The 72,089-nt window shown below is 42.8% G+C and overlaps 1 long non-coding RNA gene across 1 annotated transcript; it reads left to right on the top strand.

Moving 5' to 3' along the window:
- Window positions 1–58,404: 58,404 nt before the first annotated feature.
- On the top strand, window positions 58,405–60,412 carry LOC125521779 (uncharacterized). The gene is made up of 3 exons (XR_007289428.2): window positions 58,405–58,815; window positions 58,906–58,976; window positions 60,077–60,412. It is a non-coding gene; the product is annotated as an uncharacterized LOC125521779 (long non-coding RNA).
- The last annotated feature ends 11,677 nt before the right edge of the window (window positions 60,413–72,089 follow it).

Below are 72,089 nucleotides of genomic sequence, written 5' to 3'. Positions count from 1 at the left end.
TGGGAGACATTATTTAAAATAGAGAAGCCACCGGACGAGTCCCAAGTGGGCCATTGAACTTGGGTCTCATGGTTTGAAATATATGCCACGCACCGCGATCAAGTCTCAAGCATTGGTTGACTTTATTAATGACTGGACAGAATTGCAGATACCAGAGGAGAAGCTAGACAACACGTATTGGACCATCCATTTTGACGGGTCTAGACAGTTGGAAGGCTCGAGGGCTGGAGTTGTTTTAACCTCTCCGCGAGGTGACAAATTTTGTTATGTGTTGCGATTGATGTTTTCGTGCACTAACAACGCAGCTGAATACGAAGCCTTGCTCCATGGACTTCGGATGGCTAAAGAAATGAGTCTGAGCCGGGTACAGTGCCTTGGCGATTCAGATCTGGTGGCCCAACAGGTCTCATGCAAGTGGGATTCCAAGGATCCTCTCATGGCGGCTTATCGCCGTGAAGTTGATGCTGTTGCAGGACATTTTAAGGGTTATCAAGTGGAACACATTGACCATAGGAAGAACGAAGCGGCCGATGCCTTAAGCCGGTTGGGATCTCAGCGTAAGCCGGTGCCACCTAACACCTTTTTAGATGTTTTGCATATCCCATCTGTGAAGTTACCTACAGAGGAATATTTGGCCGTTCCTGACCCGGAGGCACAGTTGGTCGCGGCTCTTCACGTCATTCCAGATTGGACAGTACCATTTTTGGCTTACATGACCCGGGGCGAGTTACCAGAGGATGAGACCTTTGTTGGAAATATGCCCTAGAGGCAATAATAAAAGCATTATTATTATATTTCCTTGTTCATGATAATTGTCTTTATTCATGCTATAATTGTATTATCCGGAAATCATAATACATGTGTGAATAACAGACACCAACATGTCCCTAGTAAGCCTCTAGTTGACTAGCTCGTTGATCAACAGATAGTCATGGTTTCCTGACTATGGACATTGGATGTCATTGATAACGAGATCACATCATTAGGAGAATGATGTGATGGACAAGACCCAATCCTAAACATAGCATAAGATCGTATAGTTCGTTTGCTAGAGTTTTCCAATGTCAAGTATCCTTTCCTTAGACCATGAGATCGTGTAATTTCCGGATACCGTAGGAGTGCTTTGGGTGTATCAAACGTCACAACGTAACTGGGTGACTATAAAGGTATGCTACGAGGAAAGTAGAACTTGATGAAGTGTTACCTCTTGAACCGGAAAATGGCACAACTCAAGAAAATGTTCCTGAGGTGCCTGCACCAACTAGAGAGGAAGTTATTGATGATGATCAAGATACTTCTGATCAAGCTCCTACTGAAATTCGAAGGTCCACAAGGACACGTTCCGCACCAGAGTGGTACGGCAACCCTGTCTTGGAAATCATGTTGTTAGACAACGGTGAACCTTCGAACTATGAAGAAGCGATGGCGGGCCCGGATTCCGACAAATGGCTAGAAGCCATGAAATCCGAGATAGGATCCATGTATGAAAACGAAGTATGGACTTTGACTGACTTGCCCGTTGAACGGCGAGCCATAGAAAATAAATGGATCTTTAAGAAGAAGACAGACGCGGATGGTAATGTGACCATCTATAAAGCTAGGCTTGTCGCTAAGGGTTATCGACAAGTTCAAGGGGTTGACTACGATGAGACTTTCTCACCGGTAGCGAAGCTAAAGTCCGTCCGAATCATGTTAGCAATTGCCGCATTCTACGATTATGAAATATGGCAAATGGACGTCAAAACGGCATTCCTTAATGGTTTCCTTAAGGAAGAATTGTATATGATGCAGCCGGAAGGTTTTGTCGATCCTAAGAATGCTAACAAGGTGTGCAAGCTCCAACGCTCGATTTATGGGCTGGTGCAAGCATCTCGGAGTTGGAACATTCGCTTTGATGGGATGATCAAAGCGTTTGGGTTTACGCAGACTTATGGAGAAGCCTGCGTTTACAAGAAAGTGAGTGGGAGCTCTGTAGCATTTCTCATACTATATGTAGATGACATACTTTTGATGGGAAATGATATAGAACTCTTGGACAGCATCAAGGCCTACTTGAATAAGAGTTTTTCAATGAAGGACCTTGGAGAAGCTGCTTATATATTAGGCATCAAGATCTATAGAGATAGATCAAGACGCCTCATAGGTCTTTCACAAAGCACATACCTTGATAAGATATTGAAGAAGTTCAATATGGATCAGTCTAAGAAGGGGTTCTTGCCTGTGTTGCAAGGTGTGAAATTGAGCTCAGCTCAATGTCCGACCACGGCAGAAGATATAGAAGAGATGAGCGTCATCCCCTATGCCTCAGCCATAGGTTCTATTATGTATGCCATGCTGTGTACCAGACCTGATGTAAACCTTGCCGTAAGTTTGGTAGGAAGGTACCAAAGTAATCCCGACAAGGAACATTGGACAGCGGTCAAGAATATCCTGAAGTACCTGAAAAGGACTAAGGAAATGTTTCTCGTTTATGGAGGTGACCAAGAGCTCGTCGTAAAGGGTTACGTCGACGCTAGCTTCGACACAGATCTGGATGACTCAAAGTCACAAACCGGATACGTGTATATTTTGAATGGTGGGGCAGTAAGCTGGTGCAGTTGCAAGCAGAGCATCGTGGCGGGATCTACATGTGAAGCGGAGTACATGGCAGCCTCGGAGGCAGCACATGAAGCAATATGGGTGAAGGAGTTCATCACCGACCTAGGAGTCATACCCAATGCGTCGGGGCCAATCAAACTCTTCTGTGACAACACTGGAGCTATTGCACTTGCCAAGGAGCCCAGGTTTCACAAGAAGACAAGGCACATCAAGCGTCGTTTCAACTCCATTCGTGAAAATGTTCAACATGGAGACATAGATATTTGTAAAGTACATACGGACCTGAATGTAGCAGATCCGTTGACTAAACCTCTCCCTAGGGCAAAACATGATCAACTCCAGAATTCCATGGGTGTTCGATTCATCACAATGTAACTAGATTATTGACTCTAGTGCAAGTGGGAGACTGTTGGAAATATGCCCTAGAGGCAATAATAAAAGCATTATTATTATATTTCCTTGTTCATGATAATTGTCTTTATTCATGCTATAATTGTATTACCTGGAAATCGTAATACATGTGTGAATAACAGACACCAACATGTCCCTAGTAAGCCTCTAGTTGACTAGCTCGTTGATCAACAGATAGTCATGGTTTCCTGACTATGGGCATTGGATGTCATTGATAACGAGATCACATCATTAGGAGAATGATGTGATGGACAAGACCCAATCCTAAACATAGCATAAGATCGTATAGTTCGTTTGCTAGAGTTTTCCAATGTCAAGTATCCTTTCCTTAGACCATGAGATCGTGTAATTCCCGGATACCGTAGGAGTGCTTTGGGTGTATCAAACGTCACAACGTAACTGGGTGACTATAAAGGTATGCTACGGGTATCTCCGAAAGTGTCTGTTGGGTTGACACGGATCAAGACTGGGATTTGTCACTCCGTATGACGGAGAGGTATCACTGGGCCCACTCAGTAATGCATCATCATAATGAGCTCAAAGTGACCAAGTGTCTGGTCACGGGATCATGCATTACGGTACGAGTAAAGTGACTTGCCGGTAACGAGATTGAACGAGGTATTGGGATACCGACGATCGAATCTCGGGCAAGTAACATATCGATTGACAAAGGGAATTGTATACGGGATTGATTGAATCATAGACATCGTGGTTCATCCGATGATATCATCGTGGAATATGTGGGAGCCAACATGGGTATCCAGATCCCGCTGTTGGTTATTGACCGGAGAGTCGTCTCGGTCATGTCTACATATCTCCCGAACCCGTAGGGTCTACACACTTAAGGTTCGGTGACGCTAGGGTTGTAGGGATATGTATATGCAGTAACCCGAATGTTGTTCAGAGTCCCGGATGAGATCCCGGACGTCACGAGGAGTTCCGGAATGGTCCGGAGGTAAAGATTTATATATGGGAAGTCCTGTTTCGGCCATCGGGACAAGTTTCGGGGTCATCGGTATTGTACCGGGACCACCGGAAGGGTCCCGGGGGTCCACCGGGTGGGGCCACCTGCCCCGGGGGGCCACATGGGCTGTAGGGGGTGCGCCTTGACCTACATGGGCCAAGGGCACCAGCCCCAAGAGGCCCATGCGCCTAGGGTTCACAAAAGGGAAGAGTCCCACTAGTGGAAGGCACCTCCTAGGTGCTTTGGGGGGGAGGGAAACCTCCCTTGGCCGCCGCCCCCCTAGGAGATTGGATCTCCTAGGGCCGGTGCCCCCCCCCTTGGCCCTCCTATATATAGTGGGGGAAGGAGGGCTTTTCATCCATGCCTTTGGTTGCCTCCTTCTCCCTCTCCAACACCTCCTTCTCCTCCATAGTGCTTGGCGAAGCCCTGATGGAGTACTGCAGCTCCACCATCACCACGCCATCGTGTTGCTGCTGGAGCCATCTTCCTCAACCTCTCCTTCCCTCTTGCTGGATCAAGAAGAAGGAGACGTTACGCTGACCATACGTGTGTTGAACGCGGAGGTGCCGTCCGTTTGGTGCTAGGATCTCCGGTGATTTGGATCACGTCGTGTTCGACTACCTCATCCCCGTTCTTTGAACGCTTCCGCTCGCGATCTACAAAGGTATGTAGATGCATCCGATCACTCTTTGCTAGATGAACTCATAGATGGATCCTGGTGAAATCGTTGGAAAATTTTTGTTTTCTGCAACGTTCCCCAACAACCTTGGCCCGCCAGATAACCCGGTGGTCCAAGTCAATGACGATTTCTGACGGAGAGTTATACCATCGCTGCGTCACTGGAGCGTTTCAGCATTGTGTTTCTCCTGAAGAAGGCCAAGAAATACTTCGTGAGATCCATGAAGGGGATTGTGGTCATCACACCGGGTCAAAGTCTCTTGTGGCCAAAGCTTTTCATCATGGTTTTTATTGGTTGACGGCTCATGCTGATGCAGAGGATCTGGTCAGTAGATGTGATGGATGTCAAAAATTTGCACAACGAGCGCACGTGCCGGCTCAGGAGTTGCGGATGATTCCAATCACTTGGCTGTTTGCAGTTTGGGGACTTGACATGGTTGGGCCTTTCAAAAGGTCCAAAGATAAAAAGACACATCTTTTAGTGGCGGTTGACAAGTTCACAAAGTGGGTTGAGGCAGAGGCGGTGAGCAAGTGTGATGCGGCCACGACGGTTCAGTTCATGAAAAAGGTGATTTTTCGCTTTGGTTTTCCACACAGCATTATCACTGACAACGGCACTAATTTGTCCCAAGGTGCTATGGAAGAATTTTGTCAATGAGAGCATATCCGTCTTGATGTTTCTTCAGTAGCTCACCCTCAATCTAATGGTCAAGCTGAGAGAGCAAATCAGGAAATCTTAAAAGGTCTCAAACCCCAGCTTATGGTGCCCTTACAACGAACGCCGGGTTGTTGGGTAGAGGAATTACCCTCAGTGTTGTGGAGTATCAACACCACTCCTAACAGGTCTACAGGTTATACACCTTTCTTCATGGTCTGCGGAGCAGAAGCAGTACTACCCAGTGACATCCGTCATGACTCGCCCCGCATGGCGGCTTACGTTGAAGCTGATAATGAACAAGCTCGACAGGATGCACTTGACCTGTTAGATGAGGAGAGAGACTTAGCAGCGGCTCGATCAGCAATTTATCAACAGGACCTGCGTTGTTATCACAGCCGCCAGGTTAAGTCCAGGACCTTTCAAGAAGGTGACTTGGTGCTCCGGCTCATCCAGGATCTGTTGATGTCTACTACACAACCTTCTTCTTGTAGACGTTGTTGGGCCTCCAAGTGTAGAGGTTTGTAGGACAATAGCAAATTTCCCTCAAGTGGATCACCTAAGGTTTATCAATCCGTATGAGGCATAGGATGAAGATGGTCTCTCTCAAGCAACCCTGCAACCAAATAACAAAGAGTCTCTTGTGTCCCCAACACACCCAAATACAATGGTAAATTGTATAGGTGCACTAGTTCGGCGAAGAGATGGTGATACAAGTGCAATATGGATAGTAGATAAAGGTATTTGTAATCTGAAAATACAAAAACAGCAAGGTAACTAATGATAAAAGTGAGCGTAAACGGTATTGCAATGATAGTAAACAAGGCCTAGGGTTCATACTTTCGCTAGTGCAAGTTCCCTCAACAATAATAACATAATTGGATCACATAACTATCCCTGAACATGCAACAAAGAGTCACTCCAAAGTCACTAATAGCGGAGAACAAACAAAGAGATTATGGTAGGGTACGAAACCACCTCAAAGTTATTCTTTCCAATCAATCCGTTGGGCTATTCCTATAAGTGTCACAAACAGCCCTAGAGTTTGTACTAGAATAACACCTTAAGACACAAATCAACCAAAACCCTAATGTCACCTAGATACTCCAATGTCAACTCAAGTATCCGTGGGTATGATTATACGATATGCATCACACAATCTCAGATTCATCTATTCAACCAACACATAGGACCTCAAAGAGTGCCCCAAAGTTTCTACCGGAGAATCACGACGAAAATGTGTGCCAACCCCTATGCATAGGTTCATGGGAGGAACCCACAAGTTGATCACCAAAACATACATCAAGTGAATCATGTGGTATCCCATTGTCACCACAGATACGCACGGCAAGACATACATCAAGTGTTCTCAAATCTTTAAAGACTCAATCCGATAAGATAACTTCAAAGGGGAAACTCAATTCATTACAAGAGAGTAGAGGGGAGGAGGAACATAAGATCCAACTATAATAGCAAAGCTCGCGATACATCAAGATCCTGCCAAATCAAGAACACGAGAGAGAGAGAGAGAGAGATCAAACACATAGCTACTGGTACATACCCTCAGCCCCGAGGGAGAACTACTCCCTCCTCGTCATGGAGAGCACCAGGATGATGAAGATGGCCACCGGAGAAGGATTTCCCCCTCCGGCAGGGTGCCGGAACAGGTCTAGATTGGCTTTCGGTGGCTACGGAGGCTTCTGGCGGCGGAACTCCCGATCTATTGTGCTCCCGGATGTTTTTAGGGTATATGGAGATATATAGGCGGAAGAAGTACGTCAGGGGGGCCACGAGGGTCCCATGAGGGTGGAGGGCGCGCCCAGGGGGGTGGGCGCGCCCCCTACCTCGTGGCCTCCTCGAATGTCCCCTGACATGCACTCCAAGTCTTCTGGGCTTCTTCTGATCCAAAAATAGGTTCCGTGAAGTTTCAGGTTAATTGGACTCCGTTTGATTTTCCTTTTCCGCGATACTCTAAAACAAGGTAGAAACAGAAACTGGCACTGGGCGCTGGGTTAATAGGTTAGTCCCAAAAATGATATAAAAGTGTATAATAAAGCCCATAGACATCCAAAACAGTAGATAATATAGCATGGAGCAATCAAGAATTATAGATACGTTGGAGATGTATCATCTGTCCGATGCACACAAGCTATCCCCGCCTTGGGAAGGACCTTTTGTGTTCAGCAAGAATTTAAACAACGGGTCATATTACCTCATTGACGTTCGAGAGCACAAAGACTCACATAAGTCGGAGGAGGAGACCCGCCGACCGTGGAACATTGCTCAACTTCGGCCATACTACACCTGAGCCACCAGCTCTCGTTACGTACATACTTTGACGTTGTATATACTATGATAAGTAATAAAGCAGGACCTCTGTACCTTTCCTTTTAAAAAATACTATATATCTTTACAGTTTTCATTATTTAAAAAGACCATTAAGGAGCTGATCATATCTGAATCTAGTTTAACCTTTTTTGGTCCGGCTTATGATCGTATTCGAATCTAGCTGTAAACCTCATGATCAGTTGGGGGCTTCCTATTCAAACATAGGTCGTATTCGAACCAAAGAGAACATAGCTGTCATAACCCTCTTGATCGGCTCAAAGCCAAACTCTCTAGGGGGCTTCTTGATCGTATCTGAATCATAGCTTAACCCCTTTTGAGTCCAACTTGGATCGTATTCGAATCAGGGTCATTAAAAACCTCTCAAGATCATTTGGGGGCTTCCTGTTCAAACATAGGTCGTATTCGAACCAAAGAGAACATAGCTGTCGGTACCCTCTTGATCGGCGCAACGCCAAAGCCACTGGGGGCTATATGATCATATTCGAATCTTGGACTAACCCCTTTGGTCCGGTTTACTGATCGTATTCGAATCAGAAACCCCCAACTTTCAGTTAAAAAGTTAGTTTATATTGTTTGAACTATACTATTTTGATCTTTGTGGTCTCAAATTTAACTGATCAACACGGTCTTCACCGGTTTGATTATTTGACAACAAGCCGCCAAGGCATGATAGTCATCAGGCATATAGAAGCATTGACTTCTCAAAAAGAAAGACTGAGTTATCAACCTCATCACCCGGGTCATATAAACCGGTGGCTCAAATGCAAAGGATACAGTGATAAAACTATTGGTCATGTACCGGGTGTTCTGACCCGTTCGGTTATTAAACCGCCAAACCAGTTTTTTTTCTTTTTTCTACAGAAACAGAGCTGAAGTATTACAGGTTTAACCATAAGATGTGACGCATATATTGACATCAGGAGCAAGAGTCACACACGGCATCTTATGCACGATGGCATAATCAAAATATGCAATTGTTTCAAACTAAAACTATTACAAGGCTTCACAGAGCCCACTGGATGGTTATCACTCTCCCCTCGCCGGTTCACCTCCATCTGCTAATTGGAAGCTGGGATTAGACCAGTCAAAGCCGTTCACGGCAATGAATTTTGCGTCATCATCAATCAGGCCGGCCGGATCAACTTCTGGAGCAAATGTATGTTGACGAACCGGCGGGATCAGATCTGTCACCTTGTAAGAGGGAGTCGCCATCTTCTTATTCTCCAAATCAAAACCCAGCTGATACTTGTCAATGTTGGTCTCATCTCCAAGAATAGTTGCTTGAGGTTGAACTCCCCTCACGCAGGCAATGAAGTCGTCTTGCTCAAAGGGGTTCCCGTCTTCGTTCACAGTAGGGTACCCCTTAGCTAGATCCACCGGGTCTAGATCTGGCACCCAAGCCTTGGAACGACTCAGAGCAGTCAAGGCTCCGGCTCTGGCGCAGGATCGTTTGACCCCTTGGAACCTGGCGGGTAAGATTGACAATTTCTTCAAAATGTCGCTCCGTCGATTGGGTCCTTGGTTGGCAGGGGAGATGGTGGCAAGTGCTCGTTGAGTGCCGGTATACAATTGCTCCACTAATGTATAAACCGCCTTCAGTTTGGTCATGCTGTCTTGGCTTAGATTTTTGCTTCGTGAACCCGCGAAGTGTTTTTATATAGAGGCTCATCAGGCGGCTCATATTCCGGGTCAAAAAAAGGTATAAGTGATTAAACACAGATAACTTACCAAAGATGGCGGAGACCATTTGAGACACCCGGCTCTTTAAACCGGTAAGCTCGGTGGTAACCTCCTCAAGAGCCGATTCAGCTTTTTCATCATGTTGTATTAGCAGCGTCTTTCCCTCGGCCCATGATTTCTTCTTGGTCTTCAAAGTGGTCTTCAATTTCTCTGTCTCAGAAAGACTTAGTTGGAGTTTAGTGTCAGCAGTTTTGATCTCTGTCTCTTGTTCCGCCAGCCAGGTCTTTGCATCAGTTAATTGAGAGCCCAATTTAGATAGGGCGTTCTGCAAAACGTACATAGGTGTGTCAAAGCTTAAACTTAAGATTCAAGTCTCAAGTACTATGCACCGCAATACCACTTGACACTTGGGGGAAAATGTCTGTCAAAGCAATTTTTTATGACTTATATATTTCAAGTCCCAAGTGCCTTACAAAGTAACAGCACTTGGCACTTGGGGGCTAATGTATGATATTCAGAAAGTTTCTCAATATTAAGCCGGATTGAAATGCTTATTGGGACAGTTCTGAAGTTAAGTACCGGTTCATTTTGATCAATTGAGCCGGCCCTTGGGGACTACAGGTGAAGTCTACACTATTTTGCTGGACTTTTGGAAACTTAGAGGGAAAATATCAATCTATATCATAAAGTCTACAGATCATTAAGAATTCATTATCTGAAGACTTGGGGGCTGGCAGAGTATAAGTAAACTGGAGAAACACACCTCATATTTCAACTGCAGTTGCTTGACCATCTCAATTTCTGACTCACGGCTGGAATGAACATGGCTAAGATAGCCATACAGTATGTCACTAGCACTCAGATGAGTGTAGTGAGAGACATCAAAGCGGACTTTTTGCTTCTCCAAGGCTTCTTGTTTCGCAGTATGCCAGGCTAGCACAGTAGGGGTCCCCGGTTCAACAAATCTATGGCCAATGATCAGAACATCATGGTCAGAGGATGTTGGCGGGTTAGCTAAACCGGATGATCTGGCGGTAGAGGGATCAACAATGGTATCATCAGTTGACGGCTCAGGAGGGTCCAATTGAGTGTCAATAGCTGGGTCTTCAGGTGCTTCGGTTCGAGGAGAGGTTGGCATGGCCGGTTCAGGTGCAAGAACTGACGGGTCTTCCGCCGGTTTAATCACCTTGGCCTTCTTGGACTTGGCTTGGCCACTAAGAAGAGATTTCGTAAGACAGTTAGTACAATGATGCAGTTTGAAGGACACAAGAAAGATAAAAAATTTCCTTACCCAGGGACAGTCTTAAAGGCCGAAAATTGGGTCTGAGATGAGTCGCCAGAAGAGCAAGAAACCTCCTGCAAAAGGCAAAATAAAGTCAGTAATACAAAAGAATAGATTCAGTAATGAAAGCAAAGATGAAGGAAAAAGAGACCTCATTCTGACGCTTTTGAGGAGTTTGCTGTAAAATGGAAGGCGGTTCATCGTTGTTCCGGGCCTGACGGCAGCTCTCATGTTGCTGCTTTTTCAAAAGAAAATGAGGGTCCAAATAAGCCAAAGGGTGTTGCCAGATGCGGTTCATCATGTAACAGTCATAACCTAGGGTGACACAGAACTAGCTCCAGTTCATTGATATAATGTAGGCATGTATTCCGAATATAGTCATACGTGCTTATGGAAAAGAACTTGAATGACATCTTTTGTCCTACCCTCCTGTGGCAGCGGGGTCCTTACGGAAACTAAGGGATATTGATGCCTCCTTTTAATAGAGTACCGGAACAAAGCATTAGCACATAGTGAATACATGAACTCCTCAAACTACGGTCATCACCGGTAAGTATCCTGATTATTGTCACTTCAGGGTTAATGGATCATAACACATAATAGGTGACTATAGACTTGCAAGATAGGATCAAGAACACTCATATATTGATGAAAACATAATAGGTTCAGATCTGAAATCATGGCACTCGGGCCCTAGTGACAAGCATTAAGAATAGCAAAGTCATAGCAACATCAATCTCAGAACATAGTGGACACTAGGGATCTAACCCTAACAAAACTAACTCGATTACATGATAGATCCCATCCAATCCATCACCGTCCTGCAAGCCTATGATGGAATTACTCACGCACGACGGTGATGAGCATCATGAAATTGGTGATGGAGGATGGTTGATGATGACGATGGCAACGGATTCCCCTCTCCGGAGCCCCGAACGGACTCCAGATCAGCCCTCCCGAGAGGTTTTAGGGCTTGGCGGCGGCTCTGTATCGTAAAACATTATGATTTCTTCTCTTTTATTTTTTCTCACCGAAACACAATATAAAGAGTTGGAGTTGGAGTCGGAGAGGCAACAGGGGGCCCACGAGGTAGGGGGGCACGCCCTAGGGGAGCAGGCGCGCCCCCACCCTCGTGGAGAGGTGGTGGGCCCCTGGCCTTCATCTTTTGCAGGTATTTTTCTTATTTTATGAAAAGTGGCTCCGTGAAGTTTCAGGTCATTCCGAGAATGTCTATTTCTGCACATAAATAACACCATGGTAATTCTACTGAAAACAACGTCAGTCCGGGTTAGTTCCATTCAAATCATGCAAGTTAGAGTCCAAAACAAGGGCAAAAGTGTTTGGAAAAGTAGATACGATGGAGACGTATCAACTCCCCCAAGCTTAAACCTTTTCTTGTCCTCAAGCAATTCAGTTGATAAACTGAAAGTGAGAAAGAAAAACTTTTACAAACTCTGTTTGCTCTTGTTGTTGTAAATATGTAAAGCCAGCATTCAAGTTTTCAGCAAAGATTATAAGTAAGCACATTCGCAATAACGCATAGGTCTCAAGTTTACTCATATCAATAGCATAATCAACTAGCGAGCCATAATAATAAATCTCGGATGACAACACTTTCTCAAAACAATCATAATATGATATAACAAGATGGTATCTTGCTAGCCCTTTCTAAGACCGCAAAACATAAATGCAGAGCACCTTTAAAGACCAAGGACTGACTAGACATTGTAATTCATGGTAAAAGAGATCCAGTCAAGTCATACTCAATGTAAATAACAGTAATGAATGCAAATGATAGCGGTGCTCTCCAACTGGTGCTTTTTAATAAGAGGATGATGACTTAGCATAAAAGTAAATAGATAGGCCCTTCGCAGAGGGAAGCAGGGATTTGTAGAGGTGCCAGACCTCGGTTTTGAAACAGAGGTGAATAATATTTTGAGCGGTATACTTTCATTGTCAACATAACAACCAAGAGATGGCGATATCTTCCATGCTACACACATTATAGGCGGTTCCCAAACAGAATGGTAAAGTTTATACTCCCCCTTCCACCAACAAGCATCAATCCATGGCTTGCTCAAAACAACGAGTGCCTCGAACAAACAAGAGTCCCAGGGGGAGTTTTGTTTGCAATTATTTTGATTTAGTTTGCATAAAGCATGGGACTGGGCATCCCGGTGACCAGCCATTTATCTCGTGAGTGAGGAGCGGAGTCCACTCCTCTTGAGAATAACCCGCCTAAAATGGAAGATACAGGCAACCCTCGTTGATACATGAGCTATTCGAGCATACAAAACAGGATATTTATTTGAAAGTTTAGAGTTTGGCACATACAAATTTACTTGGAACGGCAGGTAGATACCGTATATAGGTAGGTATAGTAGACTCATGTGGAATAACTTTGGGGTTTAAGGAGTTTGGATGCACAAGCAGTATTCCCGCTTAGTACAGGTGAAGGCTAGCAAAAGACTGGGAAGCGACCAGCTAGAGAGCGACAACAGTCATGAACATGCATTAAAATTAATCAACACCGAATGCAAGCATGAGTAGGATATAATCCACCATGAACATAAATATCGTGAAGGCTATGTTGATTTTGTTTCAACTACATGCGTGAACATGCGCCAAGTCAAGTCACTTAAATCATTCAAAGGAGGATACCACCCTATCATACCACATCACAACCATTTTAATAGCATGTTGGCACGCAAGGTAAACCATTATAACTCATAGCTAATCAAGCATGGCACAAGAAACTATGATCTCTAATTGTCATTGCAAACACGTTTATTCACAATAGGCTGAATCAGGAACGATGAACTAATCATATTTACAAAAACAAAAGAGGTCGAGTTCATACCGTCTTTTCTCATCTCAGCCAGTCCATCATATATCATCATGATTGCCTTTCACTTGCACGACCGAACGATGTGAATAATAATAATAGTGCACATGCATTGGACTAAGCTGGAATCTGCAGGCATTCAATAAACATGAGAAGACAAGGCAATGTGGGCTCTTTTGTCAGATAAACAATAATGCATAAAAGAGCCACTTCAACAATTTAATTATGGTTTTCTCCCATCGACCCCCAAAGAAAAGAAAAGAAATAAAACTATTTACACGGGAAAGCTCCCAACAAGCAAAAGAAGAACAGGAAATATTTTTAGGTTTTCTTTTTAATTACTACTACAAGCATGGAAAGTAAATTAATTAAAAGCTACAACTAATTTTTTTGGTTTTTCTTAAGGTTTATTAAACACACAAGAATAAAGCATAAAAAGGAAAATAAACTAGCATGGATGATACAATGAAAAAGTATGAGCACCGACATTTAGCAATGAGTGTGTGGGCATAAATGTAATGTCGGTGGGAAATACATACTCCCCTAAGCTTAGGCTTTTGGCCTAAGTTGGTCTATGGCCACGGCTGGCCTGGCGGATATCCATAATAGCTGGGGTCGTACTACGATACAGCAGCTATCGCCTGCTGAGCTGCAGCGTGGCGACGAGTAGCCTCCTCTCTCCTCTCGTACTCATCTGCCTCCTCTCTGGTAATAGTATATCCTCCTCTTACCTGATAATCAAAGAAGGCATGAGCAGGGAGAGTAATACGGAAAGCACGGCGTCTATCAAAGATTAGTTGATACTGGAGAGGTGATTCATTCCTCTCGACAAACTGGTGGTGAACCATAACATTAAAATCTAGATAAGAAGGAGGTAATTCAATATCATCTTCGCATATGGCTACACCAAGAAAATTAGCTATGCGGGTTGCATAAATCCCACCAAAGAAATCTCCATTAAGTCTATTAAGATGCAACCTACGTGCAACAATGGCTCCCAAATTATAAGATTTGTCTCCTAACACAGCACTCCTAAGAATACTGAGATCGGGGACACACATGTGACATGCCTCATCTTTACCATTAATGCATCTATCTATGAAGAGAGCAAAATAATGTATAACAGGAAAGTGAATGCTCCCTATGGTAGCTTGTGTAATATCTCTAGATTCTCCCACAGTTATGCTAGCAAGAAATCTCTAAATTCAGATTTGTAAGGATCCCTTATACTACCCCACTGTGGAAGTTTGCAAGCAGTGGTAAAATCCTCTAAGTCCATAGTGTAAGATTTATCATAAAGATCAAACAGGACAGTTGGAGAATTACGTGAAGTTGAAAATTGAAACCTCCTCACAAAGGTACTGGTGAGGTTGTGATACTAGTTGCACTTCTCTTCCTCGAAGCTCACAAGATCAGCGTTACGCAAATATGCGTTGAATTCTTCCTTAATTCCCACTCGATCCATAAAGTTCTCAGAGGGCCATTCACAAGGACGCATTGGAGCGTCTCTTGGTGGCTCGTCATCAGCATCACGCATTGCAAGCCTGGGTCCTTGCTTCCTTGAAGAACCCATATCATGCATCAAAACTACTTGGAACCATATAAATTTGACATGCAAGCTCAAGAACAGGGTCACCTAAGCAGCAAAAATTTGCAATGAATAAAGCACTAGAACAAAAACTAATTGGACCAATAGAGGAGTCACATACCAAGGAACAATCTCCCCAAGCAGTTTTGTGAGAGGTGCTTTGAGCAAGGAGATCGAAAATGGCAGCAAAGTGAGCTAAAACTCGTGCTTGAGCTGTATATTTGTGTTTGTGGGAGGAAGATGAAGTGTATGGGTGAAAGGATAAGTGGAGGAGGGCCACCGTGGGCCCACGAGGCAGGGGGTGCGCCCAGGGGGTTAGGGTGCGCCCTCCACCCTCGTGGGCAGGTGGTTGACCCCCTGCTGTGTTCTCAGTGCCAAATTAATATTCTCAAATATTCTAGAAAAAATCATATTTAAATTTCAGGGCATTTGGAGAACTTTTATTTTCGGGGTATTTTTATATTGCACGGATGATCAGATAACAGACATAAAAATATTTGTTTTTATTTTATTTAATATAAATAACAGAAAGAAAAAGTGGGGTACAGAAGATTGTGCCTTCTAGTTTCATCCATCTCATGATCATCAAAAGGAATCCACTAACAAGGTTGATCAAGTCTTGTTAACGAACTCATTCCGAATAACATGGAACCGGAGAAATTTCGAATAACACTATGTTACCTCAACGGGGATATGCACATCCCCAATAATAAGAATATCATATTTCTTCTTGACAGTAGGAAGAGGAAATTCAAAACCTCCAAATATAATCGATGGAATTTTTCCAATAGAGTTGATACTATGAACTTGAGGTTGTTTCCTCGGTAAGTGTACTGTATGCTCATTACCATTAACATGAAAAGTGACATTGCCTTTAGTGCAATCAATAACAGCCCCTGCAGTATTCAAAAAGGGTCTTCCAAGAATAATAGACATAATATCATCCTCGGGAATATCAAGAATAACAAAGTCCGTTAAAATAGTAACATTTGCAACTACAACAGGCACGTCCTCACAAATACCGACAGGTATAGCAGTTGATTTATCAGCCATTTGCAAAGATATTTCAGTAGGTGTCAACTTATTCAAATCAAGTCTACGATATAAAGAGAGAGGCATAACACTAACACCGGCTCCAAGATCACATAGAGCAGTTTTAACATAGTTTCTTTTAATGGAGCATGGTATAGTTGGTATTCCGGGATCTCCAAGTTTCTTTGGTATTCCACCATTAAAAGTATAATTAGCAAGCATGGTGGAAATTTCAGCTTCCGGTATCTTTCTTTTATTTGTAATAATATCTTTCATGTACTTAGCATAAGGATTGGTTTTGAGCATATCAGTTAATCGCATACGCAAAAAGATAGGTCTAATCATTTCAGCAAAGCGTTCAAAATCCTCATCATCCTTTTTCTTGGATGGTTTGGGAGGAAAAGGCATGGGTTTCTGAACCCAAGGCTCTCTTTCTTTACCATATTTCCTAGCAACAAAATCTTTCTTATCATAACGTTGATTCTTTGATTGTGGGTTATCAAGATCAACAATAGGTTCAATTTCTATGTCATTATCATTACTAGGTTGAGTTGTTGGGGAACGTAGTAATTTCTGAAGGAAATATGCCCTAGAGGCAATAATAAAGTTATTATTTATTTCCTTATATCATGATAAATGTTTATTATTCATGCTAGAATTGTATTAACCGGAAACATAATACATGTGTGAATACATAGACAAACAGAGTGTCACTAGTATGCCTCTACTTGACTAGCTCGTTAATCAAAGATGGTTATGTTTCCTAACCATGAACAAAGAGTTGTTATTTGATTAACGGGATCACATCATTAGGTGAATGATCTGATTCACATGACCCATTCCATTAGCTTAGCACCCGATCGTTTAGTATGTTGCTATTGCTTTCTTCATGACTTATACATGTTCCTATGACTATGAGATTATGCAACTCCCGTTTGCCGGAGGAACACTTTGTGTGCTACCAAACGTCACAACGTAAATGGGTGATTATAAAGGTGCTCTACAGGTGTCTCCAAAGGTACATGTTGGGTTGGCGTATTTCGAGATTAGGATTTGTCACTCCGATTGTCGGAGAGGTATCTCTGGGCCCTCTCGGTAATACACATCACATAAGCCTTGCAAGCATTGCAACTAATGAGTTAGTTGTGAGATGATGTATTACGGAACGAGTAAAGAGACTTGCCGGTAACGAGATTGAACTAGGTATGGGATACCGACGATCGAATCTCGGGCAAGTAACATACCGATGACAAAGGGAACAACGTATGTTGTTATGCGGTCTGACCGATAAAGATCTTCATAGAATATGTAGGAGCCAATATGAGCATCCAGGTTCCGCTATTTGTTATTGACCGGAGATGTGTCTCGGTCATGTCTACATTGTTCTCGAACCCGTAGGGTTCGCATGCTTAAGGTTTCGATGACAGTTATATTATGAGTTTATGAGTTTTGATGTACCGAAGTTAGTTCGGAGTCCCGGATGTGATCACGGACATAACGAGGAGTCTCGAAATGGTCGAGACATAAAGATTGATATATTGGACGGCTATATTCGGACACCGGAAGTGTTTCGGGTGCTTTCGGAGAAAACCAGAGAGCCGGAGGGTTACCGGAACCCCCCCGGGAGAAGTAATGGGCCATATGGGCCTTAGTGGAGAGAGAGAGGGGCAGCCAAAGGTGGGCCGCGCGCCTCCTCCCCCCTGGTCCGAATTTGACTAGGAGAGGGGGGCGGCGCCCCCCTTTCCCTCTCCCTCCCCACTTATTTCCCCCTCCTAGTAGGAGTCCTACTCCTACTAGGAGGAGGACTCCTCCTTGGCGCGCCATAGAGGGCCGGCCGGCCTCCTCCCCTTGATCCTTTATATACGGGGGCAGAGGGCACCCCTTGACACACAAGTTGATCCAGGTGATCATATTCTTAGCCGTGTGCGGTGCCCCCTTCCACCATAGTCCTCGATAATATTGTAGCGGTGCTTAGGCGAAGCCCTGTAACGGTAGTGCATCAAGATCGTCACCACGCCGTCGTGCTGACGGAACTCTTCCCCGACACTTTGCTGGATCGGAGTCCGGGGATCGTCATCGAGCTGAACGTGTGCTAGAACTCGGAGGTGCCGTAGTTTTGGTGCTTGATCGGTCGGGTCGTGGAGACGTACGACTACATCAACCAAACACTTCCATTGTCGATCTACAAGGGTACGTAGATGACACTCTCCCCTCTCGTTGCTATGCATCACCATGATCTTGCGTGTGCGTAGGAATTTTTTTGAAATTACTACATTCCCCAACAGTGGTATCAGAGCCCAGGTTTTATATGTTGATGTTATATGCACGAGTAGAACACAAGTGAGTTGTGGGCGATATAAGTCATACTGCTTACCAGCATGTCATACTTTGGTTCGGCGGTATTGTTGGACGAAGCGGCCCGGACCGACATTGCGCGTACGCTTACGTGAGACCGGTTCCACCGACGTGCTTTGCACATAGGTGGCTTGCGGGTGACAGTTTCTCCAACTTTAGTTGAACCGAGTGTGGCTATGCCCGGTCCTTGCGAAGGTTAAAACAACACCAACTTGACAAACTATCGTTGTGGTTTTGATGCGCAGGTAAGATTGATTCTTGCTTAAGCCCGTAGCAGCCACGTAAAACTTGCAACAACAAAGTAGAGGACGTCTAACTTGTTTTTGCAGGGCATGTTGTGATGTGATATGGTCAAGACATGATGCTAAATTTTATTGTATGAGATGATCATGTTTTGTAACCGAGTTATCGGCAACTGGCAGGAGCCATATGGTTGTCACTTTATTGTATGCAATGCAATCGCGCTGTAATGCTTTACTTTATCACTAAGCGGTAGCGATAGTCGTGGAAGCATAAGATTGGCGAGACGACAACGATGCTACGATGGAGATCAAGGTGTCGCGCCGGTGACGATGGTGATCACGACGGTGCTTCGAAGATGGAGATCACAAGCACAAGATGATGATGGCCATATCATATCACTTATATTGATTGCATGTGATGTTTATCTTTTATGCATCTTATCTTGCTTTGATTGACGGTAGCATTATAAGATAATCTCTCACTAATTATCAAGAAGTGTTCTCCCTGAGTATGCACCGTTGCGAAAGTTCTTCGTGCTAAGACACCACGTGATGATCGGGTGCGATAGGTTCTACGTTCAAATACAACGGGTGCAAAACAGTTGCACACGCAGAATACTCAGGTTATACTTGACGAGCCAAGCATATACAGATATGGCCTTGGAACACGGAGACCGAAAGGTCGAGCGTGAATCATATAGCAGATATGATCAACATAGAGATGTTCACCAATGAAACTACTCCATCTCACGTGATGATCGGACATGGTTTAGTTGATTTGGATCACGTAATCACTTAGAGGATTAGAGGGATGTCTATCTAAGTGGGAGTTCTTAAGTAATATGATTAATTGAACTTAAATTTATCATGAACTTAGTCCTGGTAGTATTTTGCAAATTATGTTGTAGATCAATAGCTCGCATTGTTGCTTCCCTGTGTTTATTTTGATATGATCCTAGAGAAAATTGTGTTGACAGATGTTAGTAGCAATGATGCGGATTGGATCCGTGATCTGAGGTTTATCCTCATTGCTGCACAAAAGAATTATGTCCTTGATGCACCGCTAGGTGACGGACCTATTGCAGGAGCAGATGCAGACGTTATGAACGTTTGGCTAGCTCAATATGATGACTACTTGATAGTTTAGTGCACCATGCTTAATGGCTTAGAATCGGGACTTCAAAGACGTTTTGAACGTCATGGAGCATATGAGATGTTCCAGGAATTGAAGTTAATATTTCAAGCCAATACCCGAGTTGAGAGATATGAAGTCTCCAACAAGTTCTATAGCTAAAAGATGGAGGAGAATCGCTCAACTAGTGAGCATGTGCTCAGATTGTCTGAGTACTACAATCGCTTGAATCAAGTGGGAGTTAATCTTCCAGATAAGATAGTGATTGACAGAATTCTCTAGTCACCATCACCAAGTTAGTAGAACTTCGTGATGAACTATGATATGCAAGGGATAACGGAAACGATTCCCAAGCTCTTCGTAATGTGGAAATTGACGAAGGTAGAAATCAAGAAAAACATCAAGTGTTGATGGTAGACAAGACCACTAGTTTCAAGAAAAGGGCAGAGGGAAGAAGGGGAACTTCAAGAAGAACAGCAAGCAAGTTTCTGCTCAAGTGAAGAAGCCCAAGTCTGGTCCTAAGCCTGATACTAAGTGTTTCTACTGCAAAGGGACTGGTCACTGGAAGCGGAACTACCCCAAGTGATTGGCAGATAAGAAGGGTGGCAAAGTCAACATAAGTATATTTGATATACATGTTATTGATGTGTACTTTACTAGTGTTTATAGCAACCCCTCAGTATTTGATACTAGTTCAGTTGCTAAGATTAGTAACTCGAAACGGGAGTTACAGAATAAACAGAGACTAGTTAAGGGTGAAGTGACGATGTGTGTTGGAAGTGGTTCCAAGATTGATATGATCATCATCGCACAATCCCTATACTTTCGGGATTAGTGTTGAACCTGAATAAGTGTTATTTGGTGTTTGTGTTGAGCATGAATATGATTTGATCATGTTTATTGTAATACGGTTATTCATTTAAGTAAGAGAATAAATTGTTGTTCTGTTTACATGAATAAAACCTTATATGGTTACACACCCAATGAAAATAGTTCGTTGGATCACGATCGTAGTGATACACATAATCATAATATTGAAACCAAAAGATGCAAAGTTAATAATGATAGTGCAACTTATTTGTGGCACTGCCGTTTAGGTCATATTGGTGTAAAGCGCATGAAGAAACTCCATGCTAATGGGTTTTTGGAATCACTTGATTATGAATCAGTTGATGCTTGCGAACCATGCCTCATGGGCAAGATGACTAAAACGCCGTTCTCCGGAACTATGGAGCGAGCAACTGACTTATTGGAAATAATACATACTGATGTATGAGATCCGATGAGTGTTAAGGCTCGTGGCGGGTATCATTATTTTCTGACCTTCACAGATGATTTGAGCAGATATGGGTATATCTACTTAATGAAACACAAGTCTGAAATATTTGAAAAGTTCAAAGAATTTCAGAGTGAAGTGGAGAATCATCGTAACAAGAAAATAAAAGTTTCTACGATATGATCGCAGAGGTAAAATATTTGAGTTACGAGTCTGGCCTTCAGTTAAAGCAATGTGAAATAGTTTCACTACTCATGCCACCTGGAACACCACAGCATAATGGTGTGTCCGAACATCATAACCGTACTTTATTAGATATGGTGCGATCTATGATGTCTCTTACCGATCTACCACTATCGTTTTGGGGTTATGCATTAAAGACAGCTGCATTCACGTTTAAAAAGGGCACCATCTAAGTCCGTTGGGACGACACAATCTGAACCGTGGTTTGGCAAGAAACCAAAGTTGTCATTTCTTAAAGTTTGGGATTGTGATGCTTATATGAAAAAGTTTCATCCTGATAAGCTCAAAACCAAATCGGAGAAATATGTCTTCATAGGATACCCAAAGGAGACTATTGGGTACACCTTCTATCACAGATCCGAAGGCAAGACATTCGTTGCTAAGAATGGATCCTTTCTAGAGAAGGAGTTTCTCTTGAAAGAAGTGAGTGGGAGGAAAGTAGAACTTGATAAGGTAATTGTACCTTCTCCCTTATTGAAAAGTAGTTCATCACAAGAAATCTGTTCCTCTGACTACTACACCAATTAGTGAGGAAGACTAATGATGATGATCATGTAACTTCAGATCAAGTTAATACCGAATCTCGTAGGTAAACCAGAGTGAGATCCGCACCAAAGTGGTACGGTAATCCTGTTCTGGAAGTCATGTTACTAGACCATGACGAACTTGCGAACTATGAGGAAGCGATGATGAGCCTAGATTCCGCGAAATGGCTTGAGGCCATGAAATCTGAGATGAGATCCATGTATGAGAACAAAGCATGGACTTTGATTGACTTGCCCAATGATCGGCGAGCCATTGAGATTAAATGGATCTTCAAAAGGAAGATGGACGCTGATAGTAGTGTTACTATCTACAAATCTAGAATTGTCGCAAAAAGGTTTTTGACAAGTTCAAGGTGTTGACTATGATGAGAGTTTCTCACTCGCATCTATGCTTAAGTCTGTCTGAATCATGTTAGCAATTGCCGCATTTTATGAAATCCAGCAAATGGATGTCAAAACTGCATTCCTGAATGGATTTCTGGAAGAAAAGTTGTATATGATGCAGCCGGAAGGTTTTGTTGATCCAAAAGGAGCTAACAAAGTGTGCAAACTCCAGCGATCCATTTATGGACTGGTGCAAGCCTCTCGGAGTTGGAATAAACGCTTTGATAGTATGATCAAAGCATATGGTTTTATACAGACTTTTGGAGAAGCCTGTATTTACAAGAAAGTGAGTGGGAGCACTGCAACATTTCTGATAAGTATATGTGAATGACATATTGTTGATCGGAAATAATGTAGAATTATTCTGCAAAGCATAAAGGAGTGTTTGAAAGGAATTTTCCAAAGAAAGACCTCGGTGAAGCTGCTGACATATTGAACATCAAGATCTATAGAGATAGATCAAGACGCTTGATAAGTTTTTTTCAATGAGTACATACCTTGACAAGATTTTGAAGTAGTTCAAAATAGAACAGTCAAAGAAAGAGTTCTTGTCTGTGTTACAAGGTGTGAAATTGAGTAAGACTCAAAACCCGACCACGATAGAAGATAGAAAGAGAATGAAAGTCATTCCCTATGCCTCAGCCATAGGTTCTATAAAGTATGCCATGCTATGTAGCAGATCTATTGTATACCCTACACTGATTTTGGCAAGGTAGTACAATAGTGATCTAGGAGTAGATCACTGGACAACGGTCAAAATTATCCTTAGTGGAATAAGGATATGTTTCTCGATTATGGAGGTGACAAAAAGGTTCGTCGTAAAGGGTTACATCGATGCAAGTTTTGACACTAATCCAGATGACTCTAAGTCTCAATCTGGATACATATTGAAAGTGGGAGCAATTATCTAGAGTAGCTCTCTGCAGAGCATTGTTGACATAGAAATTTGCAAAATGCATACGGATCTGAATGTGGCAGACCCGTTGACTAAACTTCTCTCACAAGCAAAACATGATCACACCTTAGTACTCTTTGGGTGTTAATCGCATAGCGATGTGAACTAGATTACTGAATCTAGTAAACCCTTTGGGTGTTGGTCACATGAAGATGTGAACTAATCACATAAAGATGTGAACTATTAGTGTTAAATCACATGGTGATGTAAACTAGATTATTGACTCTAGTGCAAGTGGGAGACTGAAGGAAATATGCCCTAGAGGCAATAATAAAGTTATTATTTATTTCCTTATATCATGATAAATGTTTATTATTCATGCTCGAATTGTATTAACCGGAAACATAATACATGTGTGAATACATAGACAAACAGAGTGTCACTAGTATGCCTCTACTTGACTAGCTCGTTAATCAAAGATGGTTATGTTTCCTAACCATGAACAAAGAGTTGTTATATGATTAACGAGATCACATCATTAGGTGAATGATCTGATTGACATGACCCATTCCATTAGCTTAGCACCCGATCATTTAGTATGTTGCTATTGCTTTCTTCATGACTTATACATGTTCCTATGACTATGAGATTATGAAACTCCCGTTTGCCGGAGGAACACTTTGTGTGCTACCAAACGTCACAACATAAATGGGTGATTATAAAGGTGCTCTACAGGTGTCTCCAAAGGTACATGTTGGGTTGGCGTATTTCGAGATTAGGATTTGTCACTCCGATTTTCGGAGAGGTATCTCTGGGCCCTCTCGGTAATACACATCACATAAGCCTTGCAAGCATTGCAACTAATGAGTTAGTTGTGAGATGATGTATTACGGAACGAGTAAAGAGACTTGTCGGTAACGAGATTGAACTAGGTATGGGATACCGACGATCGAATCTCGGGCAAGTAACATACCGATGACAAAGGGAACAACGTATGTTGTTATGCGGTCTGACCGATAAAGATCTTCGTAGAATATGTAGGAGCCAATATGAGCATCCAGGTTCCGCTATTGGTTACTGACCGGAGACGTGTCTCGGTCATGTCTACATTGTTCTCGAACCCGTAGGGTCCGCAAGCTTAAGGTTTCGATGACAGTTATATTATGAGTTTAGGAGTTTTGATGTACCGAAGTTAGTTCGGAGTCCCGGATGTGATCACGGACATGACGAGGAGTCTCAAAATGGTCGAGACATAAAGATTGATATATTGGACGGCTATATTCGGACACCGGAAGTGTTCCGGGTGATTTCGGAGAAAACCGGAGAGCCGGAGGGTTACCGGAACCCCCCCCCCCCGGGAGAAGTAATGGGCCATATGGGCATTAGTGGAGAGAGAGAGGGGCAGCCAAAGGTGGGCCGCACGCCTCCTCCCCCTGGTCCGAATTGGACTAGGAGAGGGGGGACGGCGCCCCCCTTTCCCTCTCCCTCCCCACTTCTTTCCCCCTCCTAGTAGGAGTCCTACTCCTACTAGGAGGAGGACTCCTCCTTGGCGCGCCATAGAGGGCCGGCCGGCCTCCTCCCCTTGGTCCTTTATATACGGGGGCAGAGGGCACCCCTTGACACACAAGTTGATCCAGGTGATCATATTCTTAGCCGTGTGCGGTGCCCCCTTCCACCATAGTCCTCGATAATATTGTAGCGGTGCTTAGGTGAAGCCCTGCGACGGTAGTGCATCAAGATCGTCACCACGCCGTCGTGCTGACGGAACTCTTCCCCGACACTTTGCTGGATCGGAGTCCGGGGATCGTCATCAAGCTGAACGTGTTCTAGAACTCGGAGGTGCCGTAGTTTCGGTGCTTGATCGGTCGGGTCGGGGAGACGTACGACTACATCAACCAAACGCTTCCGTTGTCGATCTACAAGGGTACGTAGATCACACTGTCCCCTCTCGTTGCTATGCATCACCATGATCTTGCGTGTGCGTAGGAAATTTTTTGAAATTACTACGTTCCCCAACAATTTCAAAAAATTTCCTACGCACACGCAAGATCATGGTGATGCATAGCAACGAGAGGGAAGAGTGTTGTCTACGTACCCTCGTAGACCGAAAGCGGAAGCGTTAGCACAACGCGGTTGATGTAGTCGTACGTCTTCACGATCCGACCGATCAAGTACCGAACGCACGGCACCTCCGAGTTCTGCACACGTTCAACTCGATGACGTCCCTAGAACTCCGATCCAGCCGAGATTTGAGGGAGAGTTCCGTCAGCACGACGGCGTGGTGATGATGATGATGTTCTACCGACACAGGGCTTCGCCTAAGCACCACTACGATATGACCGAGGGGGATTATGGTGGAGGGGGGCACCGCACACGGCTAATAGATCAAGAGATCAATTGTTGTGTCTTTGGGGTGCCCCCTGCCCCCGTATATAAAGGAGTGGAGGAGGGGGAGGGCCGTCCCTCTCTATGGCGCGCCCTAGGGAAGTCCTACTCCCATCGGGAGTAGGATTCCCCCTTTCCTAGTAGAACTAGGAGCCCTTCCAAGTAGTAGGAGTAGGAGGGAAGGAAAGGGAAGGGAAAAGGAGAAGGAAGGAAGGGGGGCGCCCCCCCACCCTCCCTAGTCCAATTCGGACCAGCCCATGGGGACGGGTGCGGCCACCCTTTGAGGCCTTTCTCTCCTTTCCCGTATGGCCCATTAAGGCTCAATACGAATTCCCGTAACTCTCCGGTACTCCCGAAAATACCCGAATCACTCGTAACCTTTCCGATGTCCGAATATAGTCGTCCAATATATCAATCTTTATGTCTCGACCATTTCGAGACTCCTCGTCATGTCCCCGATCTCATCCGGGACTCCGAATTCCTTCGGTACATCAAAACACATAAACTCATAATATAACCGTTATCGAACTTTAAGCGTGTGGACCCTACGGGTTCGAGAACTATGTAGACATGACCAAGACACGTCTCCGGTCAATAACCAATAGTGGAACTTGGATGCTCATATTGGCTCCTACATATTATACGAAGATCTTTATCGGTCAAACCGCATAACAACATACATTGTTCCCTTTGTCATCGGTATGTTACTTGCATGAGATTTGATCGTCGGTATCTCAATACCTAGTTCAATCTCGTTACCGGCAAGTCTCTTTACTCGTTCCGTAATACATCATCCCGCAACTAACTTATTAGTTGCAATGCTTGCAAGGCTTATAGTGATGTGCATTACCGAGTGGGCCCAGAGATACCTCTCCGACAATCAGAGTGACAAATCCTAATCTCGAAATACGCCAACCCAACAAGTACCTTCGGAGACACCTGTAGAGCACCTTTATAATCACCCAGTTACGTTGTGACATTTGGTAGCACACAAAGTGTTCCTCCGGTAAATGGGAGTTGCATAATCTCATAGTCATAGGAACATGTATAAGTCATGAAGAAAGCAATAGCAATAAACTAAACGATCAAGTGCTATGCTAACGGAATGGGTCAAGTCAATCACATCATTCTCCTAATGACATGATCCCATTGATGAAATGACAACTCTTTGTCTATGGCTAGGAAACATAACCATCTTTGATCAACCAGCTAGTCAAGTAGAGGCATACTAGTGACACTCTGTTTGTCTACGTATTCAGACATGTATCATGCATGTTTCCGGTTAATACAATTCTAGCATGAATAATAAACATTTATCATGATATAAGGAAATAAATAATAACTTTATTATTGCCTCTAGGGCATATTTCCTTCAGTCTCCCACTTGCAATAGAGTCAATAATCTAGTTCACATCGCCATGTGATTTAACACCAATAGTTCACATCACCATGTGATTAACACCCATAGTTCACATCGTCATGTGACCAACACCAAAAGGGTTTACTAGAGTCAATAATCTAGTTCACATCGCTATGTGATTAACACCCAAAGAGTACTAAGGTGTGATCATGTTTTGCTTGTGAGAGAAGTTTAGTCAACGGGTCTGCCACATTCAGATCCGTAAGTATTTTGCAAATTTCTATGTCAACAATGCTCTGCACAGAGATATTCTAGATAATTGCTCCCACTTTCAATATGTATCCAGATTGAGACTTAGAGTCATCTGGATTAGTGTCAAAACTTGCATCGATGTAAACCTTTACGATGAACCTTTTTGTCACCTCCATAATCGAGAAACATATCCTTATTCCACTAAGGATAATTTGACCGCTGTCCAGTGATCTACTCCTAGATCACTATTCTACTCCCTTGCCAAAAACAGTGTAGGGTATACAATAGATCTGGTACATAGCATGGCATATTTTATAGAACCTATGGCCAAGGCATAGGGAATGACTTTCATTCTCTCTCTATCTTCTGCCATGGTCGGTGAGGGAGTCCTGGATTAGGGGGTGTTCGGGTAGCCGGACTATACCTTCAGCCGGACTCCAGGACTATGAAGATACAAGATGGAAGACTTCGTCCCGTGTCCAGATGGGACTTTCCTTGGCGTGGAAGGCAAGCTTGGCGATGCGGATATTCAAGATCTCCTACCATTGTAACCGACTTTGTGTAACCCTAACCCTCTCCGGTGTCTATATAAACCGGAGGGTTTTAGTCCGTAGGACAACTTCATATACAACAATCATACCATAGGCTAGCTTCTAGGGTTTAGCCTCCTTGATCTCGTGGTAGATCTACTCTTGTACTACCCATATCATCAATATTAATCAAGCAGGACGTAGGGTTTTACCTCCATCAAGAGGGCCCGAACCTGGGTAAAACATCGTGTTCCTTGCCTCCTGTTACCATCCGGCCTAGACGCACAGTTCGGGACCCCCTACCCGAGATCCGCCGGTTTTGACACCGACATTGGTGCTTTCATTGAGAGTTCCTCTATGTCGTCGCCTTTAGGCCCGATGGCTCCTTCGATCATCAACAACGATGCAGTCCAGGGTGAGACTTTTCTCCCCGGACAGATCTTCGTCTTCGGCGGCTTCGCACTACGGGTCAAGTCGCTTGGCCACCTTGAGAAGATCGAAAGCTACGCCCCTGGCCATTAGGTCAAGTTTGGAAGCCTAAACTACACGGCTGACATCCGCGGGGACTTGATCTTCGATGGATTCGAGCCACAGCCAGGCGTGCCGCACTGTCTCAATGGGCATGATATAGCTCTGCCGCCGCACAGCGCCTTGGAGGCCGCACACGCATCGGTTCCGACCATTGATTCGGAGCCTACTGCGCCGATCGAGGATCAGCGGTTGGACGCTACCTCAGGGGCTGTGATCTCAGAAGCGATCGAGCCGAACTCCAGCCCCGCACTTCGCATGGCCCGTGACTCCGAGGAGCCGGATTCCTTTCCGAACTCCGAACCCCCCGTGCCCCTGCCGATCGAATCCGATTGGGCGCCGATAATGGAGTTCACCGCCGCAGACATCTTTCAACACTCGCCCTTCGGCGACATCCTGAATTCGCTAAAGTCTCTCTCTTTATCAGGAGAGCCCTGGCTGGACTACGGTCAGCAAGGATGGGATTCGGACGATGAAGAAATTCAAAACCCACCCACCACCCACTTCGTAGCCACTGTCGACGACTTAACCGACATGCTCGATTTCGACTCCGGAGACATCGACGGTATGGACGACGATGCAGGAGACAGCCAAGAACCAACGCCTATAGGGCATTGGACAGCCACCTCATCTCACGATGTGTACATGGTGGATACCCCTAAAGGAAGCAACAACGAGGAAAACGGGGACGGAAAGAGGGATCTATCTCTCGAAAAACAATCAAAGCGTCGGCGTAAATGCCGACCCAAGCCCCGCCTCGATAAAGACCCAGCCATAGAGCAGGATGAGCCGGTAGACGATGAGCATGCCTTAGAGCAACCGTCCCAACAGGACAACCCGGATAGAGAAACCGAACATCCCTCCCTGGCAAAAATGGCATTCCGGACGACCCTACGCCGGACAAGCCCACGAAACAGAAGAACCTCCACAAACGGCTCGTTGCAACCGCACACAGCCTGAAAAAGCAGAAGCGGAAGCTAAAAACTGCGGAAGATGCACTCAGGATCAGATGGAGTAAAGTAATCAATACCGCAGACAAATACGGCGACAGTCGCCGCACTAAAAGCTATCCGAAGAGAAAGCTACTGCCTGAATTTGACGAGGAGGCCTTAGAGCCCTCGCATTCCAAAAGTGAAAAAGCCACACGGTCGGATAGACGACCCCATGGCCAGCATAAAGCGGCAAGCAGCGCCGCACTTAAGCCGGCATGCGACCCACTTAAGGATTCGCATCATGGCCCAACCAGGTCCATTTACGGGCCAAGAAAGCAAGCTCTCGTAAGCAATGCACTAAAGCCATTATCAGAATCCGGCACACCCAAATACAGGGCATATGATGGAACAACAGACCCTGGAGTCTGGATCGAGGATTATATCCTCCACATACATATGGCTAGAGGAGATGACCTCCACGCCATAAAATACTTACCCCTCAAGCTTAAAGGGCCAGCCCGGCATTGGCTCAAAAGCCTTCCTGACAACACAATCGGAAGTTGGGAAGAGCTCGAGGACGCTTTCCGAGCAAATTTTCAAGGGACCTATGTCCGCCCTCCGGATGCAGACGATCTTAGTCACATAACTCAACAGCCCGGAGAGTCAGCTCGGCAATTCTGGAATAGATTTCTTACTAAAAAGAATCAGATAGTCGACTGTCCGGACACTGAAGCCTTAGCGGCTTTCAGGCATAATGTTCGAGACGAATGGCTCGCCAGACACCTCGGCCAAGAAAAGCCAAGAACAATGGCCGCGCTAACAAGCCTCATGACCCGCTTTTACGCAGGAGAGGACAGCTGGTTGGCAAGATGCAGCACCAGTGACCCAAGTACATCCGAAACTAGGGATGGAAACGGAAAACCGCGACGCAATAAGGACCATCGCCGGACTAAGGAAAATATTCCGAAGAGCACGGCAGTCAACGCCGGATTCAAAAGCTCATGACAGAATCAGAAAAAGCCGCCCCTCCAAGATAACAGGGACGACCCATCCAACCTAAACAAAATCTTGGATAGGATGTGTCAAATACACAGCACTCCCGGAAAGCCTGCTAACCATACCCACAGAGATTGTTGGGTTTTCAAACAATCCGGCAGACTCAACGCCGAACACAAGGGGCTCGACACACCAAGCGAAGACGAGGACGAACCCCAAAAGCAGAGTACCAGGAAACAAAAGAATTTCCCACAAGAAGTAAAAACAGTAAACTTACTCCACATAACAAAGCGTGCGGCGCCCATAAAGGTACGCGCCCCACGGCCTATCCCAAAGGAATCCCGCCACTGGTTGTCAAAACCAATCATCTTCGATCATCTGGATTATTCTAGAAGTGTCAGGAACCCAAGCTGGACTGCCCTGGTACTCGATCCAATAATTGGCGGACTCCAGTTTTCAAATGTCCTTATGGACGGTGGCAGCGGACTCAACCTAATATATCAGGACTCAATCCGCCACATGGGGATCAACCCAAAAAGAATTCGCCACAGCAAAACCTCCTTTCAAGGAGTAATGCCAGGTCCGGACACCCATTGCATGGGTTTTCTCCGGCTCGAGGTTATTTTCAGCTCTGCCGATAACTTCCGTCGCGAAAAGCTGACTTTCCACATCGTCCCATTCTCAAGTCGCTGTCAAGCACTACTGGGACGCGAAGCTTTCGCCCGCTTTAACGCAATACCGCATTATGCATCTCTCACGCTTAAGATGTCCGGTCCACGCGGCATCATCTCCTTAAAGGGGAAGCAGTGAGAACACCTCCCCCAAGCGGAGGATTGTGCGGCCGCTTTAACAGCCCCACAATACAATGGCTTCACCAGCTAGAACATCGGAACAGGTCATTAAGACCACGGACACGGATAGACGAGTCTGGCACAAAAGTATCGCTGATAAAGGCTTAGTGGCCATATACCCCTGCACTAGGGGCTTCACACGTATAAATAAGAGACAATAATGCTCAATTTTTCATATTTTACTTTACACTTTGTTTATTTCATATAACTTTTGTTCGGCACGCCCCTTTTTTCAATTTAGTTGCTCTCTTTTTACAGATGAACGTTGTGCTGCGCCCGTCCAGGATACGGCACAACGGAGACACAGGCGAAGACGTGCAGTAGGGACCCGTTCCAAGGATTCTTTTCAGATTAAGACCCTGCATAAACCTTTTTTACTGTCTCTTGTTGATACACATCCCCTGGTTCTATGACCAAGGAGGAGGCTGGCGTCTTGGCATGTGGCCACGTCAGAATTCTTATGCGTACCTGGACACTAGGGGCTTATACCTCAGAGCGTTACCTCGCCCACTCTCATAAAGACCGAATACCTTAGGGAGTGTTCGGCGTCGCGAGTTTGGCCTTATATGCATCAGCTCCGAGTCATGATTTTGGTCAAATGTTGGGTTGCCCGGCTCCTGTGTTCGGCCACCTTACGTTCCGCTCTATCGGCTAAGGCGGCACCAGGAGAACTACTGCGATTGTGCCCTGGTTCGGCCAGGCGAGCACCTCAGTAGAGAAAGCCGAAAACCGACTGTCATGATATGGCGTGAGACTGGTCAACCACTCGATGACTCTCCGGAATCTGTAGGATTCCTGCGCATTAACGAAGGGCCATTTCCCGGCCAGGCACATACGCGCCCCGAATTCGGGCGAGCGCAGTCGCCACCAGGGGCTACCTAAATAGTCCCATTGTCAAGCTCCTATGGCTAAGTGAAAGTGTTAAAGCATTATAGTCCGGTTGCCCAGCTCGCTGTGCTATCACCTCCTTTGTAGGACCAAGACGTTGGATTAAGTGTGAAAATGCGCCTTCCGCGAGCACCCCACACTATGTGCATGGGAGCTGAAGCCAACGACTGCAATCTTTCAGATTTTGTATATATATCTCAAAACGGCCACACAGGAGGTGTTCCAAATACTTGAAGGCACAAGTATAAAAGGCTACTACAATTCATCAAAATATTGCTTTATAATTACATATGCTATTAGAACGTAGCATCCTTCGAGCACTGCGTCTCTATTACACGAGCGCCTTCAAGGACTTCCTGAAAATAGTGCTCGGAGGGTACTTGGCTTTTGTCCGAATCTCGGGATGAAACAATGGTGGTCTCCATCTCTGCCCAGTATGTCTTGACATGGGCAAGAGCCATCCGTGCGCCCTCTATGCATGCTGACCTCTTCATCGCATCGATACGTGGCACCGCGTCAAGGAATTGCTGCACCAAGCTGAAATAACTCTTCGGCTCCGATCTCCCCGGCCACAGATGACCCATGACGTACTTCATGGCGAGTCCGGACAATCTATTCAGTTCGGCCCATTGAGCCAGACAATCGTCCACTGCAAGTGGACGCTCTGGATTCTTGAACTGCGACCAGAAAATCCTTTCCACTTTGCGATCTTCTTGATCTCGAAAGTATTCGGTCGCATCAGCAGCACTCGCTGCCAAATCCAGATAGGTGTCCTCCGCACTCCACATCCGGTCCAACGGAGCAAACTTCGGATCGCAAAACTTCCTCCGCAGCATAAAGGGCTTTCCAGCCGCAATCTGTCTGGCCTGACGCAGCTCCTCCTTCGCAGCTCTCATCGCAGAGCGAGCGTCCTTGGCATCAGCAACGGCCTTCTCTAAGTCCGTCTGTCTCGCCCGGTCTTCTTTCTCAAGAAACTTGCAACGGTCAGCAGCACTTTTTAACTTCACGGCCATCGCGGCCATCTCCTTCTTGCTTCGGCAGTGAGCAGCCTGTTCGGCTCTCAGCTCTTCAAGGGCCTTCTCGGCAGCCGCATCACTTTTCCTGGCTTGTTCCTTAGCTCGGGCAAGTTCCACCCGAAGACTCTCCACGGCGGCCGCACCATCTGTGTCAAGCACACACATTGTAAGATACTGGCATCAAGCTCCTCTTACCAGATGCCGCCCGAGGAATTGCATACCTTGAGCCTCATCAAGCCGCTCGTTGACGAGCGCGATGTCGGCATCTGCCACGTCAAGTTGCTGCTTTAGTTCGGCAAAATCATCAGTTCGGCTCGAATCCGGACACTTCGCCACCTATATACAAAGGCGAAATTTTAGACCTGGGATTATGATCCTCTGCGCGCCGTCAATTTTGACAACGCACAGAGTCTCAGGGGCTACTATCTACACAGGGCGCATCTTGTTTATGCGCAACTGACAAAGAAGTACATTATCAAACGTACCTCAAAACCCGTCAGCAAACTTCTGACGGCCTCATGCAATCCGCTTTCCACAGACGAAATCCTTCCAATCACCGTACCCATCAATGCACGGTGCTCCTCTGAGATAGAAGCTCGCCCCAGCAGAATCATCAGCTCCTCCGACCGTGCATCACACGGTGCCGGACTCGTCCTATGACCTCCATCGAAGGCCGGACACGGAGAACCTTGCGGGGGGACATATGGTTACCTTCCACCCCTGCTGGATTCGGAGAAACCCTCCGCGACGACACCTCAGGGTCGCCCGCCTCGCCAGGCGGTACGGCAGGGGGAGGCGTTCCACTCTCCATCATCTCCAGAAGAAGATCCCCCGAAGACGAGCTTTGCTGAGAAGGGCTGAGGTCCGAGCTACAAAGTAAAATTTCGGTTAATCTTCTCAGACAAAAAGCAAGGATTTCTCTCATCCCTCTAAAGGAAAATCTTTCTCTACTTACGGCTCGCTGGAGGGCTGATCCCTTTGAGGGCGTAGTTCGGCCGAGGATCTCCCCGGCGTCGGACCCTCTGATGAGAACTTTTTCCCCCGCTTTGAGGCCAGGGTCTCCGGGTCGTCAGAGGCGGCCCTCTTCTTCCTCTTAGGAGAGGAATTGTCGGTTCTTCCCTTCGGAGCAGCCTCCTTCGAGGAGGCCATAGTTTCCTTGTCCTCCCCCTCACTTCCCTCCAAAGGCACGATCTTCAACATCCTGACTAGCACGGGATCCGGCCTGGTCTCAGGAAGGGGAGCCGGACACCTGATTAGCTTTGCCTTCGCTATCCACTCCTGTTTAAAAGGACAGCTCTTTCAGGGGCGAATTTATGACAATTTTACGGATAGCGAGTCCGGGCACAAGGTTACTTACTTGAGTATCCGGGTGATTGCAGCTTAAACCTGCGTCCTCGGTCAAATTCGGACACATTGCTTGTGATCCGAAGAACATTTTATACATCTCTGCGGGCGTTGCGCCCATAAAATGTTGGAGAGCTCGTGGTCCCTCCGGATTAAACTCCCACAGACGAAGGGAGCGACGTTTGCCGGGAAGTGTTCGGCGAATCAGCATGACCTGCGTCACCTTGACCAGGTTGAGGTCTCTTTCTAAGAGATCCCTAATGCGGCCCTGCAACAAGGGCACGTCTTTGGAGAACCCCCAATCTAATCCTCTGTTGACCCATGACGCTAGCCATGGTGGGGGACCCGAGTGAAAGGCAGGAGGCGCCACCCACTTGGCGCTCCGGGGAGCGGTGATATAGAACCACTCTCGTTGCCACAAGCCGAGCTCCTCTTGAAAGGAGACCTCGGGCCATGGAGCATCAGCATTCTTACTTATGACGGCGCCTCCGCACTCTACGTGTCGTCCCTTGATCATCTTCGGCTCCACTCCAAAAGTCTTGAGCCATAATCCGAAGTGAGGAGGAACGCTTCGCACACAACGATGAATGAGGAAATGTGGAGGATGGACTCCGGAGCTAAGTCATGAAATTCCAGCCCATAATAGAGCATCAGCCCCCTCACGAAGGGATCCATCGGGAAGCCTAACCCCCGAAGGAAGTGAGACACAAACACCACGCTCTCACCGGGCTGGGGACTGGGAATAGCCTGGCTTTGAGCAGGCAACCTATGCAAAATTTCGGCGGTCAAGAACTTAGCCTCTCTCAAAATTCCGTGACGGAGGAGGGCATCCATTGGCCTTGAAGGTCGGAACCGGACATTGTCGAAGGTCCGAAGCGCCTGGAATCTGGAGCCTAGGGTGTTGGAACTCAAGGTGACGGGCGAACTCGTTTTGAGATTGGAGAAAAGGAGTAAGGCCTTGGTCTCTTTATAAGAGGTTGAATACCAGGAGCCCTCCCCGTAACCGTTTGGGACTCGCCTTTAATCGAAAAGACATGCTAACGGGCACGATTGGGTTACTCACGTCCGTATTGATGAGAATCCCATAAATAAAGGGGACACGATCTCTGCTTTGACAAGACGTGCCAAGGAAACCGCCTCGCAAAACACGCTGAGGTGGAAAAGTGAAAACAATTCGAATAAAGGCTTGGACGTAGTGTGATGTCACGCTGCAGAATACGTCAGCAGATTAGATTTGTGTTAATATTATTCTCTCTATGGCAATATGTGGAAACTTATTTTGCAGAGCCGGACACTATTCTTGGTGTTTACAAACTTTTATGAAGAATTTGGAGGAGGAACCCGCCTTGCAATGCCGAAGACAATCTACGCGTCGGACTCGTCGTCATTGAAGCCTGGTTCAGGGGCTACTGAGGGAGTCCTGGATTAGGGGGTGTTCGGGTAGCCGGACTATACCTTCAGCCGGACTCCAGGACTATGAAGATACAAGATGGAAGACTTCGTCCCGTGTCTGTATGGGACTTTCCTTGGCGTGGAAGGCAAGCTTGGCGATGCGGATATTCAAGATTTCCTACCATTGTAACCGACTTTGTGTAACCCTAACCCTCTCCGGTGTCTATATAAACCGAAGGGTTTTAGTCCGTAGGACAACTTCATATACAACAATCATACCATAGGCTAGCTTCTAGGGTTTAGCCTCCTTGATCTCGTGGTAGATCTACTCTTGTACTACCCATATCATCAATATTAATCAAGCAGGACGTAGGGTTTTACCTCCATCAAGAGGGCCCGAACCTGGGTAAAACATTGTGTCCCTTGCCTCCTGTTACCATCCGGCCTAGACGCACAGTTTAGGACCCCCTACCCGAGATCCTCCAGTTTTGACACCGACAGTCGGGTTTTGAGTCTTACTCAACTTCACACCTTGTAACACAGGCAAGAACTCTTTCTTTGACTGTTCCATTTTGAACTACTTCAAAATCTTGTCAAGGTATGTACTCATTGAAAAACTTATCAAGCGTCTTAATCTATCTCTATAGATCTTGATGCTCAATATGTAAGCAACTTCACCGAGGTATTTCTTTGAAAAACTCCTTTCAAACACTCCTTTATGCTTTGTAGAATAATTCTACATTATCTCCGATCAACAATATGTCATTCACATATACTTATCAGAAATGTTGTAGTGCTCCCACTCACTTTCTTGTAAATACAGGCTTCACTGCAAGTCTGTATAAAACTATATGCTTTGATCAACTTATCAAAGCGTATATTCCAACTCCGAGATGCTTGCACCAGTCCATAGATGGATCGCTGGAGCGTGCATATTTTGTTAGCACCTTTAGGATTGACAAAACTTTCTTGTTGCATCATATACAACTCTTCTTTAATAAATCCATTAAGGAATGTAGTTTTGTTTATCCATTTGCCAGATTTCATAAAATGTGGCAATTGCTAACATGATTCGGACAGACTTAAGCATAGATATGAGTGACAAACTCTCATCGTAGTCAACACCTTAAACTTGTCGAAAACCTTTTGCGACAATTCTATCTTTGTAGATAGTAACACTAATATCAGTGCCCGCCTTCCTCTTGAAGATCCATTTAATCTCAATGGCTCACCGATCAATGGGCAAGTCAATCAAAGTCCATACTTTGTTCTCATACATGGATCTCATCTCAGATTTCATGGCGTCAAGCCATTTTGTGGAATCTGGGCTCATCATCGCTTCCTCATAGTTCGTAGGCTCGTCATGGTCAAGTAACATGACCTCCAGAACAGGATTACCGTACCACTCTGGTGCGGATCTCACTCTGGTTTACCTACGAGGTTCAATAGTAACTTGATCTGAAGTTACATGATCATCATCATTAGCTTCCTCACTAATTGGTGTAGTAATCACAGGAACAAATTTCTGTGATGAACTACTTTCCAATAAGGGAGCAGGTACAGTTACCTCATCAAGTTCTACTTTCCTCCCACTCACTTCTTTCGAGAGAAACTCCTTCTCTAGAAAGGATCCATTCTCAGCAATGAATATCTTGCCTTCGGATCTGTGATAAAAGGTGTACCCAACATTTTCTTTTGGGTATCCTATGAAGATGCACTTCTCTGATTTGGGTTTGAGCTTATCAGGTTGAAACTTTTTCACATAAGCATTGCAACCTCAAATTTTCAGAAACGACAGCTTAGGTTTCTTGCCAAATCATAGTTCATACAGTGTCGTCTCAACAGATTTAGATGGTGCCCTATTTAACATGAATGTAGCTGTCTCTAATGCATAACCCCAAAATGATAGTGGAAAATTGGTAAGAGACATCATAGATCGCACCATATCTAATAAAGTATGGTTACGACGTTCGGACACACCATTACACTTGGTGTTCCAGGTGGCGTGAGTAGTGAAACTATTTCACATTGTTTTAACTGAAGGCCAAACTCGTAACTCAAATATTTTACTTCTACGATCATATCGTTGAAACTTTTGTTTTTGTTACGATGATTCTCCACTTCACTCTGAAATTCTTTAAACTTTTCAAATGTTTCAGACTGTTGTTTCATTAAGTAGATATACTCATATCTGCTCAAATCATCTGTGAAGATCAGAAAATAATGATACCTACCGCGAGCCTCAATATTCATCGGACCACATACATCAGTATGTATGATTTCCAACAAATCTGTTGCTCGCTCCATTGTTCCAGAGAACGGAGTCTTAGTCATCTTGCCCATGAGGCATGGTTCGCAAGCATCAACTGATTCATAATCAAGTGATTCCAAAAGCCCATCAGCATGGATTTTCTTCATGCGCTTTACACCAATATGACCTAAACGGCAGTGCCACAAATAAGTTGCACTATCATTATTAACTTTGCATCTTTTGGCTTCAATATTATGAAAATGTGTATCACCACGATCGAGATCCAACAAACCATTTTCATTGGGTGTATGACCATAGAAGGTTTTATTCATGTAAACAGAACAACAATTATTCTCTAACTTACATGAATAACCGTATTGCAATAAACATGATCCAATCATATTTATGCTCAACGCCAACACTAAATAACATTTATTTTAGGTTTAACACTAATCCCGAAAGTATAGGGAGTGTGCGATGATGATCATATCAATCTTGGAACCATTTCCAATACACATCGTCACTTCACCCTTAACTAGTTTCTGTTCATTCTGCAACTCCCGTTTCGAGTTACTACTCTTAGCAACTGAACCAGTATCACATATAGAGGGGTTGCTACGAACACTAGTAAAATACACATCAATAATCTGTATATCAAATATACCTTTGTTCACTTTGCCATCCTTTCTTATCCGCCGAATACTTGGGGCAGTTCCGCTTGCAGTGACCAGTCCCTTTGCAGTAGAAGCACTTAGTCTCGGGCTTAGGTACAGACTTGGGCTTCCTCAATTGAGTAGCAACTTGCTTGCCGTTCTTATTGAAGTTCCCCTTCTTCCCTTTGCCCTTTTCTTGAAACTAGTGGTCTTGTCAACCATCAACACTTGATGCTTTTCTTGATTTCTACCTTCGTGGATTTCATCATCATGAAAAGCTCGGGAATCGTTTTCGTCATCCCTTGCATACTATAGTTCATCACGAAGTTCTACTAACTTGGTGATGGTGACTAGAGAATTCTATCAATCACTATTTTATCTGGAAGATTAACTCCCACTTGATTCAAGCGATTGTAGTACCCAGACAATCTGAGCATATGCTCACTGCTTGAGCTATTCTCCTCCATCTTTTAGCTATAGAACTTTTGTTGGAGACTTCATATCTCTCAACTCGGGTATTTGCTTGAAATATTAACTTCAATTCCTGGAACATCTTATATGTTCCATGACGTTCAAAATGTCTTTGAAGTCCCGATTCTAAGCCGTTAAGCATGGTGCACTAAACTATCAAGTAGTCATCATATTGAGCTAGCAAAACGTTCAGAACGTCTGCATCTGCTCCTGTAATAGGTCTGTCACCTAGCAGTGCATCAAGGACATAATTCTTCTGTGCAGCAATGAGGATAATCCTCAGATCACGGATCCAATCCTCATCATTGCTACTAACATTTTTCAACTTAGTTTTCTCTAGGAACATATAAAAATTAAATAGGGAGCAACATCACGAGCTATTGATCTACAACATAGATATGCTAATACTACCAGGACTAAGTTCATGATAAATTAAAGTTCAACTAATCATATTACTTAAGAACTCCCACTTAGATAGACATCCCTCTAATCATCTAAGTGATCACGTGATCCAAATCAACTAAACCATAACCGATCATCACGTGAAATGGAGTAGTTTTCAATGGTGAACATCACTATGTTGATCATATCTACTATATGATTCACGCTTGACCTTTCGGTCTCAGTGTTTCGAGGCCATATCTGCATATTCTAGGCTCGTCAAGTTTAACCTGAGTATTCTGCGTGTGCAAAACTGGCTTGCACCCGTTGTAGATGGACGTAGAGCTTATCACACCCGATCATCATGTGGTGTCTGGGGACGACGAACTTTGGCAACGGTGCATACTCAGGGAGAACACTTTTATCTTGAAATTTAATGAGAGATCATCTTATAATGCTACTGCCAAACTAAGCAAAATAAGATGTATAAAAGATAAACATTACATGCAATCATAATATGTGACATGATATGGCCATCATCATCTTGTGCCTTTAATCTTCATCTCCAAAGCATCGTCATGATCTCCATCATCACCGGCATGACACCATGATCTCCATCATCTTGATCTATATCAGTGTGTCGTCACATGGTCATCTCGCCAACTATTGCTCTTGCAACTATTGCTATCGCATAGCGATAAAGTAAATCAATTATTTGGCGCTTGCATCTTATGCAATAGAGAGACAACCATAAGGCTTTTGCCAGTTGCCTATAACTTCAAGAAAACATGACCATATCATACAACAACTTATATCTCATCATGTCTTGACCATATCATATCACAACATGCCCTGCAAAAACAATTTAGACGTCCTCTACTTTGTTGTTGCAAGTTTTACGTGGCTGCTACGGGCTTAGCAAGAACCGTTCTTACCTACGCATCAAAACCACAACGATAGTTTGTCAAGTTGGTGTTGTTCTAACCTTAGCAAGGACCGGGCGTAGCCACACTTGGTTCAACTAAAGTTGGAGAAACTGACACCCGCTAGTCACCTGTGTGCATATCACGGCGGTAAAACCAGTCTCGCGTAAGCGTACGCGTAATATCGGTCCGGGCCGCTTCATCCAACAATACCGCCGAACCAAAGTGTGACATGCTGGTAAGCAGTATGACTTATATCGCCCACAACTTATTTGTGTTCTACTCGTGCATATTACATCAACGCATAAAACCTCGTTGGGGAACGTAGTAATTTCAAAAAAATTCCTACACACACGCAAGATCATGGTGATGCATAGCAACGAGAGGGGAGAGTGTTGTCTACGTACCCTCATAGACCAAAAGCGGAAGCGTTAGCACAACGCGGTTGATGTAGTCGTACGTCTTCACGATCCGACCGATCAAGTACCGAACGCACGGCACCTCCGAGTTCTGCACACGTTCAACTCGATGACGTCCCTCGAACTCCGATCCAGCCGAGCTTTGAGGGAGAGTTCCGTCAGCACGACGGCGTGGTGACGATGATGATGTTCTACCGATGCAGGGCTTCTCCTAAGCACCGCTACGATATGACCGAGGTGGATTATGGTGGAGGGGGGCACCGCACACGGCTAATAGATCAAGAGATCAATTGTTGTGTCTTTGGGGTGCCCCCTGCCCCCGTATATAAAGGAGTGGAGGAGGGGGAGGGTCGGCCCTCTCTATGGCGCGCCTTAGGGAAGTCCTACTCCCGATCCCCCTTTCCTAGTAGAACTAGGAGCCCTTTCAAGTAGTAGGAGTAGGAGGGAAGGAAAGGGAAGGGAAAAGGAGAAGGAAGGAAGGGGGCGCCCCCCCTCCCTAGTTCAATTCGGAACAGCCCATGGGGAGGGGTGCGGCCACCCTTTGAGGCCTTTCTCTCCTTTCCCGTATGGCCCATTAAGGCTCAATACGAATTCCCGTAACTCCCTGGTACTCCCAAAAATACCCGAATCACTCATAACCTTTCCGATGTCCGAATATAGTCGTCCAATATATCGATCTTTATGTCTCGACCATTTCGAGACTCCTCATCATGTCCCCGATCTCATCCGGGACTCCGAACTCCTTCGGTACATCAAAACACATAAACTCATAATATAACCGTCATCGAACTTTAAGCGTGCGGACCCTACGGGTTCGAGAACTATGTAGACATGACCGAGATACGTCTCCGGTCAATAACCAATAGTGGAACCTGGATGCTCATATTGGATCCTACATATTCTACGAAGATCTTTATCGGTCAAACCGCATAACAACATACATTGTTCCCTTTGTCATCGGTATGTTACTTGCCCGAGATTCGATCGTCGGTATCTCAATACCTAGTTCAATCTCGTTACTGGCAAGTCTCTTTACTCGTTTTGTAATACATCATCCCGCAACTAACTCATTAGTTGCAATGCTTGCAACGCTTATAGTGATGTGCATTACCGAGTGGGCCCAGAGATACCTCTCCGACAATCGGAGTGACAAATCCTAATATCGAAATACGCCAACCCAACAAGTACTTTCGGAGACACCTGTAGAGCACTTTTATAATCACCCAGTTACGTTGTGACATTTGGTAGCACACAAAGTGTTCCTCCGGTAAACGGGAGTTGCATAATCTCATAGTCATAGGAACATGTATAAGTCATGAAGAAAGCAATAGCAATAAACTAAACGATCAAGTGCTATGCTAACGGAATGGGTCAAGTCAATCACATCATTCTCCTAATGATGTGATCCCATTAATCAAATGACAACTCTTTGTCTATGGCTAGGAAACATAACCATCTTTGATCAACGAGCTAGTCAAGTAGAGGCATACTAGTGACATTCTGTTTTTCTATGTATTCACACATGTATCATGTTTCCGGTTAATACAATTCTAGCATGAATAATAAAAATTTATCATGATATAAGGAAATAAATAATAACTTTATTATTGCCTCTAGGGCATATTTCCTTCATGAGCATCATCATGAACATTATCATTAACATTATCACTAGTTTCAGGTTCATTACCAAATTGAGTTTCAGCATCAGAAATAGAAATATCATTTGGATTCTCAAGTGTTTCAACAATAGGATCCCTAGAAGCATGCAAAGTCCTATCATTTTTCTTTTTCTTCTTTTTAGAAGAACTAGGTACATCTATATTATTTCTCTGACAATCTTGCTCAATTCTCTTAGGATGGCCTTCAGGATACAAAGGTTCCTGAGTCATTTTATCACCTCTAGTCATAACTCTTACAGCATTATCATTATTCTTATTATTCAATTCATTAAGCAAATCATTTTGAGCTTTAAGTACTTGTACTACTTGAGTGGTAACCATAGAAGAATGTTTACTAATAAGTTTAAGTTCACCTTTAACATTAGCCATATAATCACCCAAGTGTTCAAGCATATTTGAATTGTATTTCAATCGTCTACCAAAATAAGCATTAAAATCTTCTTGATTAGCCATAAATTTATCAAACTCATCTAAGCATGGGCTAGCAAATTTAGTAAATGGGATTTCGGCATTATCATATCTGTAGAGAGAATTTACCTTTACTACCTGTGTCGGGTTATCAAGACCATGAGTTTCTTCAATAGGTAATGGATTAAGATTATATGTTTCTTCAACAGGCGGTAAATTAAGATCGTGTATTTCTTCAATAGGAGGTAAATTCTTAACATCTTCAGCTTTAATACCTCTTTCTTTCATAGATTTCTTTGCCTCTTGCATATCTTCAGGACTAAGAAATAGAATACCCCTCTTCTTCGGAGTTGGTTTAGGAATAGGCTCAGGAATTGGCTCTGGAGGTGTCCAATTATTTTCATTTGCCAACATATTATTCAATAGAATTTCAGCTTCATCCGGTGTTCTTTCCCTGAAAACAGAACCAGCACAACTATCCAGGTAATCTCTGGAGGCATCGATTAGTCCATTATAAAAGATATCAAGTATTTCATTTTTCTTAATAGGATGATCAGGCAAAGCATTAAGTAATTGGAGAAGCCTCCCCCAAGCTTGTGGGAGACTCTCTTCTTCAATTTGCACAAAATTATATATATCCCTTAAAGCAACTTGTTTCTTATGAGCAGGGAAATATTTAGCAAAGAAGTAATAAATCATATCCTGGGGACTACGCACACAACCAGGATCAAGAGAATTAAACCATATCTTAGCATCACCTTTTAATGAGAACAGAAATATTTTAAGGATATAAAAGTAACGAGTTCTCTCATCTTTAGTGAACAGGGTGGCTATATCATTCAGTTTAGTAAGATGTGCCACAACAGTTTCAAATTCATAACCATGAAAAGGATCAGATTCAACCAAGGTAATTATATCAGGATCAACAGAGAATTCATAATCCTTATCAGTAACAAAGATCAGTGAAGTAGCAAAAGCAGGGTCAGGTTTCATTCTAGCATTTAGAGATTGCTTACTCCATTTAGCTAATAATCTTTTGAGTTCATTTGTATTTTTGCAATCTAAAATAGCTAAAGAAGCTTCTTGATCAAAAACATAACCCTTAGGAATAACAAGTGATTCTTCATCGTCACTTTCATCAGTATCATCAGATTCAATATTTTCAATCTCTCTAGCCCTAGCAAGTTGTTCATCAAGAAAATCACTAAGTGGCACAGTAGTATCAGGCATAGAGGTAGTTTCATCATAAGTATCATGCATAGCGGAAGTGGCATCATCAATAACATGCGACATATCAGAACGAATAGCAGAAGCAGGTGTAGGTGTCGCAAGCTTACTCAAAACAGAAGGTGAATCAAGTGCAGAGCTAGATGGCAGTTCCTTACCTCCCCTCGTAGTTGAGGGATAGATCTTGGTTTTTGGATCTCTCAAGTTCTTCATAATGATAAGCAGATATATATCCCAAGTGACTCAAAGAATAGAGCTATGCTCCCCGGCAACGGCGCCAGAAAATAGTCTTGATAACCCACAAGTATAGGGGATCGCAACAGTTTTCGAGGGCAAAGTATTCAACCCAAATTTATTGATTCGACACAAGGGGAGCCAAAGAATATTCTCAAGTATTAGCAGCTGAGTTGTCAATTCAACCACACCTGGAAACTTAATATCTGCAGCAAAGTATTTAGTGGAAAAGTAATATGATAGTAGTGATAACGGTAACAAAAGGTAACGGTAGTAAAAGTAATGTTTTTGGTATTTTGTAGTGATGATAGAAATAGCAACGGAAAAGTAAATAAGCGAAGAACAATATATGGAAAGCTCGTAGGCAATGGATCGGTGATGGAGAATTATGCCGGATGCGGTTCATCATGTAACAGTCATAACCTAGGGTGACACAGAACTAACTCCTGTTCATTGATATAATGTAGGCATGTATTCCGAATATAGTCATATGTGCTTATGGAAAAGAACTTGCATGGCATCTTTTGTCCTACCCTCCCGTGGCAGCGGGGTCCTTACGGAAACTAAGGGATATTAAGGCCTCCTTTTAATAGAGTACCGGAACAAAGCATTAGCACATAGTGAATACATGAACTCCTGAAACTACGGTCATCACCGGTAAGTATCCCTATTATTGTCACTTCAGGGTTAACGGATCATAACACATAATAGGTGACTATAGACTTGCAAGATAGGATGAAGAACACTCATATATTGATGAAAACATAATGGGTTCAGATCTGAAATCATGGCACTCGGGCCCTAGTGACAAGCATTAAGCATAGCAAAGTCATAGCAACATCAATCTCAGAACATAGTGGACACTAGGGATCAAAACCTAACAAAACTAACTCGATTACATGATAGATCCCATCCAACCCATCACCGTCCAGCAAGCCTACGATGGAATTACTCACGCACGGCGGTGAGCATCATGAAATTGGTGATGGAGGATGGTTGATGATGACGATGGCGACGGATTCCCCTCTCCGGAGCCCCGAACGGACTCCAGATCAGCCCTCCCGAGAGGTTTTAGGGCTTGGCGGCGGCTCCATATCGCAAAACGCGATGATTTCTTCTCTTATATTTTTTTCTCACCGAAACACAATATATAGAGTTGGAGTTGGAGTCAGAGAGGCAATAGGGGGCCCACGAGGTAGGGGGTGCGCCCTAGGGGGGCAGGCGCGCCCCCCACCCTCGTGGAGAGGTGGTGCCCCCCTGGCCTTCATCTTTTTCAAGTATTTTTCTTATTTTCTAAAAAGTGGCTCCGTGAAGTTTCAGGTCATTCCGAGAACGTTTGTTTCTGCACATAAATAACACCATGGTAATTCTGCTGAAAACAACGTCAGTCCGGGTTAGTTCCATTCAAAGTGTTTGGAAAACTAGATATGATGAAGACGTATCAGGTGTGAAAACCTTACTTTCCGGGTTACCAGTCGAAGTTCCTGTCTTGGCAAATGGGCTGAGTCGGAGGAAATAGTTACCTCTTCTTCTACGGCCTGACTAGCCCTAGTGTCATCCTGGCAATAATCAGTGTCAATAAGGTTATTAAAAAACTGGCTAAAGGAGTCAAGGGCTACCTCCGACTCAGAATTATCATCAAGATTTAGCAAGTCCTCAGCAGTGCTCCTTTTGTTCTTGGACCTCCGGGTCGTCTTCCTGGCGGCTATGGAAGCAGCTTTGGCCTTTTTGGCAGCTTCATGGTCGTACTTAGCTTTCCAAAAGTCAGATCTGGCATGTAAACAAATAAACAAGATAAAAGGTCATGCGAGTATTTAGAACTGTTGAGGAGAACACAAGGATAAAGAGGTCAGGGGTTTTTACCTCAGGCGTCGGGTTAAGCTTGCAGAAGGGATTTAACCCGACTATACTGCAGTCTTCATATTTGTCGTTCACCAGGAGAGTTGACATTGAAACAATATCTTCCTCGGTTAGTTGAACGAAGCTGTGACGAAGAGTCATCTGGGCCTCCACCATAGTCATACATCAACTTGGATCGACGGCTTAAAGGGATGACCCACAACGAGATCCAGCAACCAGTCAAGTCAACTCTGGTTAAGCCATTCCCCAATAAGACATTAATCCTCTTTATAGATGGAATAAGCTTCTTGCGTTCAGCAGCAGTGAGCTTATCAGGGAGCACAAATTTGGAGTCCAGACGCTCCGCACGGTAACCCGGTAGTGGTTTCTCATTGGCTGGAGATGTGTCTTGGCAATAGAACCAGGTCTGGTTCCAATCCTTGGGATGACTCGATAAGATTATCAGGGGAAAGACGACACCCTGTCGACACTGAATTGAGATTCCACCGAGTTCCAAGCTAGGGCCATTGGTACACTCATTTTGGCGGTTCAGATAAAAGTACTCCCTGAAGAGTTCCACAGTCGGTTCTTCCTGAAGATACACCTCACAGAGAACTTGGAAGTTGTAGATATTGGATATGGAATTGGGACCAAGATCTTGAGGGTGGAGTTTGAAAAAATTAAGAACGTCTCTGAAGACCTTTGAGCCCGGTGGTGAAAAACCCTGATTCATGTGATCAGAGAAGACACTAACTTCACCATCTTTTGGGTTAGGACGTTCTTCGTCTGGGTCAGGTTCACGGTAAGACATAACACTCTTCGCTGGCAAAAATCCTATGGTAAATAATTCCTTCAAGTTATCCTCAGTCACTATGGAGGGGACCCAGTTGCAGACAGTCCGTGCTTTTGACGGCATGATGATCAAAAGACGAACTGAAAAGAAAGTAACGTGCCGGTTCAATTCAATGGTGATGGTGAAGTTAAATGATGATGGTGCAAATGAGTAATGGCGGGTTAAGTAAGGGCTAATGTCATATAAGGGAAAAGTAAGCCGGCGTTTTAAGCCACCATGACTACAGATATTTGAGAAATATCAGCAACAGAATTGGCTAAGTGTTGAGACAAACAGGTTTCTTAACTTCTTGATATTATTCTAGATCAAATGGCCATTCAAAATAGACAATATTCTAGACCTAAAAATTGAGCCCAGATGAGCTCGTAAGTTCTAATGAAGCCTTTGTACTAGAAAAAAAGGATCTACTGGTACCAAAGAGGGGCACAAAACAACTACCGCATGAGCATACGTTCTTTTTGGATCAAGAAGAAGATATAGTGGAAGAACTGCGAAAACTGAGATGAACTGAGAAGCACGCGTAGAAAAACCTAGAAGCCCTAATGCGGATCTGAGGAACAGGAGGACAAACACTTACAGCCACGAATCTTCCACGGAAAGTCGCCACCGTTCTCTGAACCGATTCCAGTTGATGCAGCGGCCAAGGTCGGCGACGAGGTGCTCTGCGACGGCGGCGGAGCTCGAGCAATGGTGGGGTTGCAAGAGGATGAAGACAAAGAGAGGGAAGAATGAGGAAGGCCAGGTCGTGCCTATTTATAAGGGATAAGCAGACAGGCAGGCGCGAAGATCGAGGAAGACCCAATAAATGACTATCCAACTAAACGGACGCCTCGATTCTTGGAAGACATTAAAAGATAAAGATCCGTTGAGGATGATGTCATAACAGTTTTTATGTTTTCAGAAGATGACGTCATGGCGGGTTACGAAATTTTTTTACAGAGAGAAGAAGATGGATTTCATCTAAGTATTGAAGATTTACAAAGAACAAAGTTCAAAGTCAACTTGGGGCCTAATGTTGGGAATATAACTACCAGGTATGACCCGCCCAGGAGGGGCCGGGTCAACCACAATGGCGGGTTACAAAGGAAGCCCAATAATATTCAAGGCGACAGTTTATTAAGACTTATAGAAGGCCTAAAGCCCAGAGGCGGCTTGAGGCCCAATATTGTAAACCGTCGTGTGTAAAGAAAGACTTGTAAAGAAAGGCATATAAAGAAGTCACTGAGCCGGGCACGTTTATGAACCGGCTGGGACTCTGTAGGCCGCCAGGCGTCAACCCATGTATATAAGGGGACGACCCGGCGGCGACTTAGGAGAAGAAACAACAACTCGAAGCCAGGACAGGCATATTCGCTCCCTGTTCTTCAAAACCCAGCAATTCCAACACATCTAGACATAGGCTTTTACCTTCATCGTAAGGGGCCGAAGTAGTATAAAACCTCTCGTGTCCTTTGTCCCGATTAACCCCTTTAAGCTTCCTAGTTGCGATGGCCCTACGACTAAGTCCTTCTGCTAGGACATCTGCCGTGACAATTCCACGACAGTAAGCTTTGTTAATATAGTTGAATTATATGGTGTTTCTCCCTCTCTATCTTGTTGCGATGAATTGAGTTTTACCTTTGAGGTTTCACTATTATCGGATTGAATACTTTGTTGGGTTTTAGAATACTTGATGTATGTCTTGCATATGAATACCCTGGTGACAATGGGGTATTATATTGATTCACTTGATGTATGTTTTGACACTCAATGCGTAGATTTCCGAGGTGACATTGGGGTATTCTATGCATAGGGGTTGATGCATGTTTTCGTCCTACTTTCTCCGGTAGAAATCTTGGGGCACTCTTTGAAGTTCTTTGTGTTAGCTTGAATATTATGAATCTGAAATTGTTTGATGCATATCGAATAATCAACTCACGGATACTTGTAGTGACTGGAGTATCTAGGTGACATTAGAGTTGGTTGACGTGTATCATATGGTGTTATGTTAGTACGAACTATAGGGTTGTTTGTGACACTTATAGGGATGGCTCAACAGATTATCGGAAAATATAACTTTGAGGTGGTTTCGTACCCTACAACAATTTCATCTTATGTTCTCCGCTAGATAAGAACTTTGGAGTGACTCTTTGTCGCATGTTGAGAGGTTGCTATATAATTTAATTATGTTAGCACTGTTGAGAGATTGCACTAGTGAAAGTATGAACCATATGCCTTGTTTCTAAGCATTGCAATACTGTTTGTGCTCACTTTTGTTAGTTGCTACCTTGCTGTTTTTCTGTTTTCCTATATCTACTATCCATACCACACTTGTATCACCATCTCTTTGCCGAACTAGTGCACCTATACAATTTGCCATTGTATTGGGTGTATTGGGGACACAAGAGATTTCTTGTATCAAATTGCAGGGTTGTTTGAGAGAGACCATCTTCATCCTACGCCTCTGTAACATCCCAAATTTTCAATTTGGAATGTTATACACTAGATCATCATTTGCGTATCATATTTTATTGCATTTTTGTCGATCCTAGAAAATTCTACGCAACTCAATGACCCTCGGAGAGAGTTGGGGATTTCATTATTTTCATATTTGAGTTTTCTCAAATTTTGAAAATAGGATTATTTGATTTTATTTATTTTATCTTCAATTATTTCTATTATCAAATATGAGAGAGGGAATAAAATGACTTTCCCAAAAATAAAAAATATTGAGGATTTAATAAAAAATCAAATAAGATTTTATTTTGGTTTTATTTGCTATTTTATTTGAATTTAGGAAAAATGTGCGTTTTACAAAATTGCATTTAGGCCCCAAATAAATGTTCATCCTGTGCGGCTTGATTTTAGAAGCCGGGGAAAAATTTATTTCGGGATTTTTGGAGTCCGTTTAGTATTCCTTTTGTTTTTTTCTGAGCGTAACTATTTAAAAAAACGCTCAACCGACTTACCGGGCCGTGTCCGACCTGGACACCCGGCCCGGCCCGGCCGGCTTTAAATAGTCGGGAGGCCCAGCCACCACCCGCCACCGAATCCCTAGCCGCCCCTAGCCCGCCGCCGCCGCCCTAGCCGCCGGATCCGCCGCCGGAGGTAGATCTCGCCGTCGGTTTTTTTAAAAAACCGATCGGTTTTTCGTCGGTTCGTTCGGTTTTTTTAGTTTGTTTTTTTAATAGATCGGTTTTTCCGGTTTATTTATTTAGCGAGCGTTCGCCCGTTCGTTTAGATCTAGGTAATGAACGTTTGTTCGTTAACCTGATCGTCATTTTCTTTTTCTCGGATTAAATCCGCGATTTTTCTGATCGCGATTTCTGATCTGATTTTCGTTTTAGTTTAACTTTTCGATCGTTTGTCGGAATCAGGCGATTCAAGTGCCTGGAGTTTCATCTCGAAACCCTCTTTCCGTTTAAACAACTCAAACAAGTTTTTGCCACTGTAAAAATTGCCTTAGATCCAGAATAGTAAATGAAGCTTGTTTCTTTTGCCATTTGTCTTTCGTTGCTTCGTTCGATTTGATTCTTTTTGCCAACCGGAGTTCTTAAGTTGAATTTTCTGGTTAGATCTCTTATTCGAGTTTTACCCGTGCATTAGATGAGTACTTATTGTATGCTTGTTTGTTTGCGATAGAGTACCCGGAGTGCGCCGCTTGCTACTTCGAATCGCTAGGTTTTGCGGATCATCAGCAAAGCAAGTAACACTTTGATCATACCTCCTACTACCCAGTTTTTATTGCATTAGACCAATCCTCACACATTGCATGATTAGGATCTAATTAAATTGTGTGTTTGGGAAGTAGTTGAGGTAGAACCTATTACCTGTTTATTATCAAACCTTTGGGAGTTACTTCTACGTTTGCTTATTATGCCATGCTATGCTAGTAGACGTGGATTGGGTGAGTGTATCCATGACAAATGTGAGATTGTTAAATTAATGGTTTATCTAAGGTGGCAACTTAAATACACATCTGGGTGGATTGAGGCACCTGGGTATTCCAGCGATTGCCTGTTTTCTTTTGGACCGTCACCCAGGATCAAAGGGATCATGAGATTATTCATGCTAGAAACTTCCGTGTGCAGCCACAAGCTACCATGGGCTCTAGCATAGTTGACTAAGTCGTGCGAACTCTTACAGTGGTAGACTAGCAGATGTACGGGATGTAGGTGGTACGGTCTACCCATCGTAAGGTGCTAGCGCTTCTGAAAGACTATGTCTCGGTCATCCGTTTCTCAAACACCATGCAGTGCGAGAAATCCAACGGAGAAGATCGAGTCTTGTGGGAAAAAGTGCGCAAGCCTCTGCGGAGTGTATAAACTAATCATGGTTAGTCATGTCCCCGGTTATGGACATCTTGAGTATCTAGTACCTGGATTATCATGTGAATCTCATCAGGTTACTCTAAAATAAATTTTGTTGGGTTTTGTTTAATGATGATGCTTAATTGGGATTGAGAATGCTGTCAACCATTCTCAATGTTTAACAACTACCATGATAGTTAAATAAAATTTATTCCTTTACAGTAGGGAAAAATTGGCTTTACGCAAAACTGTAACCATAGAGCTTTCCACCAGCCAAATATGCATGTAGTATAGCCTTATTCTTCCATTACTCTCTATGTGTTACATAGCCAGCATATTCCATGTGCTGACCCATTTCGGGCTGCAACGTTAATGTTGCAGACTTTTTAGACGACGATTAAGGTGCCTTTAGGTCGTGGTTCTATACTCAGTGATGCCGTTAGAGTTGATGGACTCACTTATCTTCCAAGCCTTCCGCTGTTATCGTTATTAGATGGCCTTAAGCCATATTTATTGTAATAAGTTCTTTTTTGAGACACTCAATGTAATAAGTGTGTGATACTACTCTGTTATAAATCCTTCAAGTACTATGTGGTGTCAGCATTACTGATCCAGGGATGACACCTGAGCACAGAGATTGGAACGTTTGAGGTCTGGTCGCTACAACCTCCCACAGATTGATAAATCTTAGGTCATCCACTTGAGGAAAATTTGCTACTGTCCTACAAAACTCTACGCTTGGAGGCCCAATGAATTCTACAAGAAGTAAAGTTGCATAGTAGACATCAGTTATCTTAACGAAAAAGTTGTTGACCATAGGCTTGCCTTAACGAAAAAATACAGCTTACAATTTAGGAAGATAGGGAGTACAAATGAACATTTAGTGTCATGAGGAAGTACGTATGGCATAAAACTTCATCTACCAAGAACCAACAAACTTACTAGAAATAATTAGAATAGAAAATTGTAATAGTTATATATTACTCCCTTCATTCCAAATTGATTGAAGTTGTAAGTTTGTCCTAAGAAAACTTGTTTAAGTTCACCAACTCTATAGAAAACTTGTTTAAGTTGGAAGCTTAACAACACCATGTGGATTTTGAGGGAACAAGCCTAGATTTGAACGTTGTCCAAAACCATTTCGATGTTGCATGTCCACAGTACATGTTGGGACACTTCAAAACCATGATCTAACTCCACTCACAAGAACCAAGAACCAATGCTTTGGTAGGGTCAAGGGGGGAGGGGGCAACATCAGCCACGCTAGATAGATTAGTTCTTCACGTCAGTTAGTAGATTGAGCATAACAAGTTTCAACCTTCGCACCAAACAGATTCTTGATTGGCTTGGAACACACAAATTTCATGATAATTTCATAGCAACTTCACAACATGAACTAAAATTTCCACATGACCCTACAAAACCCAGCGTACAACAAACAAGCCTCGATTGTGTGCTTTGAAGGCTGTTGGAGCTGAGTGTGTGTCAACATGGTGAGCAATGGGGGTATAGGGAGGAACATGGCATGGATAAGGTCAGGTGCTTCTTATGCATTGGTGATGGATCTAATATAGGGATGAAGTAAGTAGATTTATTGTTATTCGATATATACACAAGGCGTCTATTATGTTTGATTGTCTTGATAGTTATGTTATCATCTTTGCCTTATGCTTTTGCATATGAACAATCAAACAAAAATAATACTATCTTTGCTACTTATCTAATAACAAAGATACCAACAAATATTTATGGCAGGAAGGAATTTTAAATCACTCCAGTCTTTATGAAGGACACCATGTTGGAGACAAAACCATGGTCTTCTTTATTCAAAGCTACTTGAAAGTTTATCTTATCATGTGATGAATGTCAAAGAGTAGGTTATATTGGTAGACGCCAAGAAATGACTATAGCTACTAAACCATCTAATCTATGTGGTTTTGATTATTATGGGACCTTTTCCATCTTTCCTATGATAACACACACATATTGTAGTTGTTGTTGATTATTTCCCTAAGTGGGTAGAAGCTATTTGAACTAAAGGTGATGACATCATACTTGTATTAAAATGCTTAAAGATATTATCTTTCCAATGTTTAAAGTTCTTAAATATCTTATAACCGATGTTGGTTCACATTTGAATCATAGTGCATTCAAAGCGGTTTTAACTAAATATGATGTTGATCACAACATAGCTTCCCTTATCGTGGTCGATCTAGTGATCATTGGAATTAACAAACCATGAAACAAAATTTGATCTTACAAAATACAGTTAATAAATCTAGAAATGATTGAGCTAAGAAAATTATTGATGAACTTTGGGCCTATAAGACTGCTTATAAAAAACCATGGGTTTGTCATCTTATTAAATGGTTTATGAAAAACATGCCACGTTCCTTTAGAAGGCTTATTTAGCACCAAAAAAGGCTTATTTGGGAAATTAAGTCATTAAGTTTTGACTTGAAACAAGATGTTGAGAACATTTCTGACGATGTCATGCACCGGGGGTAGCTCGCCGAGGGGAGCCTGGTAGAAGGCCTACCAGGGGGCCCACGAGGCCCAGCACAAGGGGAGGCTCGAAGAAGCGCCTAACCGACTTGTGACCATCTTGCCTCCCAAGTCAAGGACGGTGGCATCCTGCATCGCATCTCTCCACTCATTAAGCCCTAGCCTCCATCGTGTATATAAGGGGAGGCTAGTGGGCTCTCGTGCCCATCTAATTCTAGAAGAACAACTCTCGATAGCAATCACATTAAGATCATGGTATTCCCTCGCATGAGGTATCCCATCACCACGAATAACAAGAAGAAGCAGGATGTAGGGTATTACTCCCCGAAGGCCCAAACTTGGGTAGCTTATGCGTGCGGGCGACGTCCCGGTACTTCCGACCGCGTCAGGCACCCTACCAAGGGATCTGACGATTCTCCGCTTTGTCAGTTGGTGCGCCAGGAATGGGTTGCGCTGGTCGGAGAACGAACCTGAGATGGAGATCTATATGCTCCCAGCGAATTCACATCGGGGCAGACTACCACATTTCCTTTTGGAGCTCGAGGCCGACGATCCGGGGATACTCTATGGCGTCATACTGTCACCCTTCATCGATTATATATGTTCGGGATGACCGAGTTCTTTCCGACAAGCAGGGCAACACCCTGGCATACGGTCTCGGATCATCCCGCATCGCAAGGAAATACGCACGGGCTGCCGCCCACAAGGAAAAGGTTGAATCTTCCTCAACCCATCAGCCATCCCAAACATCCACCGTCAACATGATCTTCCTGACGACAGAGACGCATCGAAAACAAAAGCTCACACGACGCGTGATTGATGGGACGGAGCCAACCCCCAGGGAGCTCCTCGCATGGTCGGAAGAAACAGTGACCTTCAATAAAGAAGACTTACCCAGACTATATCCCCCACCCTGGCATACACGCCATGCTTGAGACCTCTGGATAATAAGAAGAAGCCGGATGTAGGGTATTACTTTTCGGAGGCCCGAACCTCTTGTGCTTGCGGGCTCCGTCGCGGTACTTCCGACCGCATCAGGCACCCTACCGAGGGATCTGACGATTCTCCCCTCCGTCAATTTCGAAACAAAGATGGTGAGAAAAGGTTGCTTGATATAAGTGCTTTGGAAGAATGCACAAATGAGGATCGAACATGGAAATGTGAAACTATTTGAAAAAGCTTACAAAGATTGCATGATAGAAGAATACAAAAAAGAGAGTTTAAAGTAGAAGGCAATGTTATCTTGTACAAATCTCGTTCCAAACATTTTAAAGTCAAGCGAGATATTCCTCTAATTGCAAGTAATATTGTGCAATCTCCTAGTGTGCGCTAGTTTTCTGTTATATTTTCTGGTATTTTTTCCTTTTTGCTGTTTTCTTGGTTTCTTTCCCTATTCCTATTTTTATGTTTTATATTTTCCTTTCTTCAATATATATGGCAAAATACATATTTTTAAATGCCTGAAAACTTTTAAGCTAGATCATCATTATTTTCAAAATTAATAAACACCTTTACAAACTCAATGATCTTTCTAGTATAGACGGACACTATATTAATTTAAATTCATATATAAAAAAGGTGATGAACACTGTTAAAAATTACAATCATATTTTTTTAATCCTTGAAAAAAATTGGGTAACTATTTTCTAAAAATATTTCAACACATTTTAAAATTAAGGATTATTTTCAAAATTGGTAAACATTTTTTATTTAAATTATTTTAGAAATGAATGAAAATGTATGTTTTAAGTTACATGAGTACTAAAAAATACAAATTTTCCCAACTATAAGTTATTGCCTAATGTACTGGTGTACCGTTTTTCCAACTATAATTGTTCACTATACAGCTCATTGTTTTTAGTGGGCTTCTGCTGGATTGGCCACGCTCTTGTTTTTTTACTCGTTGTGGCAGTGAACTCGTTTTGTGACGGAGCTCCTAGTCAGCGCCTTGTTCCATCGCCTGTTGCTGCATGGTCGTCGTTGACTGGTCAAACGTTGACTTATATGTTTCTTGACAAAATAAAAATAATTCGAAAATTCTAAAATGTGGACGAATTTTGTTAAAAAGTTCACAAATTTGAAACAATTTTATCATTTTTTTAAAAAAGAGTTCAACAAACTTGAAAAAAAATCATCAAATTTGATAAAATTTCATCGAAATTTATCAAAATTCATAGAATTTGAAAAACAATTATGAAATTATCAAAAAGGTCATGAAATTATAAGAAGATTTAATCAAATTTTAAAAAAAGTACATCGATTTTGATAAAAAGTTCATCAAATTTGAAAAAAGTTCATCCATTTTGAAAAAAATCATTAATTTGAAAAAGGTTCATTTTTTTAATTCATCATTTTGTTAAAACATAAACATGGAAAGATTTCTGATTCTAAAAAAAGAATTTTAAAAACATGCAATAGAAAAATAGAAAATAACAATAATAAAAGGAAGAAAAAGTAAAACCAAATAAAATGGCCTCGGAAATGACCAGCGAACCAGGAAAAAAATGGGTTGGGAAGCTTCCCAAAATCGGAGGATTCCCGCTACTGAAGTGAACAATAATACAAAATACAAGTTACTTCCTCCATTCCTAAATATTTGTCTTTTTAGAGATTTCAGACGGACTACCATATACAGATGTATATAGACATAATTTAGAGTGTAGATTCACTCATTCTGTTCCGTATGTAGTCACTTGTTGAAATCTGAAGAAAGACAAATATTTAGTAACGGAGGGAGTAGAAAGGACTAGTTGTTCGATGTCATGGTGGTCACTGTCATTGGCTCCGAAGAAAGAGATCGCACCTTTTCTGAACGTTTTTATAGAAAGATAGAAGAAACATGGGCCGGCCCAACTCACAGTGGAGGTGGGGCGATTCAGGCACCCGTTTGCGAAAATAAGTATAACGGGCGCCTGAAGCACCAAATAGGAAGAGCCCGTTTTGTTGGCGTATGAACCAGGTGAGCGGCATTGCGCTAGTGCTTGCTAAAAGGTGACGAAAAGCGAGGAGTACTATACCTCGCTCAATGTGAATCATACAGCCACATCATTGTTGTTTTCCTGATATGGGACAAACTATACTTCCATGCTAATTGGTTTGACGTCAAAAGTTGGCATGCCAAAATTTGGCAACTGCCGAGTGTTGGCTAGAGACTGGTTGCATATCAATTTTCATTGCCAATTTGACAAAAGGTTGCCGAATGTTGGCAACTTTAATTTTGCTAAATGTTGGTTTGTCAAATATTGGCAATGCCAAATGTTGATAGCAAATATTGGCAATGCCAACTTTCAAAGTAAATTTTGGTCCATATCACTACAAGCGAGGCAGAAGGAATGTTGGTATTTCTCATTAAACGCTTGTTGTGTCAAACTCACTTCGCACAGGGACGAGCGAGTGGGCCATCCCTTTACCTAGCGGAGCTTATTTTTATGTACGATTTTCTACCAGTTTTTCGAACATTCTAGATGGTTCGTAAACCGGTTTTTTCGTTGTTGATTTCTTTTATTGTTTTTTCTTTTTTCCTGTCATTTATTTTTACTTATTTTTTCATAAATTACCAATTTTAAATAATGTTCAACATTTGTTAAGAATTTCAAAAGTTATTCTCAATGTTTCAGAAAGTATTTGGAATTTTGATATTTTGTTCATATGTTTGAAAGGTTGTTCATGTCTTGAAAGTTTTTTGTTTAGAATTTCTAACTTTTTTTTCACTTTTTCAAAAACAGTTCCAAAATTTTCATGATTTTAAAATTTTCAGGTTTTTTTAAATGTTTGAGAATTCAAACTTTGATCACTTGTTTCCTTTTTTTTCTTGTTTCCAAAACATGTTCACGGTTTAAAAAAAATAAGGATTTCGAAATTGTGCATGCTTTCAAAATATTGTCTACAATTTCATAAATTGTTCATGTTTTTCAAAATTATTCAAAGAATTCAAAATTTTAACCTCGCAATAGTCGTTTCTACACCACATAGCCACTGCCAACCCTATGCATCTTCCTGCTCTTGGACGCATGGAGCGGCATGTAGAATGCCTTGGGAACACTTGCCTCAGGACGAGTTTGGAGTCATTTCTGTTAGACTGGCCAGTAGTTAGTTTGTCGTTTTTTTGTCATACATTTGCTTTTGTTCTTCCTTCATTCCTTTTATGTTCCTTCCTAGATTGCCCATTTTTTTTTCTTTATTACGTTTTTTATATTTTCATAAAATTCAAAATAAATATATTTTCTAAATTAATTTACTTCAGTTTTTACATATGTTCATCAAACGTTTAAAAATGATCAATCAATCTAGTAAACTTATTTGTGCAACTTAAATTTTGTTTTTACCATTCAATTTTTTTGAATGCTTAATAAAAAACTGTTACTGAATATATTTGAAAAAATGTGTGACTATTTTTTTTCTTCTAAAAAATGGCTCTTTTTAAATTAGGGAACATTTTCAAAATTGGTAAAAAAATTCTATTTAAATGCATGATTTAGTTTTGCGCTAAATTACATGAGTATTCAAAAATATTATTTCCCAGATACAAGTTATTGACTAATGTAGTGGTCTACGTTTTTCCAACTCTAACAGCTCGTTTGGCTCCCATCATTGGGGCCGAATTCACTATATTTCATTTGCGAATTCCGACGCTCATTCGTTTGGCTGCCACGGAATTGACCGTCAGATTTCATTCTTAAATTTCGGAGAATGAAAACTTGCCTAGCCCCAAATCCGAGGCTATCGTCTGTCATTCTTCCTGATTTCAGCCACTCTCTTCGTCCTCACGCGCTAGCCTCCTCAGATGCCCATCGCCGCCGCCGCCAAATCTCCCATCCACCACCGCCCCCGCCGCCAAATCTCCACCACCACCGCCGCTAAATCTCCCATTCACCGTCGCCGCTACCATGAATCCCGCCTTCTCAGTCGCCGTCGGCGCATCCCCCCGCGGGTGATAGCGCCTTCCTCGATGCCTCTTCCCTCGTCCTCTACTAAGGATTTCGCGACGCCTCTTCCCTCGTTCGAGGTCGTGCCGCCTCCGGTGACCGCAACATCGTCGTCCAGATCTTAGCTCTGGTAAGCTCCTTCCACGTCTCCACGCCCCTCCCCTCCTCTCTGATGCAATCTTCCTACTTGCCCTAACCCTAACCCTACCCCACTGTTCAGCAGCATGCCGCCCTCCAGCCACCGGATCCGGACAGCAGATCGACTTCTTGACGACTCCTCGCTAGCCCACGGTTGGTCAGCTCCCCTTCCCCCTCTCTCCATGGTCTATGTTCTGTTTCCGTGCTAAGTGCTCCATAATAAGGCCCTGTTTGTTTCATAAGTCCTAGGACTTTTTTAAGCCCCAACTTATAAGTCTTAAGTCCCTAAAAAGTCCCTACATGTTTGGTTTCTGGGACTTAACATAGATTAAAAGACCATATTACAACTATAAGTCCCTATAAGTCCCTCCTTGAGAGTCTTATTTCATAAGTCCCAAATGCTCACTCCCTCCTGTTTGGTTTAGATGGGACTTATAGGGACTTTTTAAAGTCCCTAAACCAATAAGTCCCTGGAAACAAACACCCTCTAAGTAGTTGGTGAAAATAAAATGGAGTTAGTTAGCACAGTGAGTGTCCAGAGCTTCTCCATGGATGCTAATTGTGTCCTTGTACATATCAGAAGCTCTGATTTGACAGATAGGTGCATTTAGTTACTTTGATTTTGGTGTGTGGTTGATTCCAAGCTACTGACCTGACCTTACCTGACCTCCAAGGAGTGAGGGTACATTATTAGAATAAAACTGGTTGTCGTATATTCTAATTGCTCCTCACCAGAAAGCCCCCACCCCTGAAGAAATACTTGATGCTCTCAATGCAATTGCGGGGCTGGATGATGAACTAGTATTTTTTTCTTCCGTCGAGAAGTGGCATTAGTGGTCTAGAATATCAACCAGATGCGCTTATTTAGTGGCTGAATAAATATATGTACTTGCTATATATATATGTTCTAGTATGTAGTCTCTTATCGACATAGTTTCGGTCCTACTTAACCTACTCGTTGTTGATGGTCTGCGCCATTACCTTTTGATTCATGATAATACGCTCTGTCCTTTTGTATTCGGTTGTGCATATGAAGTGCAAGTTAACCTTAGAGCAATTTCTATATGAAGTTGAGTTTTTTTACCCTTCCTGAAGATTGTTGCAAGGTAAAGCTTATCGTGAGACACTTTGATTTGTATTCTTGGCTGTCCTCATCTTTCACTTTGAGCAATTTCTACCTACCATTGTGTTCAAGGACTGTTTACATGTACCCTATGAGACCATCTCTCACTATTTCTCATCATATTTTGCAGGAAAATAAAGAAACCTCTTGCTACAGGCACAAGGTTATCAAATAGTGGGTGAAGTGTAATGTTGGACGAACAGAATGAAGAAAAGAAGATCCTCATGCAATGAAAATCTTTCTTGGGTGGTCTAATAATGTGAAGATTCAGTTTTTATGTAACCTTGGCTAGATTGTGATAATTTGATGTTGTTGTGAACCTTTGTCGTATTACAAAGATTGAACTTTTTACAAAGTCTCATGTTGAAGTTCTATGTATTGGCATGGTTCAGTTTAATGCAAAACATTGCTATGTGTGAACAAATAAGCTGTCAATGTTGGTGTTGGTACAGATTTATTCATCCTATTTATTCCTAGCACAAATGCTAGTTTGTTGGTGCTAGTACAGATTCTTGCTTATTTTTGTGCTGGTACAGATTTGACCTCAAAATCCTAGTGCTAGCCAAACACAAAATTTGGATTTGGAATCTAGATTCAGCCAAATGAAATCTTGATAGAGATTTAATTTCATTTCATTTCAGCCAAATGAAATGAAATCAGGGGAGCCAAACGAGCTGTAACTGTTTACTAGCCAGCTCGTTGTTTTTTACTGGATCCACTCATTCCGGACCTGCCAGCCGGCCTCTGCTGGCTCGCCCACGTGCTGGTTTTTTAACTGGATGTGACAATGAACTCGTTTCGTGGGCGTACGAACCAGGGAAGCGGCATTGCGCTAGCGCTCGCTACAAGCGACGCATAGCAAGCAGCAACCTCGCTCACTGTCAATCATACGGCCACATCATCGTTGTTTTCCCGATATGGGCCAGCCCAGTTAAAGGACGTATGGGACATGATGTGAATTTCGGTCCGTCTACTGGAATATGGGCAACCACCCCTAAAAAACGTATCACTGCAAGCCCGGTTTTTCTGGTTTTCTTATTTTTATTTCCTTTCTGCATAATTTATTCTGGTTTTCCTTCAGAAATTCGCAAATTCCAGGAGAAGTTCAAACTTCAAAATTTTCAAATTATCCACATTTTAGAAAATCTTTTCGGAATTTCAAAAAACGTTCTCTTTTTTGGTAAAAAGTTCTTAATTTTAAAAATCGTTCAAAGTTTTCAAAAGTTGTTCACATTTATAAACAAGTTCACTTTTAAGGCAATAAGTTCTTGATTTAAAAAATTGTTCACAAATTTGATGTTTTTTTGTGTTTTAGTAGACGGACCGAAATTCTGCTACAGTAGACGGACCGAAGTTCACTTTTAAGGCAATAAGAACCATCTGCTACAGTGAAATGTGCTACAATAACACGAGCTATAGTGAATCGGGGTACATCGCCAGTGAGCCGGTGGCCCATCGGGGCTGCCCCTGTGCAGCACGCTGCTATTGGATGCAATGAGCGTCCAATAGGAGCTCTCTGTCCTGAGCTAGCAGCAATTTCGAGTCGTCTACACTTAGTTCAATGAGTTGTCCATGTATATGGTGGGACGGCTAGATGGGCTGGTCCATTTTATTTCATTTTATATTATATATTTCCCTTTTTCTTGTTGTTTTTCTCTCCATTTTCTTTGCAAACCTTTCTTTTTTGTGTTGCATTTTTGGCTATTTTTTACTTTCTTTTTTGTAGGGTGGGGTGGGGGTGGAAAATACATGAAAATTTGTTTGGAAGTATATGTAGGTGTAACATACTCATGCATATTTATTTTCTAAAAACATGAACTTTTTAACACATGAATATACAGTTTTGTAAACATTAGCCTTTTGCTAATAGATGATTTTATTTTGCAAACATGAGACAATTGTTTTCCATACGTATTTACATTTTTCGCAATATATATTTTTTAAATGAAATTTACATTTGGGTTCCATTTGCCTACTGTCCACAAGATCCACACACTTTGTATGTTGCATGGCTACCATTCAGGTTCCTGTAGGTGTTGGTACTAGTGTGGAGCCAGAGCTTGCTGAGGAGAACATAATCAGTGAAGCCAATGGTAGCCAGATGTCTTTCGACAATGATCACTCTGCTTCGGACATCAGTTATTACGGCGAGAATGATGTTGAGGTTTTAAGCCTCCATTGACGTCGGCAAGCTCCCTCTCCCGCACTGTTCGGCAACCAAGGAGCCAGGGACATGATATAGTGCCACATTTGGGCTCGACACGAGCAGGGGCGGAGCTGGAGCAAATGTTACCCGATGCACCACTTTAACAAGGCATAAAATTTTCAAGCAAGGATGTATTGACTAAATGTGTGTGTCATAGGTACTAGCACACATTATTGGATATAATAGAAGGCGATTTGCAAAAATAAAAATGTAGTCATCACATGTTTACTATAATGATAAAACAAGGGACACAATTACCCGAAAAGGATTACATGCATTTCCAAATTCGAAAATACAATGTCGGGCAACATGGTTCAGTAGAACATGATAAAATGCCCAAATGAAAGTACTTAGATGGCTAAAAATTGAAAATTACCTTTACTAGGTTCTATTCCTCCAAGCCATGAAATACCCAACCACTTGAGTATTGGTGAACCTTTTCATTTCTTCGTTCTTCACATAAAAATTAACATTATCACTCAAACTTTCATCATTGAGGCGATTGCCCAGATCATATTGAACCTCCTCTTCCGAATTTATGTCATCTGGGACATCTTGGTGCTTTTCTTTTGAGAAGAAACTTAGCCGTAGTATTGTATTCGACAAATACAAATTACAAATGAGACATGAAGACTTCTATAGACAAAAAATATAACCTAATTAAAAGTTATAACCCTAGAAAATGCCCCACATTTTTGCTATAACATAGTCACTTATTATATTTGCTACAAATTTATAGTACATGAGTGTTGCAGTTTGTAAACCAAATTAGGAAAAGCAAGACTCGAACACAATTATGGCCATTTGTAATCTACCCTCTATGGACGCACACAGAGACAAGATTCAAGATTGGAATTTGGAAAGGATGCAAAAATTACGAGAGCTGGACCGGCCGACGGCGTGTAGCGTCGCTTGCTTGCGTCACGTGGTCACCATGTGAGGACCCAGGCTTCGTGGCGTCCGGCGCGCTGCCGCTGCCGTCTCCCGCCTGTGTACGGGACGGCGATGTGCAGGCGGCGTATGGAGTGGTACGCGTCCACAAAAATCGATCGATGGATCGATTAGTATTTTTTAGTGGAAAAAAGGTGGATCTGTTAGGCTTGCGTATGTTTTTTTAGAACAGTTAGGCTTGTGTACATTTTTTTAGGGGCATAGCTAAGCTTTATGATCATAGTCCACATGAAGTGGTATACAACAAGGATCATGGGATGGATGAACCAAAGATGCCGTCCTTGATCAAGAGTGTTTGAAAACTTAGCTAACCTATCTGCATCAGTGTTTGATGCCCGACCTTTAAAAGTAAACTTACAATTAATTAAACTAACTTTCTGCTTAATCTCACTAATGATACAACCATAAGTGCTACTAGTCCCTCTTTCAATGTCGTTCACCACTTGCTTAGAATCAGAGGCAATTATAATATTTTGAATCATCAAGTTTTCTGCCAGAGCCAAAACTTCTTTGCATGCCATAGCCTCGAGAGTGGCTACATCAATGATTCCCCGGACAACCAGAGAGGAGCTGCCCAAATATCGTCCATCATCTCAGCAAACTGCGGATGCCACTCCTCTCAACTCAGACTTTGCCACGCTTGCATCGACATGGATTTTTGCGTAACCCCGGGGTGGCGCCCTAGGCCTCGCCGCTATTGTTCTTATCTCAGTCGACACCCTTATATCCTTCTCTGTTGTCATCTCCAGTTCAGATATAAACCTTTTAATGAACTCGTGAGTGCCCGAAGGGTTCTGAAAGACCTCTTTGTGTATCACTTTTCTCCGTGCCCACCATATGGCCCATAAGGTGCTGACAACTTAACAAATGCCACATGTGATAATAAATCAATCATCGCAAACTGCCATTGCTTGGCACTTGGTTCAATTGTCTCGCATAAATGCTCCGCCAACTTCCCATCAACAAATGCCCCCACACACCTCGTCATGTGAGGAGATGGATCCGCAAGCGAACATGCATGCGTACTGCTGCGTTGGGCCAGTGCGGCGGCCTAGCTGAAACGGGCTGACCCTGATGCACCGGGCCTTTTTACTTAATAGGTACTGCTAACGATTTTTTTCACCCGTATTCCTGTGCATACGGGTCGGCCAAATGGGCTCCGCCCCACGAGTGATGGACGATCTGTTGGATATATTAGCAATTTTTGTGTCAACCAGACACTCCTTTTTTGTGTTTTCAGGCCATCTCAGATCCTCTAAGGACTGTGTTTTGCATCAGTTGGCAAAATCTTTTGTTCCGGTTTACGTGTGAGTAAGCCAACTCGATCGTGGTGTAGTTATCATGTGTCTATGGATATATACATGTGACGTTTTATCCTCTCTCGATGCAAACCCCCTTGTCGCATAATGCATATAGTCCGTGCTCGTTTGAACTGCTATGTATTACACCGTTCTGTTGCTCGATCGCGTACAAGTTACAAAGAAGAGAAAGTATGTCTCTGATCTTCATTTATACGGTAAGTCTATGCCCTCCAAGATTTTTACCATGATGATTGATTATAAAATTTATAAATGATCATCCATATTGCCATTCACTATTGCAACTGGCCACTCATAACTGATTTATCAGATACTCCCTCCGTTCCATAATAGTGTCAAAAAACGTCTTACATTATGAGATGGAGTAGTACAATTTATACACAGGTACCATTGGGATTATCAATTTTACATTCGGTGACATGCTGTCATGCTGATAGTTGTTATGAAGGAATAAATAGTATTAATCTATAAGACGAATGAGATCTACATAACAAAGTAGTGATCATTCATTCTAGTCATCTGCTAGTCTTGACAATGTACCCGTTTTATTATGGACGATTGTGATCCAAGAAATTAGGATAATTTTAATGCAACATATTAGTAAAGAAGAGACTAGTAAGACAAAAACAACTATTATATTTTCTTTGGCTGACAATTCAACATATTTCCTCATATGTTACCTATTTTATTGTAAGAGTCTTGAGATCTAGTTTCGCCCCGGGCCCCCGAAATCTCAAGACCGGCCCTGCCTCCACTGCTTAAGTTTGACAGATACAAATTTTTTGGGAGATAGAGACGTTACAACCGTAAAGCAATTCTGGTTTGCGATAGCTCCTGTTGCCCTTCACCAGAACAGAGGGGGTTTCTGGATCCATTGAGCGCCACCGCAGCTGCCGCTGCCAGAAGATTTCGGCTGACATGTTTGAGTTGAAGAGAGGGGGAAGAAGGCCATGTTGGGGAAGAGATGTCGTGGGAAAGAGGAAGAGGACAGGCATGGACTGCTGCTATGGTGCTACCGTGCTAGTGAGAAGGAGATATTCTTTTTATTCCCAGACTATAAAGTGGCTAGTGCGTAGGTCTACTATTCCTTCATGGTAAAGAAAAAAAAAGTAGGTGTACTATACCTTTGTACCTCGATTGATTGCAATCCCATCGGCCCGGCCTTTGCGCTGTATGGGAGTACATCGTCTCAACTTTACGGAAGTTCTGTCCACGCATAAAATGAGAAAAGCTACCAAAATAATTTCCTGTACTACTACCTTTTTACTGATCTCAAAGCATACTTTTGCGGGAATAAAAATATTTTTGTGAAATAAAAAGAATGATAAGATATGGGGCCGGGCCATATAGCCAGCCTTGAGCGTTATAGAGGCTACGCAAATAGCTTTGTTAGCTTCAAATATTGCTCCAAGCAAATCATTAGTCTACGAGCCGCAAAGCTGTTTCGAAGCTGTTGTATATGCTACAAGACTTTACATCATATCCATCTTATTTTATCAATAGCTATAAACTACTTGCCATCGGATGCTATAAGACTTTAATCATGTCCATCTTATTTTATTAATAGCTATCAAATGCTTGTCATCGGCTTTACTTATCCACGGACTACAATTTTGCTTTACAGCATAGATTATAGATCGATTTATAATGGGGCATACACTTTTGTTGTTTTAATTTATCGGGGTGTTAGTGAGGGATTGTTGGGCAAAGACTTCGTGCATGTTCAGCTGCCATGGGCCCGTTACTACTGAGCAATGGGACGACATAATGCTAGTAAAGCATTGCAACTTGTAAAGCAAGAGATGAATCTCAAATTAACACTAGTAATCGGAGGATATGTCGATATAGATTGTTTTCTTTAAGTGATATCATTGCTTGTCCCAGTTATAAGAAGCAGGTAACAACTCTAAAGTTGAGATTTCTTCAACTATATGAAATGCAAGAATATAGTATTTTTCTGCTCAAGAGAAAAATGCTGAGACTGACATGCAAGTGATTTGCACTTCCAAAGAAATTGATGGAAGTTTCCTACGTGCACTAGAAAAGTAGGGTCATATAAGGGCGTTGGGAGATAACAAAGGTGTTTTGAATGGCATACTTTGCATCCATTTCCAAATCGGAAGATTCAGTGGTACCGTGGATCATGGTAGACACCATAATGGAAGGTAGGAAAGCAACTTAAATTAGGTAAAGAAACTCAGCTACTAGGCAAAGTTAACCGGCTGATCAAATCTGCAAGATCGACAGGCACAATGGAAAATCTAAATAAATCTGAGTACTCTCTTATCAGGTGTTTGAGATCTACTATTTCTTTATAGTGCGTACTAACTGTCCATGCTCTCTCTTGTGTTCTTGATGCAGGCCTATTACTACTAGCATGGCATACATTATGGGTAATCAAGGTGTTGAGGGCATTGCACCAGACTGCACTTCTCCTTTTCAACATATAGGTGCAAGAACATGAGATGTATATAAGATTTTCAATTTCACACCATTGCATAGCAATAATTATATTTAGAATCAACAATTGTTATTAAGATTTAAGGAAAGGGGAAGTGGCAGAAAAAAAATGTAATTCATATTAGGGGAGCATGAGCTTAGGCACATTGCACTTAAAAGAAATTTCTTATACTTCTATAAGTATTTATTAAAGTGCGGAGTAGGACTAAGAATATTATTTCACAAAGATTGTATCAATAAAGATTTAAGATGGACTATAGCCATCTTTGAAGGACTTCAAAAAGAAGAGGCGTGCCAAGAAAGAACTAAGGCCTCCTTTGGTTTGGAGGAATTTTATAGGAATTTCATAGGGTAGGATTTTTATAGGAAAAAACGTATAGAGCTCTTTGGTTTGTAGGAATGGAATCCTATTCCTATGGAGGAAATCTTCCTATCCTCCACATTTCATAGGAAAATAAACATTAGCCTAGACCCAATGGAAAAAATCCTATGATGTGAAACAAAGAACATCTCCTTTCCTATTCCTACTCATAGGATTTGAGTTGCATGCCATCTCATTTCCTATGATTTTTCTATTCCTATAATTTTCCTACCCTATGAACCAAAGGAGTCCTAATTAATTTCTTTTCCTCTTGCACCCTGATCTTGTGGTGGCGGGTCCCTCTTGCACCCCTGAGCATGCTCCGGAGGTGGAAGTTTTTGAGGCACTACCCGAGAACTGGCAATGGACGAAGAGGCGGTGGTTGCAATGGGCGGAGACGGGTTCAAACTTCATATATATGGTCTTTGGCCTATTCCTAGGGCATGTGCATCCGAATGCGAGGGAGTGCCCTACACCAGGAGGGGGTGGCAAGGCTAGGCCGCAGCATGCTGGATGTTGTCATTTAAATCTATGGAAAATCATACGAGGACACAACTTCACGTGACCTGGCACGAGTGTGATAATATGTTCCTTAAAGGGTGTCGTAAAAATCTAGGACCATTTCACTTGAAGTCTTCATGGAGACTGTGTAGAAACCGGACCGTCTCACAAGAAGGATCGGGGTTTTGACAGGGAAAGGGTCGGACTTGTTAAGGAAATTTTTGGCTCGTTTCTCTATTGGTGTGGAAACTTTTTCTACACTCAACATAGGCCATCACATGACACATGTCAGTTCCTGGCCCTTTTCGGGGCCCATTTACTATATTCAGTACAATAACTGCATTTCTAAGATTTGAATGGCAAAAATTCAAGACCTGAACTCATGGTTGGACATTGGTTGGAAGTTCCTACATGTGGTCTTTGTCCTGTGCCTAGGCCATGTGGATCCAAATGAGAGGGAGGGGATGGCACCGGTTGGGGGGAAGCAAGGTTAGGTCACCGACAAGGGTGACATTGTCGTTTTAATCCATGGAAAATCATACAAGACCAGTAATTCATGTGACCCAGCATCGTGTCATCATATGTATCCTGCGGGGTGTGGTAATACTCCAAGAGCGTTTGGTGAAAACCTTCACAAAGGTTATGGTATATGCTAAGGAAATTGATTTCTTTTTTCTATGTCATGGAAAATGGAGTAGATATATAGCACTTGAGTTTAGCAATATTGATAAAAGAAATAGGATAATATGAAAGAGAAAGAAAATGAAAGGAAAAAAATAAAATAAAAGGAAGATAAGAAATGCTATATGATGAAATTGGAAGAAGAGGAAATAAAACATGATATGGATCAGTAGCTATTGCCATGTGATGCTAATTGATGATCATTTTTTAATGATAAAAATGTGTTTCTCTTTCTTCCATTCGGCAGGTGGAGGGGAGGGGGGGGGGGGGTAAATTACACTTACAAACTACAAATTCAAACTAGTTCGTTCTTGGTGAATCGCCATGTGTGTTTGGAATAAGATAATAGCACACAGGTTAGGGTTGATAACCCACAAGTATAGGGGATCGCAACAGTTTCTGAGGGTAGAGTATTCAACCCAAATTTATTGATTCGACACAAGGGGAGCCAAAGAATATTCTCAAGTATTAGCAGCTGAGTTGTCAATTCAACCACACCTGGAAACTTAATATCTGCAGCAAAGTGTTTAGTAGCAAAGTAATATGATAGTGGTGATAATGGTAGCAAAAGGTAACAGTAGTAAAAGTAATATTTTTGGTATTTTGTAGTGATGATAGCAATAGCAACGGAAAAGTAAATAAGCGAAGAACAATATATGGAAAGCTCGTAGGCAATGGATCGGTGATGGAGAATTATGCCGGATGTGGTTCATCATGTAACAGTCATAACCTAGGGTGACACAGAACTAGCTCCAGTTCATTGATATAATGTAGGCATGTATTCTGAACATAGTCATACGTGCTTATGGAAAAGAACTTGCATGACATCTTTTGTCCTACCCTCCCGTGGCAGCGGGGTCCTTACGGAAACTAAGGGATATTAAGGCCTCCTTTTAATAGAGAATCGGAACAAAGCATTAACACATAGTGAATACATGAACTCCTCAAACTACGGTCATCACCGGTAAGTATCTCGATTATTGTCACTTCGGGGTTAACAGATCATAACACATAATAGGTGACTATAGACTTGCAAGATAGGATCAAGAACACTCATATATTGATGAAAACATAATAGGTTCAGATCTGAAATCATGGCACTCGGGCCCTAGTGACAAGCATTAAGCATAGCAAAGTCATAGCAACATCAATCTCAGAACATAGTGGACACTAGGGATCAAACCCTAACAAAACTAACTCGATTACATAATAGATCCCATCCAACCCATCACCGTCCAGCAAGCCTACGATGGAATTACTCACGCACAGCGGTGAGCATCATGAAATTGGTGATGGAGGATGGTTGATGATGATGATGGCGGCGGATTCCCCTCTCCGAAGCCCCGAACGGACTCCAGATCAGCCCTCCCGAGAGGTTTTAGGGCTTGGCGGCGGCTCCATATCGTAAAACGCGATGATTTCTTTTCTCTAATTTTTTCTCATCGAAACTCAATATATGGAGGTGGAGTTGGAGTCGGAGACGCAACAGGGGGCCCACGAGGTAGGGGCGCGCCCCCACCCTCGTGGAGAGACGGTGGGCCCCCTGGCCTTCATCTTTGGCAGGTATTTTTCTTATTTTCTGAAAAGTGTCTTTGTGAAGTTTCAGGTCATTTCGAGAACGTTTGCTCCTGCACATAAATAACACCATGGTAATTCTGCTGAAAACAGGGTCAGTCCGGGTTAGTTCCATTCAAATCATGCAAGTTAGAGTCCAAAACAAGGGCAAAAGTGTTTGGAAAAGTAGATACATTGGAGACGTATCAACTCCCCCAAGCTTAAACCTTTGCTTGTCCTCAAGCAATTCAGTTGACAAACTGAAAGTGATAAAGAAAATTTTTTACAAACTCTGTTTGCTCTTATTGTTGTAAATATGTAAAGCCAGCATTCAGGGTTTCAGCAAAGATTATAACTAACCACATTTGCAATAATGCATAGGTCTCAAGTTTACTCATATCAATAGCATAATGAACTAGCGAGCCATAATAATAAAACTCGGATGACAACACTTTCTCAAAACAATCATAATATGATATAACAGGATGGTACCTCGCTAGCCCTTTCTGAGACCGCAAAACATAAATGCAGAGCACCTTTAAAGACCAAGGACTAACTAGACATCGTAATTCATGGTAAAAGAGATCCAGTCAAGTCATACTCAATGTAAACTAACAATAATGAATGCAAATGACAGCAGTGCTCTCCAACTGGTGCTTTTTAATAAGAGGATGATGACTCAGCATAAAAGTAAATAGATAGGCCCTTCGCAGAGGGAAGCAGGGATTTGTAGAGGTGCCAGAGCTCGGTTTTGAAATAGAGGTGAATAATATTTTGAGCGGTATACTTTCATTGTCAACATAACAACCAAGAGATGGCGATATCTTCCATGCTACACACATTATAGATGGTTCCCAAATAGAATGGTAAAGTTTATACTCCCCCTTCCACCACAAGCATCAATCCATGGCTTGCTTGAAACAACGAGTGCCTCCAACTAACAAGAGTCCCAGGGGGAGTTTTGTTTGCAATTATTTTGATTTAGTTTGCGTAAAGCATGGGATAGGGCATCCCGGTGACCAGCCATGGAGTCCACTCCTCTTGAGAATAACCCGCCTAACATGGAAGATACAGACAGCCCTAGTTGATACATGAGCTATTCGAGCATACAAAACAGGATATTTATTTGAAGGTTTAGAGTTTGGCACATACAAATTTACTTAGAACGGCAGGTAGATACCGTATATAGGTAGGTATAGTGGACTCATGTGGAATAACTTTGGGGTTTAAAGAGTTTGGATGCACAAGCAGTATTCCCGCTTAGTACAGGTGAAGGCTAGCAAAAGACTGGGAAGCGACCAGCTAGAGAGCGACAACAGTCATGAACATGCATTAAAATTAATCAACACCGAATGCAAGCATGAGTAGGATATAATCCACCATGAACATAAATATCGTGAAGGCTATGTTGATTTTGTTTCAACTACATGCATGAACATGTGCCAAGTCAAGTCACTTAAATCATTCAGAGGAGGATACCATCCTATCATACCACATCATAACCATTTTAATAGCATGTTGGCACGCAAGGTAAACCATTATAACTCATAGCTAATCAAGCATGGCATAAGAAACTATGATCTCTAGTTGTCATTGCAAACATGTTTATTCATAATAGGCTGAATCAGGAACGATGAACTAATTATATTTACAAAAACAAAAGAAGTCGAGTTCATACCAGCTTTTCTCATCTCAGCCAGTCCATCATATACCATCATAATTGCCTTTCACTTGCACGACCGAACGATGTGAATAATAATAATAGTGCGAGTGCATTGGACTAAGCTGGAATCTGCAAGCATTCAATAAACAGGAGAAGACAAGGCAATATGGGCTCTTTTGTCAGATCAACAATAATTCATATAAGAGCCACTTCAACAATTTAATCATGGTCTTCTCCTATCGACCCACAAAGAAAAGAAAAGAAATAAAACTATTTACACGGGAAAGCTCCCAACAAGCAAAATAAGAACATGAAATATTTTTGGGTTTTCTTTTTAATTACTACTACAAGCATGGAAAGTAAACTAATTAAAAGCTACAACTAATTTTTTTTGTTTTTCTTAAGGTTTATTAAACACACAAGAAGAAAGCATAAAAAGGAAAATAG

Source organism: Triticum urartu, chromosome 7A, assembly GCF_056163025.1.
Source record: "Triticum urartu cultivar PI428250 chromosome 7A, HENAU_Tu73, whole genome shotgun sequence".
Taxonomy (NCBI): Eukaryota; Viridiplantae; Streptophyta; class Magnoliopsida; order Poales; family Poaceae; genus Triticum; species Triticum urartu.
Note: the sequence above shows the minus strand (reverse complement) of the source record. Positions and strands in the feature narration are given on the sequence as shown.